The following is a 72,089-nucleotide window of genomic DNA, read 5'->3' on the forward strand; positions in this document are numbered from 1 at the left end:
GCAGCATTTTATTATTACATAATTCACTGTATTTCCAGAAACTGAAGAACACGAAATAACAATTACTTAATTAACTAATTTAGAATTAATCCATTGAGACATCTATGGATTTCAGAATTGTAAATAATTTTTACAAATTGAACGTACAATAAATACAGAAGATTTGTGACAACAGGAAAGATGATTTTTTTGCCAATTTTGAGGAACCATTTCAACAACGATCAGATAAAATTGGTAAGAAACGATCGATTTGGAGTCACAAATACCCTCAAATCTAAATCTAAACATATATATGTATATCAAGATGAAATCAAATCCAAAACCTCCAGAACGAAAAAAAGGTCTAGGAAGACTGAAAAAGACGACAATTGCTGAATATCGACTTTTAAAGCGTTCCTATCTTCAAAACTGCGGTGGACATCAGATCGGAGCTTATAGCGGCTGGTGGTTCTAAAATAAATGTAGAAATAACGCGACGTCGCCTTCTTGAATCGAGTTTCCTTGCAAGATCAGCAAAAAAACCATTACTCACCAACAAAATGCGTCTGCAGCGCCTGAAATGGGCCAAAAAATATGACGATTGGACGCCAAGTGATTGGCAGAAGGTGATCTTCTCGGATGAGTGTAAATTCAATTTATTCGGGACCAATGAAATGCAGTATGTGAGATGCAAAACTGGGGAACATCCAAGTAACAAGTGCTTTTTGCCAACGGTAAAGCATCCTGCAGGATATATATGTATATGGTCTGGGGATGTTTCTTTTACTTTTGTATATATATATATTTTTTTTTTATATATATATATAGCGTTCAGATACAAAATATATATATATATATATATATATATATATATATATATATATATATATATATATATATATATATATATATATATATATATATATATATATATATATTGTATCTGAACGCTTTTAAATTACTACGAATTAGTAAGATACAAAAATTATTGTAATTTAAGATAAATGTACATATGTATGTATGTACTACGAATTAGTAAGATACAAAAATTATTGTAATTTAAGATAAATGTACATATGTATGTATGTATATATGTACATTACTTGAGTTTTACAAAACGAGATCATTTAGTCATAAAATAATGTATATAAATATGTATGTATGTGATATATTGTTTGTTTCATAGCAAAGTCGAGAAATATGACAAAAGAAGGAAGGGGGGGGGGTTGCAAAAAAAATGATTGCCCTGGCATCATTTACCCTCGCTACATCACTAAAATTCATACACCATAAATAAATGTAATTTGTATTTGAAAATGGAACATAATGGGTGTGGCTGTCATGGGGATTAGTGGCTGTACTAAATAAAATAAATTTTAAAATTCATTTTAATATATTTGATATAAATTATCAATTACTGATAAAAATTCATACTAAAATAATTTATAAGAGAATGTATGTTTCAAAACTATGTATTTATATATAATATGTATATTTAATATGAAATTGTGAACATATTTACTAAATACAATGTATTATTTTTTCCTGAAAATTTTGTTAAGCGTGTTTTTTTACAATTACATTTTCACAGCACTTTGAAATAAGCAGAAAAAGTAACAAGTGTGAAAATATTTACAAATATTAAATTCAAAATATTTACATGAAATATCTTGCAGACTAATTTCTTGAAATGAAATTACTTTAATAAAATTAGTGATAAAATTAATATACTACATATATAGTATAGTATATTATACTATTATAATATTATAGTACATAGTATCTGGAAATGGCATAATCTAAATAAGTGCATATATTCACAATTTACAAATAACAAAAAAGTAATGGCATAAATATCACTGATCCCTTACTTATTTTTTCCACATGAATATACAAATAACCTTCAATTAAGGATACCATCGAAACATTTAATAAAAACACTGTTCAACTGATAATACTTAAGCGTATATTTCAAGATTAGACATAACATCTGATAGAGCTACGCTCAAAATTGAATTTCGAATCTCCAAATGGACCAAACCGTAATGTAGAATCGAAATACATGTAAACGTCATTAATATGATACACCAGAGATCCAAGAAATACATATACCCAACACATACGTGTATATGCAGATATGCATTTGTTTATAACAATATTATTCCCTCAAGAGTTTTTTTTCTTAAATTCTAGATTCCATAAAACTCAAAACACCAATTAAATTTATAATAGTTTATTGAATCTAAATTGTATGCAGAAAACAGCCATAAATATGAAAAGTATGTATTATATACCTATACAATACATACGTTTGAGTTTCAATAGCCTAAGATTATCATTTTTATGCATTCGATGGAAATTTACCTCAGATTGACCTTTTGATACATCTAAAAGTAGTTGGATCTAATTACTTTCAAATTTTTTATGAAGTCATGACGGATTTTTGGAATTGATCCTACTAGTTCGTTTTTTTTAAGAACTATCGTCATTCCCATCAATGTTATTTGTACTATTTTACTTTTGGAAGTAGAAGAATGGGCACCAAGCTTGTGAAAAGTTGCGTGCAGTTTAGGGTGACATTGCTCTACAAGATTTTAAAGGTGTTGTGTTTTTCGAGTTCCTGCAAACGAACCAAGCGATTAATTTAAATATCTTCTGTCGGCAATTGGACAGTTTGAACGAATCCATCAATGTGACAGTACGAGACCACACACAAGTTTGACCATTCATCAAAAATTATCATCAGATGTCCACTTGTTTCGCTGCTTCAAAGGTTCTTGCGTGGTACATATATCATTCAGTTCAGATAAATGACCTTTGAGAAACAATAAAAAAAAATCGTCATGACTTTTCAAACAACCTTATTAGATTAGTTATACTCTTTTATGTCCTCATTGAAGGAATTAAGCCTTCTAAATTTAATAATTAATGGTTAAAACTACTTTGAACACTCTTTTTCGCAGACTTATAATATAAAAAACCATTTTCATCATAAACAAAACCTAGTTACAAAAATTCAATATAAAATATTGCATACTCTATGTTTCTGGTTGCAATATTTTGTTTTTTCTTTTAACAATAAACCATAGTTAATTCTAGATTTTGTAACACATATCCTAATGTAAAAATTTGTATATTTAATGTACAATATATGAACATATGCACGTATGTATGTATGTACAGATATACATAAACATATACAAATTTTTCTTAATTTTATTTAAAGTGAATTTTCACCAGTCAGCATACATATATGTATAATACATACAGAAATGTATGTTTGTACACATGGAAGCAATAGCCTTAAAATAAATAGTATGGTATATTTTATTGTTGAGATATTGAAAACAGCTAAAATAATATAACATGGAAAATGGACAGCTTCACCCCAAATACATGTGAGTGTGTAATTTTGTTAAGAATCCAGAATGCTATTATTTCGATGACATAAGCACATTTACAAAATCTAGGAATGGAACTCGCAAGGCCCCTCCCTACCTTTCCTTTTCTATTAATTAAACTAATGTTAACTAGAGGAAATGATTATAATAAAATACAAAATATTATTAAATTAAATGTTGCATATAATGTTACATTTACATATAATCGATACAGTGAGCTTGATATTAAAAAGTTTTATAGATAAAAAAAAAATTAAAATGATACATAAATTTTCTATATAAATCTATATATAAACTACTGAACTTCTTCATATTCTATGGTGTATTCATTTTCACAGCCATTTTCGTCAAGGCCTCTAACTATCCTCTTGTAAACAATATGCACACCATCCGGTGATTCCTCTTGCACCGTAATGATATTATCATCAGAATCATCCATTTCCGAAGTTCTCACCAATACCTCTTCTTCGTTAACTTCCTGATGGAACTCTTCAATTTCTTCTTTTATACTGTCTCCGTCTTCAGAATATTGTTTTACACTTCTGCCTTCCTTCTTATCCCCCATGACCTAAAAAATATAAGCATATTGAAATAACGTTGTGAAAATTTTAAATATAGCAATGAATTCTATGTAGTCTGAAAATATTGTGTAGGACAAGAGTTTATTTCTTGATCAAATGATTCTTATGTGACAACATATTAAGATTAATGACCTTTCACAAACTCTTCATTTGTTAAAAGTATTTTGCTTTCAAATAGCATGGCAGACAGTTTTATTGGCAAACATGTAAACGTTTATGTAATATTTCAGCACAGAGGACATAAACCGTTTTAACATTTAATATTCATAATTAACGAATGTCGAGAGATATTTTTACATCTAGACAAATCAACGCTCATTTTAAAATATTTATAGTAGGCACCCAAATAGCGCTTTAGGCGAATACCATAATATATCACAACAGCACCGTTCACAATTTATTATAGCAAAACAATCTAGATATAAACTAAGTATTTGAAATAAGCATTAGAAGAAAATGCAAACCTGGAAAGAATCGTGTAGAGCAGCTTGCAAAGCCTTTGAATTGCCACCCTTTACTTCCAAAACAATCAACGGAGCAGGAAGCTTTCCATTTTCATGCTTGATCTTGTGATAATTGCGAGAATGAGCAGTTTTAAATGTAGCTCCACACAAATCACACGAGTATGGTCGCTCACCCGTGTGGTTCCTATAAATAATAAATCAACATCATAAATACAAAGCAACAATTTATTGTTTTTTCTAAAGCTACAAATAAAAGAAATCATCACCTATAGTGCTTGTTAAGTATAGCTTTAGTGACATAGGCTCTAGGACAATCGGGACATTTGAATGGTCTTTCACCGGTGTGCGTCAGTTTGTGTGTTTCCATTTCTACGTGCGTAAAGTGACCTTTGCCGCATTCTTCACAAGTATACTTGTAAGACTTCTCGTGAATACGACTGCAATAAAGAAATCCATTAAAATGACATCTTAACAATTACAGTATAACTGTAAATTTACTAATGATATTTACTCTATATGTGCTCTGAGATTTGCTGCCGAATAAAATCCGAGCCCGCAAGTTGAACATATGTGATTTCCTTTTCCAAATGCTCGCTTTCGTCGCCTAGCGGCTTCAATACCGACTCCGTGTTCCGTATGCCATCTGTTTATCAAAATGAAACACTAGTTACCAATTCGCACATTAATAAATAGATTAAAATACATCAATTCAACTCACTTGATGTGGGTGAGTAGAGCTGGTTTAGTGGCGTATGTTTTCCCACACTCGGAACACACTAAAAGACCTGCTAAAAAATAAATGTAACCACATAAATTTACGTAAAAACAAAATCAACAACGAAAACAGTTTTAACGAAAAATTACTTACTAGTTTTATTTGACTTTCTTCCGGGATCATCATCTCCGTGTAACGCCTTTCTATGCGAAGTTAATGCAGCTCTATTTGGCAGTTGCTGGTCACACTGCATACACTTATAAGAATAGCTAAAAAATATTACCAAACAAATTAAATAAAAATTTTAATTCATTTAAATATCCTATCAATTACAAATCTCTTTTCAATACATACTTAACAACTTTAATCGGAGCCTTGGCAGCTGCGTGAACTTCTTTTCTGTGTTTAATCCGACGATGTTTACCTAACTCCCAACTGTGTACATATAGAAATTTTATTAATATTTCAAAACATACAAAAATATAACAAACGTAAAAAATAGTAACTATCCATACCTTGTATTGTACTGAGTGCAGCAATTTTTACACGGTGGCGGCAAACGTCGGTTAATGTTGTACTTATGGTGGTGCCTAAAATGAACACTGACGGTGGTCCACAATAAATTACTTTTGTCACACAACTGAAAACAAAATCAGCAGTTAAACCAAACATCAACAAAGATAAATTATAAATGTGTGCCTGTAAATACACCCACATCACACAGATAGTGTTTGACGACAGGGAAGTCTCTCAACGACGGCGCTCCACCTTCTTTGAAATAACCATGCGTAGACTTGTGAGCAGTGCATCTGCAATTAATAAATTAAATATGCACTCTAAAATTGGATAACTACGAATAGCAATGATTTTCAACGCTTACCTGGCGTATGTGAGGAATCTGGCTTCACACAGATGGCACTGATACGGTTCGGGAACCCCATTGTGAATATATCTGTGTTGGTGAAGAGCCTCCTTTGTGTAATACACTCTAAAAAATATTAATTTACGATTATACATTTTCAATGTTTGATAATATCACATTTGTATTAAATTTATCGACACACTTACTTTTCACAATATTGGCAACAAAACACTTTATCGATCCAAACTGCAGTGACAGTTTTTCTTGCTACGTCAGAAAGTTGCATCAGAAGACTGTGTTTATTTGATAGTGTAGGTCCTTCATTATTCCCTTCTATGTCTATTTCAAGTGAATTAATATTTTCTTTAAAAATCAAATCAGTTGCAATAAATTTCATTCACAAATGATAAGTTATAATATAAAAAAAATATATACATACCTTTTTTCGGTAAAACGTCAGTTTTTCTCCAGCTAGATTTCACATCTTCGTCGTCATTGTAGTATCGAGTCGGAGACAGGATTTGGATTCCCATTTCCTCATACATATCTTCATCATATACGCCGTCTTTGTCATCTTCTTTTGGTTCACAATCGTAGCTATTTTCACAATGAGCCTTGATAAATCAAACAAAGATTTTTTATTTAAATATATACAATTTAGCAATTTTTAAATGAAAATATAACAACAATAAATATACCTCAGCTTCTGTGACATCTTTAAAAGCACTGTCACATATTTTACACACAAGAATGTGAGCAGGATTTTGTTGCGAGGTGTGAACCAATAAATGCATACGTAATCTCGATGCTTTACTCATATACTTGTGACAAATATGACATTGGAAAGGTTTAACCTATAAAGAATAAAAAATCAACGTAATAAATGTTGAAAACAACGAAATCTCAGTACAAGTTTAGAAATCATACCTTTAAATGCAGTACCATATGCTCTTTGAGCGTTTGGTGAACTTGAAAACGTTGGTTGCATATGTTACAAACATATTTCTTTAATCCATGATCTCTTACATGAGTTTTCAATAATTTTCTGCAACATAAATAAAAGATGCATAAGGAAATGTAGATCAGAATCTATTTGAAATGATAGTTTCAATAATATGTATATATACTTGAGCTTGAACGTTTTGATACATCCATCGAAAGGACAAGTATACGGTTTCTTATGACTGAAATATATGTGGTCGAACAATTCATGTTCCGAAGCAAAATCTCTCCGGCCACATTGATCACAACTCATGTGCTGCCAGCCGCCCTCTCTATGAGTTTGTCTGCCGAAAATACATTTAATTAACATTTAAGCTTGATTTAACTTCATGAATAGACAATTAAATTTTTGACTTTATAATAAATACCTATGGAATTGTAAACGGACTTTCGATAAAAAGTTCTCTTTACAAATTGAACATGTTAAATCATCTTTTTTATCTTCAGAGTTACCAGATGGATGACACTTGTGCTGTTCAAGACGCGATTGAGTTGTATAACTTTTGCTAAAATTTCAAAATATTTTATCAATCAATCAATGCACACATTATTGTTTATTACATTACATATGTATCTAATTTAATAAACTTACTTGCAAATTTCACATTTGTGTTTTGCCTGAGTACTCCATCGTTTTTTGGGTCTTTTTTCATCTTTAGATTTGACACTTTCGTTATCATCATTATTTTCAGGATCGTATTCAGGATCCTCAAAGTAATCAACTTCTTGGAATTCTTCAACAATGTTAGTGTCAATATTTTCTATATTTTCAACAATTTCTGTTGTCACATTATCGGTGGCATTAAGAAATGCTAATTCATCACCGTCATCTTCAGGTTCATCTTCAGCTGTGATCGTTAACTCTTCCACATTTGCATCATCTGTAATACTTTCTCCATCTTCCGCTTCATCAGGATTTTCTGCTTGAACGATCCAAACTTCCAGGTCATCATCGTCTTCATCGGGTATTAACTGTAATAGATTTTCCCATTAAATCACATTGATTTCCGAATTTAAACTCACTTCATCAGCTTATACAACTTACTTGACTGTCTGGATCTGATTTATAGTCTGGAAAATAAAAATATGCATTAATTAGCTTTACGAAACATATGTACATAAAATATGATCACAAATATTTTGTGTTTATTTATACTAACATTCTTGTTGAAAGAATGTGTCGGCATCCATTTCACCAGATAGATACTTATGTAATCTATCTGTTAAATCTTCCTCTTCATTCTCTTCAGACTGTTCTTCTTTTTTACTGCAACGGGTAACAATTTCAGGTTTAACTTCAATCAACGTACTCTCTTTATCATCATAATCGCCTTCTAAAATTCTTTTCAACTGCTCTTTGGTTTGCGCTAATTTAGTTGAATCACTCTGACTCAATTGATGTTCACCAAAAACATGCCGTTTGAGAATGCTGAAACTTTTGAAACCTACAAAGAAAAATTGATCGATAAAACACAACATTCAAGAAATTTTTTGAAAGTAGGTTTAGTATGTATTAAAATTTTACTCACTACGCAAGCAAAGACCACAGGGAATTCCATTAATTCTGTTGTGAACTTGATGGACATGTCCATGTTCCACAACTGACGCCAAATCTTCAAATTGTAAACCACATGACCTATGAAAATGAAATAAAATGATCATATTTAAATATTAATATACACAAAAATGAATGTATTTTCATATTTAATACACACCGACAAATCAGTTCATTTTCTGAGGATACTTTAGACATCTTTTTACTTGGAGAACACACTTCATCTGCATTTGATCCATCCGCAGAAATAAAAATTTCAGATATAGTACCATCCATTTCTAATTTTCTTTTGATAACTGATGATTTTTTATTCAGTTCCAAGTCAGAATCAGTAATGTCTTTTGTAAGTTTTCTTCGGACAACAAAATTTGTGTTATCATTGGAGGTATCATCGATCTTTTTACGACCTCTTTTTTTCTTGGTCATGGTATTATTTTTAGAAATAGTACTGTCTTCCATAAATTGGTCATTGGGATCTTGCCTAACAACAATTTTAGATTTTCGTCTATTTTTGAAAGTCTCCTCATCTGGTAACGCCTTATATATCAACTTGAGTCCATCAGTAACAACAATATATTCATCTTTGACCAAATTTTTATCTACCGATTTTCCTAATTTTTTGAAATTATTTCCAAGACATTTGCTGCATATGAGTTTGGCATTCATAGTGATATTTTCAATAAGATTCTTGTTGAAATAAACTTGATTTTTTTCATCAAAAATATAATTTCGTTTTGGATCTTTCATATTAGAAACTCTTATGTTACAGAAATGGCAAGTCACCCTATTTTTGACAATTGTTTCAATTATTCTGTTAACATTTGGAACTTTTTCATTGCTGAAATATTCTTCAAACTGATTCACAGTGTTAAGGAATGCATTTTCTTCATTCAGAGTAGGAATATAGTCCATGGCTTCAGATTTTATTAGCGGTTTTATTTCTGGCTCATCATAATCTTCATTCTCCGATAACTCAATTATTTTAATAACATTCTCACAGTCTTCTTCCTTTTCATCATCACCTGCGACAATTGTTGTATTTTGATCGGGATATTGATTTAGCGTATCAACATCATCATTTAAATATTCCAAAACGTTGGAATCACTTTCCAATTGATCTTGCATAGTCAAAAGGGACTCCTGTTTCATAAAATATTCATAAACGCTATCAGTCATGCTAACTTCATCTTCTCCTATCAGGCTACTAATGTCAATTTCGTAGCCAACCAAGATACTGAAAAAAGAAAAATTAGTAATAATCTCAAATGACATAATCACACAATTCAAATTACTGCTGATTTAATACCTGGCTTTCTGTAGTACAGCAGTGAAATCTTCATCTGGAAAAACTTCCACGGGAACCTCCTCCTCATCCTTCAACAAGTTGATTATCAACGACATCTTGGTTGTTTTGTATCTGAAAATAGTAATACAATTTCTATAGTAATTACAATTTAAATAGTAATACATAAAAAATTACATAGCAAAATAGAGATATAAGTATGTACACATTTCGATGTAGTATTTTCAAATTGTATGGTTTAAGTGATTATTTTGTCTTCTTGAGAAATGAAGCAAAATATTCGAACACTATTATTTTTAGCACACATTACTATTTGAATAACGTTAAATTTTTAAACAAATACCTAATGTATATACATAATAGTTATTTTCTTTGACTGCCATTAAAGAGTATATTTAAGTTAAGGGCTAAATAAAATGATTAAACTAATATTGACAATTTCAATATATGTATGTATGTATTAGTTAGTGTTAATGAGATTATTCAAAAAAATAAGGCAACATAGAATCTGTATTCTTTTTGAGGCATGTTTTTATTGTATATTTATATATACAAACACTTTTGTTTATGAGATAAAACCAGCACATCTGATAGAACGTTTACACTTAAAAACTAATAAGCATTTAATATGTATCGGATGGATTGAATGAAATTCTACAAAAGTATTAAAAAATTAATCGAATATTGTCTGTTTACTAGCAACGAATGCACCTGCCGAACGACTTTTTCTTTGATAAAATCACAATTGAATGTTGAAACTTTAAAACGTTTGCTAATCACTAAGTTTAATTTCAACTATTCTTCTGTAGAATTTTATAAGAGCATTCGATAAAATGAATTCGTGCTTTTCCTGAAATGGAATATTAAAAAAAAGATTTAAAGGGCATCAACAGATTCGCACACAAACAGACAACGACCTCCTCGGGACGGGCCGGTGAATAAACACTGAAATCGATTTTCTATTTTCATAAATGTGCATCGTGATTCTCTAATGTACATTAACGTTTGTAAAAAAATATTTAGTAAAAATTGTCACGATTTTGAATTTGTAAAAAATGGTCAACTTAGTCAAATGAAAGATTACGACTAGTAGATTCACAAAAAAATACAATCAAGTATAAATAAATAATGTATATACCATTTAGATTTTTTATTCAACATGCATACATAGATACTACAGTAGAACCTCGATAATCCGAACTAATCGGGGATGAAGTTAGTCCAGATAATCGAAAAAATCATAATTGACAGGGAAAGACGAGTACATTCAGTATGAATTATTTTTATTTGTCAACATTTACATGTATAATATCGTATAAAGATCAATATTAAATTATTCTTTATTAAGTAATTTAATCTCCAAGAAACAAAAGTCCTTTGAGTATTGAATTTTGAAAACAATTGACTTATTTTCGAATTTTTTATGTTATGCATTTATGATTCAAGCTCCGTTTTATATTATGCCATCACAAACGTATGTTTTATTTATTTTTTATTTTATTTAAATAGGCACACACACAGAATAAAATATAAAAAGAAAGTGGTATAATGACACAAAAAAATAATAATAAACATAAATAAAAATATAATATTCCATTTACAGTGAGCACCACATGATGATATAAAAAAGTAAAATTAAAAAGACATCAAGATTTAAAAAAAAAGAAAAAGAAAGACTATAAGGATGAAGAAGCAAATCAACCACATATTATTTTCTTCACCTTTGTCCTAAAAATACTAAAAGAGTCACTAAAGAGGTCAGGACAATCATCTAAGCTATCGTAAATACGGCATATACGAACGATTGCACTATTGAAAGAGGTGTTGCTTTGACAAATTGGTGGATAAAAAAGATTTGTGCATCTGGTGAATCGGGCATTAACGTTAAAATTAATCACACTTAAAACAGATGTGTCAAGAATACCATTAGCAATCTTATATAAAATAAACAAATCAGAAACCCTTCTACGCTGAGACAAACTTGCAATATGGAAAAAAGAAAGTCTGTCATTATAAGATGGTAACAGTTTTTTAAGACCAGTCTTATAGGATAAATGGCGCAAAAAACGCTTCTGGATTGTTTCTAAATGCTCAATGTGAGTTTGGTAATAGGGAGACCATATTTATTTATTTATTTATTCTAAACAGACCATTGTGGCATAACAGGAATTCCTAAAGCGCCACAATGGTCAAAAAATATAACACAAAAAATAAAAACAAAATAACAATTAAACATAAACATAAATACATCCATACATAAACATAAAAAATAGCATTTAATAATACCAGATAAAGTAAAAATATCAAATAAAATATAGCATAAGGAATGCCTTGCACCTACAGCCAGTTTCAATAAATATGTAAGAAACAACTACAAATACAAAACATCCCTGTAAGGCCCAAATGGAAGAGAGTTAATCAAAATTTCACTCATAAATCACAATCAATCATGAAAACAATGATGAGCGCAGACTACCAGATAAATGGGTTAGAGTAATTTCCGACAATTTACGCTCACTAAGGTGGAAAATATCACATTCAGTCTCGGCAGCAACGATTTCATTAAGAAGTCGAATAGCTCTTGGAATAGGAGCCATTCGAAAAAGGACTGTGCGGGCAGGAGGTACAGCCAGCAAATGATGATGTCTACCACACACATAGTGACTAGGGACATTAAGTCCCAACTGCTCCAGCAACAACGGGCATGACGTATTACCACGTAAGAGCAGGAGAACGAAACGAATTAAAGAGAAGTTTCTCCGAAGTTCAAGGGAATTATACCCAAGCATGCCCAAAAGGAAAGGAGTGGGGTAGAGATATGGGTAATACCCATATTCTTTCCTATATAGGAAACGAAGAAATGCTTTTTGCACTTTCTCAATCATCAGAGAGTAATTTGCTTCATGCGGATTCCACACAATCGCATTATACTCTAGCTTACTTCTCACAAGCGAATTGAAAAGCAAGCGAGAAGACAAAGGATTGGAGAATAATCTTGCATATCTCAAAACAAATCCAAGTCGACGAAAGGAAACGTCAGCGACTTTCTTGATATTAATATAATATAATATAATATATAGCTCGTGCAGCGAAAGCTGGCACGTACCAATACAAACACGTATATTGTATCCGTGAAGATATGAATAAGATTTTTTGTATCTGTTTTCTAGGACAATCAGTTCGTCCCTTTCATACGCACCCACTTTCCGAGCATGACAGAAACAACAATTATTTTTTGTATTGCTCGGTGATTTTTGCTCAGTGATCAAGTGTGCACTACAGGGTGATTTTTTCCAGTTTCACTGGTCAGTCACCGATCAACCCCCACAAACTGACGTAACGCGTTCTTACAAAACCCTACCCGAAAAACCGACCCTACAAAAGTTATTATAAGTTTTGAAAGACAGTTTAAAATTTAAAGGTGCAATTTCTTCGTTAAGAGTTATGGTTCGTAGGCTAGGTTTCAAATGGAGAAAGATGAAAAATAATAAACAAATACTTATTGAAAAAAATGTAATTCGACTGAAGAGATCCATATATCTTTCCAAATTAATTAATTCGTATTAATTTTTGCATACGTACGTTTGTTTTACTTATAATTTAAAAAAATGCTATTTATCATTTTATTCGTGGTACGTATTCAAATATTAAATAAATATGCCACCCGAATTATATCATAGATCTTAAAAACATTACACGATCGGTTGAAATAAAATATATAAATAACAGCCTGTATATGAAAAATGCATTTGTATGAGTACTGTGCACGCGCCTTCTGTAGCTAATAGACCTGTACTCCATGTTAACATTTTATAGTAATTTCAATTCGTCACATGCAAAATCGTAAAATTAACAATCTGGATAATCGAGTTTCTACTGTATATGCATGAAATTTATTACATATCATACGAGGAAATAATGAGTAAGCCCGGAAACCAAAGCCGGTGTCAGCCCTAGTCGGAGTCGCGTTTTTTAATGACACCACAGCCCTGCTTCAATCCAAAATAGACATAAGACTTTCAAAATTTGAGGTTGTCATTAGACAGCTGTCAAAAATTTAAACCATAATTAAACAAATGAGTGCACGTGAATTTGTAAAACCGGCGGCCGCATGGCGACGGGGGGCGGGAGGAGGGGGCGGCGGCCACCTACGTGGAACCGAGCTGAAAATATGCTGCATCAACATTGAGAGCGTCGATGACAGTGACAGTGACAGTTGCAGTTGTAGTGGCAGTTGCAGTGGCAATGGGAATGATGCCGGCAGTGGCGAGCGGGAATATCGGGGCTGGTCAGCTTCTATGCCGATTGCGGCCGCGCACGGCGGTGGTCTTGAGAGGTCGATTCGCGTCTCGCGCGGTCCTAAAACACCCACCTGCTGGCCAAGTGCTGGGCGAGTGGCGGCGAGGGGCGGTGCGGGGTGCGGGGGCGCGCCCCTCTGGCGGGCGACGGGCGGCGGCCCTACGAGCGGGTGTCTGCGCGCGCCACGACGCTGGGGACGCTCACTGCGCGCCGCAACGCAACAACGCCGAGGCCGCCATCTTGGGCGCGCTTTATGTAACGGTCACTAACGACGCCAATGCGCACTTTGTGGCCAACTCAACAATGCCGCTCGCTTCACTTCTCCGATATTATCAATTTTGACGCCTATTCCGTCACTTTGTTCAATATTCAGATGCGTCGTGCCCAAATACAATTTATTTTTTATAATTTTTGTTTTATTTTTTACTTCGCTGAATACACTGTTCGACAAATGACGACTTTTTTTTTTGGTTCAGAGACGAGATATGACTTTTCTTATAGAATTATATGCCCAGTGAACACGAATCTGGTAATAAAAAATGTTGATTGGCTCGAGATTCGGAGATATATGTGTTTTATAAATCGTGCGATTTTTCTATATCTTGGTGTTGTTCGGTCGATGCCTCAAAATCTGTCAATTTCCTTTTCAAAATAATCTATAGTCGGGTATTTTATCTTCCATTTGTAGTACTTTTCAGCTTTCAAATCTCTCTAAGTAGTCATCCAGTTCAAATCAAAAGTCAAAAGTACGTATTTTCACATGAGATATTTTCCCACTGTTAATACTATTTTATATTGAGTTTTTTTCTATTGAAACATGTTTATTGAGATAGTGTTCTGACCGATTTGAAAAAAAAAATCACGTGTTGCACAGAACTTAAATTTTTTTTTAGTTAGTGGGACATAATATAAACCTTTGAGCTTTAGATTGTTTTAATTTTTCGAAGTGGTATAAATTACATCGATGCGGTGCAAACGATCGAAAAGCGCCAGACAGACGGAACCACAGATTAACGACACGTGTACCTTATGCGTGCGCACTGCTTGCACTTACACTAAGCGAAATTTACCCGAAGTCCCGACATACCTACCCTTTATACGTTCTGTGCTTCTGATACTTTAGTTCCGAATTTTTCCTTATTAAATTATTAAAAACTCGCCAGAACGATCCAACTCAATTTTAATAATTACCATTTTAATAATTGCATCTGTGCACATCGAAAGGTCACTCGTCATCTAATGTGCAATTTTTCATTCGTGAAGTTGAGAATTGCGTTTAAAGCAGCCATCCAGTTAATCTGTGGTTCAATCTGTCTGGCGCTTTTCGATCGTATACACCAAACCCAAATTACATCCCACCATGCAGCAAAAGATAAAAAAATAGATGGGCCATTTTTGATACCTCTATGCTTCAAAGAGTTAAGGTGATTACGGTAATTGGATTATTAGTCACAAAGACATTTTTTGCTATGAAAACTGCGAATGAGGAATATTTGGCACTCGAGTTTTCGTTAGTATGATGGACTTTTCGGCTGACAGATGGTCCGTTAATAGAGATTTTAGTGACTTTTGGGGGAGCGCTTTGTGACCAATGATCACCGAACCGGTGATAACATCCCAAATGTGAATCACTACCAGGATAAATGCCGCTACGAGATCACGGATTTCCTGTCGCACGGGAAAATTTCCATACAGAAAATTGCCCAAATATTGCTCAAAACTGCCCAAATCTCGTAAAAAAGCATTTGCTGAGCAATATTTGGGCAGTTTTCTATAAAGCGGGCTCTACACTCGCGCGCGAACAACGGCGTGAACGCACACACTCACATTTCAACTCACATGCACGGTGTTCGCGGCCATTTACGACGCGAGTGTAGAGCCCGCTTAACCCTTTGGCTGCTACGAGGTTTTTCAATGTCCAAGCGAAAAATGCTAACATTTGTAATTATTTTGAAAAAAATTAATATAATATTTTTTTTTACATACTTACTTCGCCGAACACTCGTAATTTTTATAATACTTTATATACATTTTTAAGAAGCAGTCGTGGACGCGTGCTCTCTCTTTCTGTCTTGCTTTTACATGCGTGCGTGCGAAAGAGATACCTACATATATACACTAAATAAGTTTTGACGATTGTTTTCCGAGGCTTTATTCTTTTCAATAATCTATTTTTAGATATCGATGTATCCTTACAACATGCGATATATTCGAAACAGTTAGCGGTCTCTCTCTCTTTCTTTCTTGGTTTTAATTGTGTACGTATGAGCGAGACACACAAGGATGCGAAGTTTCTAATAATCAAATAATTTTTCAACATGTATCATAAACATTTTGTATGCATTTCAGTTGCATTTGATTGATTGCATGAATTCGTGACGTCTCGTGACCTATATAATTGAAAGCGGATTTCTATTGTTTTTTGCCATTTATTTTAACTCTGCAAAATGATATCGGACAGTGAAAGTGATGAAAGCGAAATAATAGCTCCTCGCCGAGGAACTCGACAAATCAGCAGCTCTACTGATTCTGAAAATGAATTTATCGATAATAATCAATTCCCAAGTAATAACTCCTTATATGACATTGACAACGAACCCGAAATTTACTTTGATGATGAACCCGAAATTGAAGAGCTTTTATTTAAAAAATTGATAAATATTTATAAAGCTTGATTGAAAAATAAATATAAATACGTATATAAAAAAAATGTTTCGTGCCACTGATGCGCTGGTGGCTCAAAGAAAGTATCGAAATACGACAATTAATGACGTCAACAACGATCGTCGTAGCAATCTTCGCCGATTTCAAAACAACGATTTATCGTTGTTGTAGCAGTCAAAGGGTTAAGGCAATTTTCTTATGTGACAAATTTTCGTGCGACAGGAGATCCGCGCGAGCGATTTTCGAAACGGCGGTTATCCTGGTAGCGATTCGCATTTGGGATGTAACCCGTTTACCGTATATTAAATGTCGCGGTTGGTGATCCTATCTTTCAAGCCGTGGAATTTTTTTTTATTTTATTTTACATAGTTTACCAATAAGGCCTGATAGTTGCTGCAATGTTTGTAATTAGGCTAGACAATTAATTATAAACATTGCAGCATTTTTATTACATAAATCACTGTATTTCGATAGATGGATGTCACTAAAATTTCGATCACGGAACATCTGACGCCCGAAAATTACATCCATCGAGAGTTGCCCACGCGAACTATTATACTAACGAGAACTCGAGTGCCAGATATTCCATATTCGCGATTTTCGTGGCAACGATTGTCATGTGCGCGATCACAGTGTGCGAAATAATCCGTTTATAATTTATAGTACGTATCCTGATCACACATACGTTAAAAAGGCTGTGCGATAAAAATAGAACAAGTTTCACAGCACGTAATTGGTAGGTAGGTATTTAAATTATATTCTTAATTTGAAAATAATTTTAGTTTAAATTTATTATCCATTATTGCTAAATATAACAAATTCAAATTATAAGGATAATAATTTAATTGAAGCCATAATTATGAGTTAAACTAGTTTGATTATAAAACTAAAAAAAATATACCTTAAAACTAAAAAAAATATATCTTATTATAACTTTGATATACATATATATGTTATACCAGTCGCGGCTCGTGAGAATTCCCAGTGGGGGGGGCTGCAGAGATGAATCGGGCTGTAGTAGCTCGTTGATTGAAACTGTTTTCGTGAGATGTTGTGTGTTTCGCGCTTGTAGTGGTAGCTCCGTTCAATTTGACGTTTGCAGTCAGTTGCGGCCGTGACGTGTGTCAGCGTGGTTGTGTTGTTAGTGATGTGAACTGTCAAGTGACAGCAGTGCAGTGCAGTGTGGTGCAGCTGAGTGCATTTGAGTGCAGCAGATTGCACCGCCGGCCTCATCATGACTAAACTGACGGAAGAGATGGTTGTGGCGCGATCCAAACAATCTGACCTCTCAAACATCAAGAGGCTCAATTGCTGGTACGTCAGATTTATATATGAATATTCTAATTATTCACTATCCTCGTCAATCACGTGGGATACATTTATAATCATCCTTAATTTGCTTGAATCTCCTTATCCGAAACTATGTATGTACATAATAGTGGAAGATCGTGAAAAATTAATTTACACTTTGTCAAATTATTTGGTGCAATAAAGCTCATAATTCTGATTGAAATTTGACAACTGTTTTACTTATAATTGAAAAACTTTTTTGAAAGTAATTTTCAAATTTAATAAATTGTATGTGATTTGTAGATTCATTTAATTATAATGGTATTTACTTATTTATTCAATAATTTGATGAGGTTAATTTTAAATTTGTTATTTATTGTTGCGAAACAAAAACGTTAATTTAGCTTTAATCTTTAACAATTTAAAGGTATTTTAAATTGTTCTGGTATTTTATCTCATATATAATTTCGAAATTGTTTCTATTTTAATCAGTGTTCTGAAATTTTATAGGAAATGTGAATTATATAAATACATACATATACATATCTGTGTATGTATATACATATCTGTGTATGTATATACGTATGTATAAACTAACACATATAATTTATTTATACTATGTATCAATAACTTATATATACTACAATGTATAAATAAATTATATATACATATATGTGCTTCTTACATTTGAATTTATCTGAATATTTTGTTTTAAATTACCAATTTTTATCATGATCCCAAAGACGTCATTTTTGTTAGTTATTCCTCTATCTGTAGATTATCTGTAAATATTTGACATATGTAGTGTGTATTTGTAGTAGGAAGAAAATTTTATTGATAAATTTGTATTGATAAACCTTGTACAATATTCAATAACAGACAAAGTTGTCAAATTATACATATATGTATTGAATACTTAAATATATAGCCATTGAGATAGCACCAATTGAATTAATTCAAAAATACTGTACCAGTTTTTGATAACAAAACTTTTAAAAGTTTTCATTTGTGTTCTAATTTACAATACTAATGAAAATTTTTAAAAATACACTAATATGAAATTCTCGTGTTTGATCGTTTACGATTGTTTCATAAAGGCGTACAGATTGTTTTTTTTGCTTTGTATTCTGCTTGCTTGTTCGCTTGACCTAAATATATAACTACATATAATGTATATCTAATTCTTATTCACAATCTAAAATATTTACTATGTATGTACTTCAGGTGAAACTTGAACTGTAAATACGACTCCCAGTGGCGTAACGTGAATTCCAGGCGCCCCCACCCCGCAAAATATTTTAAAGCGCCCCCCCCCTTATACACATATTATTTCCTTGCAGCTGTTCCATTAATCTGTTCTTCTGAATTTTGTATTTTCGCGCTCAAATAATTCACAAAACCTTCTTTATATTCCAAAAGTGGATCATAAGCTACCAGAAGTATAATAAAAACTAGAAAATTTTCAAGGTTTGTTAAAATACAAAAGATTCAAAACTCTCTTGACGTCCATCGATATGCCAAATTGTTTTTAGCCAATGTTAATATGACATTAATAGCACAATAATTTACAAGACTTTGCAATTCTGATGAGATATATTCTTCAATTTTCTCTGAATTTTTCCACAAATCGTACGTAAAACAGGACCCTCAGAAATTATTTGACCACTTCACCAGAAATGACTGAGGAAGATGGGCTATGATCAGTCGATTGAATTTCCGCAACAGTTTGCATTAAGTTCGCCGTATTATGCGTAACTGCAGGTTCGATTACATCTCCATTTCTCGAAGAAGAGCTAGGTTGCTTTTCTGATAAAACTGCTGAAGGACTAAATTCCACTATGACACTAGAGACTGAAAAATTTGTCAGTTTTAGTCAATTTCGATTAACCAGCAATTTGATTATTATTTTTTTCGCTTTCTTCACTGACCGTCTTCTTAGAAGTACTCATATTAAAAAAAAACATGAAAGATTTCTCAACTACAGCGAACACAATGGTACACTCTACCTTGTGCAATGAGCTAATTTTTATATAAAACGATCAAACACATTTCGGCAGTTGGTTTATGTAATTATAATCAATAGCGATCCTATTCCAGAGCGTGTTCAAAATCAATTGTCGAAAAATCTGAACGAACCCACTGATTTTGGGCGTAACGTTGTAATATTGACATATTTTGGTCGCGTTCTATTATTTATTAATGGAAAAACGATAAAACTGTATTGAAAAAAAGTCGACTTGTATCCCATTATAAAACCGACATGTTTTTGAATTTTATGACAGTCAGTAATAAAATAATTTTGGTTGGAGATTTCAATGTTATTAAAGAAAATAGTACTAATTTGAAAATAGTAATACTTTTCTAGTGTATTGTTTTAACACTAGAAAAGTATATATAGGTATATGTATGTACAAGAGTAAAAGAGAATCCTCAGTAATATGTAAAAATAAAACGAGATGCAAGTAGGTTGAAAAATAAGAGAGGTTTACAAAAAAAATTTGAGAAAAAGTTTAAAAAATCGTAAAAAAGGCGCGCCGCTTAGCGGCGCCCCCCCGCATTGCGGGGTCTGCGGGCGCGATAGCTACGCCACTGACAACTCCTGAAATATATTTGTTTGTGTTTCCAGCCATTTAGCTGAGTACTGACAAAGTCGTGTTGTATTTTTAGGTCATAACTTAAAACAGCATGTACATAGTCACAAACCACTATTTTTTTACTTTATTTTTTTTCATGCTGTTATGATTCATGGCATGATATTCCACAAACAGTAATATTTCACGTAATCAGAAAAAAAACTGATTTTCAGATATTGTGATAAACAGGAGATGACTAAGGCCTATTACTAAACATGCTTATACATGGCTAACATTTAGATTGTTTTGGAAAATTGCTCTTTGGAAAAAAATGGTGGAGTTTTCGCTAAAAAGCTCGGTCTACACTAGGGACTCCAATACCGGTACTACCGAAACTGATTTTATTTTGTTTTTGTTCAAAATTCGACGTTCGGTAATATTGGTAGTACCGAAATATAATAATCAATTTATGATATAAATGTAAAAAAAAATATTTATATTTTATGATACACTTAGCGGCTCCTTTGAATAGCAGGTCAAAAAGGATGTTGAGTGTTGACTCATTGTTCGATTAATCCGCACACTAGCCGATACATCTTTTTCTTCTAAATTCCAAACAATTCAACCAATTGAAATAATTATGTATATACCGGCAGTGCCGGTTTTCTAAGGTGTACTTCCGGTAGTACCGGTATTGAAATCCTTATTTAGATAGGATAAATACGAGGTTTAAGTTGAAAATTTAGTCGTAAACGACTAGTTGCTTATTCACAACCCGTCCTAGTTTACTGGCATTAGTTTTTAAACCCGTGCAAGTTTTTAACCCTCGTCAAATAAATAATTCACGATGAGCATTAAGGCCTATCTTTTCCCAGATCTGTTTAGACAGCGTGCAGGCGTTCGACACTAACGCCCCCACGCGAGTCGAAGAACGTCAAAATGTATGCACTGAATGACAAAAAAAACGTTCGTATTGCGTGAAAGTGAGTCTTTTTACTCACGACACGATTATAGCGAAATTACCAAACCGTTTAGTCGTATGTAATATACATAGATACGATTCGCGTTTCGGAGCGATCGCAATTAGCGAAACGCAAAAGCGAATCGCTAATTCGCAAACGAGTCGACTGAGAAGTTTATTATTATATTATTGCAGTCGACATTTTTGTTGTTATTTTTGTGTTTAGATGTAGCTCGCGTGAAATATTCATAATTGGCGAGTGATTTTTTTGTATTTTATTTTTTTTGAAACACCGTGTGACCACGGTCGATGGCGTAAGGTACGCACCGTAGCGTATCGTCGTAATTTTCGTTTTCTAAACCGCGCGCACGGCTCACTTTTGACCCTTTCTTCGACTTTCACGGTTTAAATTTCGACGGATGCAAATTTTATTAGGAAAAAAATGGTGTTGCGTAAGTCTGAGATAAGCCGTCGTCCGGTTTTGAGCCGTTCTAAGTGGCACGTCTACATATAATCAGTTAATTACACCATTACAAATATTTTCTTTCTCGTAACGCAAGTAAAAGATTATAGTACCTCTTTAAATATAACAATTAAAAAAAAAACTGTCATGTTTATCTTCCTCGCTCTATAACAAACATCAAATATATATTGAAACTCATTCCTGAAAATCCTCAAGAAAATTTATTAGGCAGCGCTGTAATACATATGTATGTAGTTTTAGATATTGTACGAAAAAAATTAAGAATTCTATGAAATTTAAGGGGGCTAAAATGAGCTGTTTTGAAGTAAAACATGACATTTTGCGTGAAATAGGTCATTTTGAAATAGGTCGAAGTGACGAGCCAGAATGTTAAATTACAGAAAACGCAAATATCGCAAGGCAAAGATCGAAAATCGAAAAATCTTAAGTCGAAAAATCAAAAAAAAAAAGGGTGCATGTTCCTCTTGTTCCTGTTGTATCCTGCTTGCGCAAATTAAGTGAGTATGTACGTGAGTATGTATCGTTTACCATACAACCTTTTTTTTTGATCTTTCGACTTAAGATATTTCGATTTTCGATCTTTGCCTTTGTGTTTTCTGTAACTTAACATTCCGGAGACCGGTCATTTTGGCCTCTTTATATAATATCTCAAAAAATTCTAATTTTTTTCTGTATTTAAATTTTTAACGACTTTTATTTTCAAACTAATCAAGGGAACATGAAAAAAATGACGATTGTCTGAAAACAGCGCATCCCCAAATCCAGGGATTTTAAAAAAAGGGCGCCGGAACGCATTTATTGTCCTTACAATTCGAATCCATCCATATTTCATCCTCTTCATAAGGAAACCATATTTTATCATTTTGGTAAATCATACAAATATGAATTGTGATTATTTACGCACGAATATTGTTTCGTCTAATTTCTTTTGAAACATCAAAAACAAGGGGGAAAAAGCCCTGCAGACACCCATTGCGAGCGTAGGGCGCTTTGTATGGAGACTTCTCGTTAATCAGTCAAAACTTATCATAATCGACCCAAATAAACTTCAATAAGTGAATATTAAGCGTTTGCTGTTTTTCAATAAGAAAAAAATAATCAAAAAATTATATATGTCTATAATCAATATATGCAAATTTGTTATATGTCTATAATTAATATATGCAAAGATTTTTTTTCATCTGGCCCTCCAAACATTTCAAAATTCTGAACCGACCCATTTCTTAAAAAGGTTGGGGACCCCTGGACTAAGGCATATGGAAGATAACAAAGTAATAAAGAATCATAATTAAATCAACGAAGCATCTTCCAAATATGAACTGGCGATTGGGTAGGTTACGGCATGTCAATTTAAACTCTGCCACAATAACAAACATATGTTTTGCATTGGAAAATTAAATCGAATATACATATATCATACTAAAATTTTTGAATAATTTCTTAATAATCTACATAAAACTGAAGTTAACAAAAAAAATTACGATCATCAATGGTGCACTACTACAAATTTCAAAACTTATATCACTTTCATTTCGTTTAAAAGAGTACTATTGGTAACATAAATGCAATACTTGGGGAAAAAAAGAGTTCAAAAAGGATTTCCAAAGAAAACAGAATCCGGTTCGAATCCAATCAGTCAATCAGATAGTGTAATATGTAGGTAGGCGATTTTACAGCGGCATTCAAATCTTAATTGATCTCCATAAATCGAATATTCTGACATTTTTGATAATAGCACCATGTCCCGTTGCTCGAATCGATCGAATATCGTAATGGCAACGTTTTTGCTACGGAACGGTACACAAAAATCATCGTTTTTAACGACAAGCGTTGCTACGCACCTGGACATGATCGATGTTCTTCACACACACAAATATGTATATATAATATATAAAGTCGAAATTTACCGTAAGTTTACCTATATTGTTTTTTATTTTACCTGTACAATGTATGAACGTAAGTACTGGTAGGTTTTGTCCGCTTCCGGCCGATTCGATCAGTATTCAAGGCGAGCTCATATACACCCGTTTGGGAACCGGATCACGCAACTCCCAACAGAAATAACACGAATATGTTCATCTGATGGCATTTATCACAGTTCGACTTTCGTTTTTCATTCATAATTTAGCAGAGGGCTGTTCCAATTTGCCGCGTTTTGGCGCGCTTTCAACATGGCCGCCATCTTTGGAGCCAAACTACTGGATAATTCAATTAGCTTAAGCTCGTGTTGTAAACTCTATGTAGTAATTAAAATAAAAGAGTTTTCGAAACAAAGGCATTACGAGACTAGTAGGAAGCGGACGTGTTCGTCACGAATCGAAAAACAAACAGATCGTGTCGTCTGAAGGGAAAGTCTACATGGAGCAGTACTAGTCGAGAAAAGGTTCAAGTTCTAAGACTATGTTGAATTTTTGGATTTGGCTAAGAGTTGCGTCCATTATAAATCTACGTGAGACGCTTTTCGAAACTTCGGTAGTGCGAGTTTTGTTTCCAAACTGTGGAAGTGCTCTGGTAAAGTACAAAATAGAAAACTTTTAAAACAAAAACAATTATCTTAATTGATTCTATGGGTCGTCTTACGAACTTATGTCGTTATCATACCGTTTTATAATTAATTATTTTAAATGAGAGTTTCTGTAGTTGATCTTCTGAAACGTTGTCCCCAATACTAAAATAGAGCAAGGGATATTGCCGGTAGACTCCACGCTGCAGACTGTTTCAAATTTTATTATACAACCGTTTAATTATTTTACGTTGAGGAAATGCTTCAGCTGGAAGTGTTAAATATAAAGTGTATTTAAATATTACATCCATTTCAATTTGAATTGTCTATGACGGATGTCCGGAATGCTACAATTCAAGTGCTTTACACAAAGTTTTCATTACTTGTTGAGAACAAACTTGATATCGTTATTAAGAATTACCATCGTCATATTACATAGTGTAGGTGGGGCTTAAGGCGTGGACAAATTTCTGTTGAACTTTAAAAACAACAAATTGTTAACCATTGTTCAAACAGATACAATGACAATCAGTCACAAAAGCCCGTCTCAGTCGACAGGTCTGTGCCTAAACTCAAACTGAATGTCAAATATAAACAAGGTAAAGCAAACTGAGACGAAGTCGTGAAGGTCCTCGAACTGTTCAACTTTAAAATGATTCTTAAATAATGTTGTTGTGGGTCTCATTCTTTGTTGTCTTGAACTCGCAATATCGCGTGATCCAATTTATCAATGGCTTTGTCTGCTTACTCCTACGTGTTCATACGATATATGTACATTATACATACATATGTATTTTTTCCTGTTTAGTTCGTTGTTTTCATATCCTGAAAGTTTTATGCGTGAAGACCACACCTCACGAGTCCCTAAAAATTAAATCTGTAATGTGCCAAGTACATATACATGTGTGCTAAATTTAACCGGTTGACTTTTAGACTGGTTAAAAATGGCCTATGTTTAAGTCCAGCGACAAGGATAAGTTTCAACTCGGAAGATACGGATTTAGATGCAGTGAATTTTCTTCAGGGTATCTAACGGAGATTCGAACCTGTGACCCTTCTTGAAGAAGCTTCTCTGCGCGCAACTCGCCCGTAAAGAACGTCTATTGTTGTGCGTAACAAACCGACCGTTAGGTTTTCTCACGCTATATTGCAAATGAAGAACGCAATCGATCGCCTTAACTCTTTTTTCCATTTTATTATTAGGTTTTTTTTGAATTTAAAGGCTTTATACCGGGTTGACACGATCCGAGTTACCCAGACCGAGTAGCTCGGACGTGTAGAGTTGAGCGCGGTCCGATTTACTCGGTCGAAAAACGGTTGGATCACCTGTTGCCACGTTACGGGTAACGTCCGAGATACTCGGTCTGAGCTACTCGTATCGTGCCAACCCGGGTTTTAGAATTTATTTATTAATTTAACTCCTATCCACCACGTGCTTATACGATTATTATTAACAATCCACTGTGATTGGCTCATACTCGGGTGTCTATTATAATTTATTCGTGTGATTTAGAGCTTGCTGATTCGTAATTAACAATTATTAGTTTCAAGAAAGTGCAAAGGTTTGAAATATGTGAATTTTTATACCATTATCACAAACTTTACCGCCTATCGTTGTTTTCTTACGTACATATGTGCTACTCTGTATTCTTGAGGAAAATTATCGAGGATGCGTAATGAAAGTGTCTTACAGTCCCAGTTCCCTTCTTGAAGTCGCGAAAAAGAAAAGAAAATAGGATTATTCATGGGAAGAATAGTCTTATTTTTAAAGTAGACACGTAGTGGTTTTATATCATACATATTGAAATAAATACATATTGAATCTGTATTAGTAACCAATACTCACCAATACAGCGTGTTAAGTAATTGAATTGGCATACCTGGAGCGGCATGGCCGAGAGGCGACATCGTGCATGAATTGCCATATAACATAATTATCCTATGCTATATGACAACACTGACAAAACTCAACGAAATAATATGTCGTACACTGTGATATACAAAAGGTCCCGGTGACAATAAATCGAAATAATAAAAAGCTCGTAAAGATTCAATATCAAGCGATTAAGTTAATGTACGTATGTTGCAATGTGCACGGGGTCTGGGGGAAGTTAATAGACACTATTTGGTGGGAAGAAAATATGCCCCTTTACTTTTAATCGTTGGATAAAATACGCCGACATATGATAAAAATGCTGTAAATGTTTGAAATAAAACGTTAATTATGAATTTTGATGCCTGTATATCACCTGTTATCGTAACCGAAGATGGATAATCATTAAGGCAAAAACACACTGAATCAAACGGCACGGGCACGTTCTTGGCCTCCCGTGGTAAAAAAACCGACAAGTTTCTCCTACATTTAATCAAATATGTGAATCATCGTTAGCGATCACTGGTCAAACCTATGTCAATACAAGGATTAAAGCCTGGGTGCCATCGCATAGATTATGCCTGCTAGCGTTTTTTACATGTGCGAAACTATCTAAAAAAATAAGCACTTGCCGCGTGTCTCTTTGTGGCTGTGCCCTTAATAATTTTTTTACACGTCAAAAATTATTTAAAGACAAGCTTGAAACATAAATAATCTTGAAGTAAGTAATCAAGGAAAAAGGACAGCATGATAAAATGAATAAATCAAATCAAATCTTGCCAACGACTGCAACATATTTGATATGTCCTAGAAGCCGAGTTTATTACACCAATAAGCTATGTACCCCAGGAGAAGCTTATTGATCATAAATATATAAGTACATGACCATATGTATTTCTACACAAGTTTTCACGCATTTCAGATCTTGAAACTTATGTTCACATGTATGTAGAACCCAATACATCGAAAAGTAAACCTCGCTCCCAGAACTTATTTGCACACCTTTCAATAAATCACTAACGATTTAACGCCAACGTTCATATGCCTATATGTACATACATATATACATATATGTATATTATATTTCATCCAATTTTTTACGGTTGCTTTTATCGCACTTAATTGTGTGGCGAAAATTCAATGACTCACATAATGATAGTTATACAGTTGTGTCGACATTGCGAGTCGTTGATCTTTTTTTAAGATTAACGACTTCTCTACGTAAAATTGTCGACGTGGAAGCTAATGTGTTTTGTATTTTTTTAATTTAATAATATTTTTTGATTTCAGGGGAGCTGAACTGACGGACATAAGCATTCTGAAACGTATGGCCAACATAGAGGTGCTTGCATTTAGGTCAGTATTTATATACTTTTTTTTTGTATTATGACCAATTAGTTTCACCAAAATGTCACAGAAATGGAACAACTTTTTTATTTCCCTTATTCGCTCGTATACGCCTAACCCCGTTCATATTGATCACACTTGACCCATAGACGACATCGCGACCTAACAATCGCCTCAAATATTCATTATATAAATGGACTCTCGTGCGTAGTAGTTTTATCATTTAACCAAACCCAATTTAATAGTTTTGTCATATTATATTCATTTTATGTGGTTGTATTATCTTCTGTAGTTTACCTCTCGAAGCTTAATTACAAGACAAAATTATACATCCATACATACATACATACACGAGGCATACAGTGGGGCATTTGACATAACTAAATACTGATGTTTGTTGTCTTTGTGAACTTCAGGTTTTTCTTATTTTTCGTTTAGTTCTTAAATAAACTTAGCTATTTGATTTCAATCATACATACGTATGCATGTAAGTGCTTCATTGTGATTTAGATTTTGAGTTTCTCTGTGCGAGTAATTCTCCTTTATTTTCTTATGGATTATTAAGGATTTTCACGAAAATTCAATCTGGAACCAATTCGACAACTGCACAAGTATTTTTAACCCTTTGTGCGCTAGTGACTGACTCATCTGTGAGTCGCGTATTGATTCGCCTTGTACGCCAGCGTCTCACGGGCGAGTCGCGTCAATTTCTCTTGCAAACGTATATTAAACGTTTAAAAATGGTTTTAAAAACACCATCTATGGACAAACTTAAAAATAAAAAAAATCGATGATTTGAGTTTTTCGGGATTCTTTTCAGATCTCACTAGGGCTGCCAATTAATCAATTAGATATATGGTAAATTCTGAAACGAATCATGACACATATCACGCTTATGCACCAAACCTCTGGAAGCCTCGAATTGTGTGATATGTCCAGAATCCCGGAAAAGCAAAATAAATGTACTACAGGCCACCAGTATTTTTAAATATTTATTGGATCTCCTTAATCACCCAATAAATGCTGTGAAGCGACTTTGGCCTTTTATTTGGATCCTCCACCCATCCCTACGCAACAGTATTTAATGTTTTGCGAAATATTTCTCGAAATTAAGAAAAGTGTACTAATGCCACTTACAAATATAACGGCTCATATATACATATATTTGCATATTCTACCTGTGACTTAATTTAAAATGAAATATAGAAGAGCCTTGTAAAAATAAAATATAGGTAGTTTTAAAATATAAATAGTTGTACTATGCCTATACGTATGCTTCGTAGCGTTGCTTGAGATGGTGCATTGTAATATCTTGTGCATACACACATATGCACATGCAATGGAATTTAGAGAAACTAAAACGTTCCGCACTATGTGGCTTTTAAGAAAATGCAACTTAACCCTTTCAGTTCCGTTACATGCAAATTAAACATTACGCAGCTTCTTCGATCGCACGCACGCATGCAGCGAACCAGTTCTAGTCGAAATTATTCATATATTTACCTTTTCAAATTGGATATTCGCCATAGCAACGCATCTACTGGAATATTTAATAGATTCCATTTTACAAAGCACACACTATTGTAGATTTTCACGATTTGGGAAATACTACGTAAATTCGTGACATTGTTGTGATGACGATGATGACCGTGCTGATGATGATGAAATGCCTCATTCAGGTTTCAACTTATTGGTCATCATCGGCGCCTCCGCTTTTCGCCTTTGTTAGTGTACATACATACATATATTTCACCTACGCATTGATCCGATCTCCTTTTCGAAGAATTATCAAATCATTTTCCATTTTGAAACTGTGCTAATTTTATTTACCATATTCATTGCTTCATTGCTTTTTCCAACCCTTTTCATTATAGTTTTTTATGTACATATGTTGTCATTGCCACTCACTATAATCAAATAGCGTGTCGTACTATCATCGTCACACATCAAAGAATCGAAGATCAACCATGTGCATCACCATCATCTTTATCCGCACTATCTGACGCTGTCGGACGGGGAACGGGTTGAACCAATAAAATAATAACAATAAAAAAACTTGTAAAAACCATCAAAATATATGCGTTTTCGCTTTTTAAAACACTGCAATCATCGTGTGCAGCCGATCGGATCGAAACTGCTGCGCGCGCGTAAATTGAGATTTCTCCAAATCGATTTTCAATTTAAATACGAAGAGGCTAGTAAAATAGTCACAATTGAGAAATTCAAAAGCCGATCGAAGGATGAACTCCTACGGTGTCTGGCTGGAGTCCTTTCGTGATCGTGTAAAGTCTCGTGTTCATGTGTAGACGAGTGTCCCACGTGTCCTTTTATGTGAGCGGGGCTCGCCCACACGTAGACGCTCTCGTCTATCTGTCGTAGAGAACCGGTCCATTCGACCGGTTCGCACTGTGGCTCTCAGCTACGCCCCAACGACATTCCTATACGGCTCTACGTTTTGACAAATCACATTTCCACCACGAGAAAAGTATTATGTTTTACGTCAATTTGCATATTTGTACGTAACCTTCGGGTTTAACGTATGTTGCATTTTAATTAATTGCAATAAATATTCTTCAGCCGTTTTGGGTGTATCGCTTTAATATGATTATACAGTTTTAAAATGTAAATTTTTTTTATCCGAATATTATTAGCTAGTATTTTTTTCATTTATTATACTATAAATATGTATTTATGAAAACAGTTTGTGTGTTTGTCAAATCTATGTACAGTTTTCCATGTAGAACCACTTTCATGTGTTTAAATGTGTACTTTTTTTATGTTTACGAATTTTGTATAGGTACTAACTATCCAATGGTACTTCTAACTTGGCCCGTAGATGTTTTTGAAAAGGATCCAGAACCCAGGCTCAAAATAGCTCCATACAAATTTTCTAAAAAAATTATTTTTTTATCTTTAATCGCCTGAGCAACGCCAGATATATAAGTCTAATACCCAAATAAAAGAAGAAAACAGCGCATAATTAATAAATAAATGTATTCCATACACACAATTCTGCAATCTAAATAGTGCATTGTATAATATGTCTGTAATATTTTGAAAATTATAAATTTTTTGTAGAATTTAAGCAAATTTATAAAAAATAGACAATAAGTACATATATTTTTCATAATATTATTATATTTTTCAAACACCTTTTTTTCGTCAGTTTCGTCAAAAACGGTCAGTAATTTAATAAAAAATTATCATTAAATATTCTCAAAAGTGGTCAGTAAAAAACAATAAAAGGTCACTAAAAAAAAGTAAATGGTCACTTAAAACAATAATCCAAAAAACAATAAACGGTCAATAAAATACAAAAAATGATCACTGATTTCTCTGATTCTGTTTTCAATTTTTCCAATTATCTTAGACACATCAACACATCGTACTGTTCGTGCGAGTGTCCTTTTGAATTATTGACTATTTATTTTAAATGCTAAAACTTTTCTAAAAATCACTTATTATTTAATTTAGTTACAGACCATTCAATTTTTATACTGACCACAATCATACAGACCAATTGTAATAGTAACTGACATCTGATTTAATTTACTGACCGTAGAAGAGAATTAGTAACTGTCCATTTAAATCAAGGCCAAACATTTTTACAAAGTTGTTTCTATGATTTATATTCATAATAATTATGTGGACAAGGAAGGCGCATTTGGGGTTTACCTGTTAAGCCTTCCTGGTATATTTGTATATATGTATGTAAAAATAAAAATAAAATAAAATATAAAAATCGTTAATATTGGACAACAGCAGCCAAAAAACTACTGTTTCCTGTCATTTTATAAGTTTGCATTTCAATTGTATAAAGTTGAAGTAGTTGTTGTTAAAAAATACACGTGGATTGGTTCCATCAGGCAAAACGATGTACCTATATATCCATGTGTAGGAGGACAATAAAACAAACAATGAAAGCGTCTGAAATCGAAACCACTTTCACTGATGTTTTCAAATTCACCACAATTTTTGGTTTCCACATTACATATAAACAAAATATAATTACTTTTACTTCTGCTTTTTTATTATCATCAAATAAACATTACATACATAATACATACACATTGATTCCTCCTCATGAAGGTCGTATTTTTTAACCGTTTTATAATTGAAGTGATGCTTTGAACGAATGGCAAATGTATGTAATTCTAAATACCATGCTAGCGAATTTTAATTTTAACGCCCTGCAAACACGTCTTGTATCCATATTACAATTTTATTTTTATTTTTATTCGATTATTATAATTACCTGCACATAAACTGCGTATTTTAATATTGCACGCCATGTTTAGTATCGTCGATATAAGAGCGGCTCGAGAAAACTGAATAATTGATTAGAGATTTATTTTATTTAACACTACACCAGCCGGTTCCCACTTTATATACATTTTAATTTCGACGCGTCTTCCCTGGGGTGTGATGGTTCGTTTCTAGACATTGAATTTATACAGTACTTACGTACATCCTACATAAAATACAATTACTTTTCGTACTTACGGCACTCAAGAGACACATGTTCATATTTCATAGACGTACATATAATACAACACGTACATATGTACATTGCTGTTTGGCTATGGAAATTTTGACATTATTTTGTATATCTCATAATGTAATTATCGAATGAAAGCATCTCATTATAATATTTACACGTGTAATTAGCGTTTTGAGTGTGTTTATGTGAGTATGTATGTACATATGCATATTAGAATTAATTTAAATTTTCGATTGCAGTTGTTTTTTACTCTTTTTTTATTATTAAACGTTTGGATAATAATATGATATGATATATATTGAAATGTCGGTTTATTTACAATGTTAACTATTTAATGTGCATATGAAAGTTATGTAAATTACATACATATATGTATGTATGTTAATACATTAATTTTGAGAAATTTAAGAATGAAATATTGCAATTTCAGTTGACTTGAAAATATTCACGTGGTAGAAGTTTTTAGATTCTTAGTTATGAAATATGATTCCTTTCTCTCAAGACTAAACGTTTCAATTAGAAAGGCGTACGTTTCGCTTAAAATATATAATATAATATATTTATTATGTTGTTTGTGGTCTGTGTAAATATTTTCGGAATTATATTTATAAAATGTAAACAGCACATATAATATTTGAGAATATGTTTTTATTTTAAAATTTATATTTTAAACATGATGCCAAAAGAGTTGCCCCTTAGTGACATACATAAATAAATGGTATTAGACTTGTACATCCATATATAGATTAATTAATTATAATTTTTGAAATCATATTCAAATAGTAGTGGCAAATAGGAAATATGATTGTTGCCAATTTGAATGATTGTTGCAAACAATGAAATTAGATAAATGGGATAATTAAATTAGGTAGTGAAATTAGATAAAGCAAACTCTGATAAATTAGATAAAGAAACGATCGACTTGGAGTCACCCACCAATATCCAAGTCTGCAGAAATACTCCGAATAAATTATTTTCAATCGAAGTCAACCCAGGGCTTGAACCCGGGAACCCGTCGATGGTTAGCATTAACACAACCACCGAGCTATACTACCAGCCATGAATTAAAATAAATTAATATGATTTTTGTAAATCTTCTCATAAATGTGCATAAAATCTGTCTAAAAGTTTCATTTTGTGAAAAATTCGAAATATCTTAAATACATTATTGATTTAATTTGGTTCACAATTTTTTTTATTGATAAATTATATTATTTTCACAACTATACCTAAAAGTATGGTATAACATAATATTCCTGACATTTTTGCATATACAGGCGTAGATTAAAATTTGAAGGCACTTTTTCCAATCAAATTTGAATGAAAATCAATGAATAAATTATGTAACCATCGTCACGCAGATATTCCAGTCTGTAAGTAGTTGTATAAACGTCTGGAAAATTGAATTTTCATTACAACCGGAAAATTATAGTACAGAATCGATAGCTCTCCGTACTAATAAGTCATGGTCGAGTCTGGGTTGCCATTAGGGATCTCAAATCTGTGTATTCGAATACTTTTTATACGAACTTATTTTTTTTTTCAATCTACATACAACACATTTGATTCTATCCAATGTTCCAGAGGATTCTATCCGATGTTCCGATGTCCATCTAGGGTTCTTTTAAAATTTAATAATGTCTTTACCTTTCTAAAACTTAATCTAAATAATTGAAAGTTACTATTTGATATTCAATATTCGAATATTTGGTAACCCTAGTTGCCATCCTGCGAGTTGGGACCGATTCGATCATGTTGGTGCATCCCACTTTACTTCCATCCCACCCGTCACAATAAACCACACCGTCGTTGCACTCGCTTCGCCCCCAAAGTCCAAACACAATTCCAGAAAGCCATCGCCAGTTTCGAAAATAATTACGATCCATCCTCGGTCGTGATGATCACGAACTTCCTTTCAAAAGCATGGGCCATTTTTAAAAAATATTGTAATGCGTTACCTATTAATTTTAGAAAACGTCGGAATTATACACAACGACAACATTATGCTCGTGCCCTCAATTATGCATTGTCAGAACCTTCTTCCGCATTGTGGACGAATGTGGTATAAAAAAGTGGTCTTTGATAATTATATGACGGCGTTTGTTTTGATTGTGAAGCCCCAGGGCCGGCTCGCCATATAGGGTTTTGCGTGATGTCAGTGGTGGGCGAGACGCAATGTCACAACGTACATTGTATATATGCGTGTATATGACGTAGCGTATTTCTCGTTCGATTTTCTTTTTGTGTTTTTAAATTTATTATTGTGTTTATGAAAATTGATCGTTGCCAAGCGGCAACGATGCGGGTATAGGCTATTCCCTAATTTAAAATCGATACAATTTCAATTTGATTGGCGTGTGTTGAGAATGGAGATGGGGTACCTATGATTAATTGAATGAAAACTAATTTAAAATATAGCACGGTCGTTAATGTGTTTAAAACGCCAGTTTGATATAATCGTAATACATCATTAATTTTAAATGTATGTACATATAATACATATATGGGTATATTTTGTGTATATTATGTAATACTAGTTGTTTTACCCGGCTTCGCTCAGTATTTGTAAAATAAACAGCGTAAACATGGCGAATCTAATAGTAAATATTCATTTGTTTTTTTTATTAAATTTATTTGAATCGAAAAAAAATAATATTCAACCAATCGAATCGTCATAGAAATTGACTTGTTTTCGATTCGCAACCAACAATACTTACAAAGTCTCTTTCGAAATTATCTTATGTAATATATGTATGTACATATTGTTGCGTAGGGGTGGGTGGAGGATCCAAGGAAAAAAGAGAGAATTTTACCGCACGCCACTGATATGTATATATTATATATATATATATATATATATATATATATATATATATATATATATATATATATATATATATATATATATATATATGTATGTACATAGTACCGTTTACCATAGTACATTCTTTTCGATCTTTCGATTTTCGATCATTGCTTTCCGATATTTGATTTTCGATCTTTCGACTTTCGATACAGTGAATCAGACCCACATATCATATAGTTAGCTAGTTTCTAAGACTAAATAAATAATAAGCAACTAAAAAATATATTGTTTTTATTAAAGTTTTCTTTGTTTTATTCAATTTTTATATTATACTACTGGTTTTACCCGGCTTCGCTCGGCTTTTGTAATATCTAATAGTAAACATTTTATTTAAATTTATTTGAATATTCATTTGTTTTTTTTATTAAATTTAATGTCATGGATTCTACCACCCAAACCTTACATGCTTACATACAAAGTCTCTTTCGAAATTATATATTAGATTTATATTTATTCTTTGTGAGGTGACAAACTTCTTGGGCAAATTGGCTTAACCGCCTAGTAACAATTTAATTATTCATTTCGGTACACTAAAACCTTGATATAACAGACTAATGGTAAGAACGTACTGAATCGTGCGGCATGAGACGTGCTCGTGGTTTCCAGCTATGATGAGTTTATCTTCATGTCGTTGTTAATTCGTTCGATCTTATTATTTCGACAAGTTTCTCCTACATTTCTTCAAATATAGGAATCACCGTTATAGATCATTGTCAAATATGTGTGAATACAAGGATAAAATATCACCGAAAACACTCCAGGGGGTGAGTTTTGTCCTGGATGCGACAATGTAGATTAGACGTGCCGTGTACCACTCTGTATCTGCATGATTGTCACGGTCAAAACTGCTACACTTGTATGATCACATATTGATAATGCGCAAAATATTATTTACGAACGATGACACATGTGTACATACATATATATCACACGATAGACTTCTTATTTAAACTTAATCCATCGAGATTAAAGAAAAAAGTGATCTGAACTCTGTATACTCTTCAATATGTAATTTGATCGTGGATGCTTAGCCTAACAGGGTGTTTTCATATTTCACCGGAAATTATATCTGTTTGAAGTACTTTATATTAAGGTTCGTTACATCAAGATCTTAATGTGTTGTCAAAAGAAAGAACTGACATTCTTCTCAGGAATCCTCAACGTATGAATCGGATGGAAAATAACGTATTTCGGAATCCTTGTTGGTGAACAATATATTACATTTACATATACATATGTACATACCAGGGCCGGCACTAATCCGGGAAAATTAAATTAAATTAAAAATAAAAAGTATTAAAAATTTTCCTTCTGGAAAAATTTACGCCCCTATATAGTTTTTTTTCAATAAGTATGTATAATATTAAGCAAAAATAAGATAGAGTACACATGAAATACTTAAGGGAAGGCCTAATGTTAATTTAAAGGGGGGGGGGGGGTGATAGATGAAGAAAAAAAATTCCGATGTTTTAAAAAGCCTGGTGTAGAATGTGAGCTCAATGGGCCACTGTTCGAAGAAGAGTATCTTCAAATGTTTGCATATGTATGTATGTACATACATATATGTATGTACGTACATATATGGATTATATGTATTCATAAAAGATTGACATCTTCGTATGTATGTAAGTTCCAAAAGCATGCTCCACCGCCGAAGACTAGTGATGAGTAGTCTTCGGCATGGAGCGTGCTTTTTCCAGGAAAGATGGCGTTTTGAGGCTATTTTCCAGGAAACAGGGCAAACTACAAAGCTAGAGAGCAAAAAAGGGTCACCATAAAAATGAACAATGGCACGCAGGGTCGTGCCGGCCCATGGTGATGAGTAGACTCCGGACCCAAAGCGCGCCGTTTATTGTTCAATTGTTGTAAATGCTTTTTTAAAGGTTCGTCGAACCTTTTTTTTGTACTCTAGCTTTGTAAATAGAGCCAAACCGCCCCGATTCCTGGAAAAACACGCTCTCTAACCATAGTCTAGTGATGAGTAGCTTTGGGTCCGGAGTCTAGTTTAGAAATTTTTAGAACTTTAAAAAAAAAAAGCTTATATAAATTTGAAAGGCCTTCTTATTTATTTATTTATTTATTTTAATATACAAGTATACCACAGAGTCTTTACAGGTCACCCCAATATGACACTGTGGCCAGACAATACATAAAAGATCAAATACATAAGAAAAAATAAAACAACAATAATAGAAAAACAAATAAAATAAAACATTTAAAAAATTGTACATAAAAATTAAAAATTGAAAAATTGAGAATTAATAAATTGAAAAATCAAAAATGAAAATAATAATAAATATAATTTATGTTACGAAAATGAAATTGACAAATATCAAATGTTCTTTTTTTCTAATTTTGACGTCATTGACATAACCAATTCGGCGCCCTTCCCATCGTTCACCTCGTTCGCCTCACCCTCGTACCGGCTCTGGTACATATGTACATACATACATATGTATCTCATTTTAGTTCCATTCGTTTTTTTCTACTTTTGACATATTACTCAATTCGTCTCAAATTTAACAACGCTCCACTTTAGAATGACACTCTTATCATTCGGCGCGTATCTTTTTTTTTGTTGTTGTATCCTCGTCTCTCGTTTTCTTCTCCGCATTTTCCTTTTACGTAGAGTGATACGTTATTTTATTCGTATTTATTGTAGCATATTTTTTTAACACATACTTAGTCCATAACGTGACTGGGTATTATTATTTTTATTCAATTTTGTACGCTATGATGACATTCAATCGAACTTAGCGCGGAAAATTCACGCCGTTCGAGGACGTGCTAGGACATTTACATTTTATTTTTCTTCTTTCTCGTTCCGCTCGAATTGACTAAGCAATGCTAAACCTCACATTAGTATTCAACGTGAGCTTACATACATACATATATTCTTGGCAATTCCGTCGTTTTACCGGCATTGGCGAAGTGCAAGTGCATTCTCGCATGCCGTCAGTTCCGGAATAATTCATCGAATGCAAACGAACTTGACAACCATTTTCACGTTTTGCTCGACAATCTATTCAAAAAAATAATCTAATATTCAGCGTGAGATATGCTCGAAATTATGAGATTGTGAGAAAATTTCTCCGTAAACGAAACATGGCTATACACTTTCTCACGTTCCGGATTTAGCATGGAAAACGAATTTCCTTATGTATAAATTTAATAACGGGGTATTTTTTCCGAGTGCTTTTTAACGACGCACTAATGCACAAAATGATGGACGTCTCCACCTCGAATTGGTGTTGAGCATTTTCGTAATTACATCGAGATAGTACCGATTTTTCACACCTTATTTTGTACGCATTCGACCCCAATTCGACAAGGTAACGAATGGGTTAACCCTCGTCGCATTGCGCTCCAGTTGGGTCACAGGCTTTTAATATTTAAATGAAGCCAAAAACGCACTATATTTTCCGGTTCCACAATATCTCACTCTACGTACCTCATTTCGTAACCATTTTTTCAGCGAACTTTCAGAGAGCACGCCCTCGTCGACTCCAGGGAACTTTTTATTGTACTTTATGTGACTTTTCCTTCGGATGCCTACATTAAATAAACTTCTCTGTACGAGGATTGCTCGATGATTCATTCGTTATTCTTAGAACGTGCCGTTGACATTGACACTTAAAAATTGGTCTACGTCAGTTAAAGGGTTAATGGACCGTCTGAGCCACGCCTCATACCGATAATGGTCATCGCTGAAATTTACACTAATGAACCTGACCATAGTTGTGTTGTATGTTGTATGTATGTACATGTCCATACATACAATATGCGTCATTATCTATATTGGTAAAGGTCGTCGATTCAATACCCACTCCTTGAATACAGTAAATTTGTTTGCATGCATTGTTTACACAAAGAAAATATTATATGTATCATTTATTAGTGTGAAATATATTTAATTGCTCTTCTTATTTTGTATCATGAGTAGTCGTTGGCTAGGTTGTTGGAAAATAATAAAAGATCGCTCCTTTAGTTTACAAAGCAAGAGAGCAAAAAAGCTTGATTGACAATGTTGAAACATTTTTTGTACAAAAAGTATCGTCCCAACGCCGATCTTTGATCATGAATTTTTGAACACGTATTTTTAGCATTTTGCGATAGATGCTAAAATTCGGAATATATGCTATACAGACAAACTATATATGACTATATAAATTATATATGTGTATACAGACAAACATTGATTTATTTATATACATATATATAAATCAATGTTTGTCTGTCACGTATGCGTTCCTATACCATTCAACCGATTGCGATGAAACTTACAGGAGTTATTGTGTGTATGTCCGCGATGGTTTCTGTAAAAAAAATCGCCCAAAAGCGGGAACGGAATCGGTAAAAACGGGAATGAGTGGCATTGCAACGCAATAATTTCAAATGTTTTCGTGTCGCCACCTGCATTGTTAGGGTAAAATAAACAAACAATTGAATAATTTCAATTGTTCAAAAACGCCCCCTGCGTTTTTCCGACAAATGGGAACGGGAACGGGAATTGCATAAGTTATAATTTCGGGTTCAGCTAGTATTATTTATATATAATTGTGCTATCTTTAAATTATATGTACATGTAGATTTTGTTAAAATTCATCGAAATTTTTTATTATTTAAAATTAACGTTATCTTTAAATTGTATATAGTTAATAATTTTTTTTTGAAACGGTTCCTAATTGATCTAAATTGGACACCTACCCTCATTTGTCGTCTTTGAATTTGAATTTAATTTCAAATTTATGATAATAGTATACATATAGTACATAATAAATACTTAGTTGTCGACTTGGAGCACTTCTGTAATGACACCATCGTATATAAAAAAAAAAAAAAAAAAAATATATATATATATATATATATATATATTTGTATTTATACTTTGTATTTATATATAGCAACTTGAGTTTTAAATTATTTTTTAATAAGATATTTTATTTATTTTCAGTATCAATAAAATCCGGTCTTTGTCTGAGTTCCAACACTGTAGGCGACTAAAAGAGTTGTATGTGAGGAAGAACAGGATATCCGATTTGTCCGAGTTGAGGTTTCTCCGAAGGCTTCCCGCTTTGAAAGTGCTCTGGCTGGACGAGAACCCTTGTGCTGAAGCCGGCAAGTGAGTGTTTGAAAGCGTTTTCAAATACAATTAATTTGGTATGTTGACTTTGTCTCTCGCCGCACCTTTAGGGTACGGCACTGTTTATCCAGCGCAAAACGTGCGAACGTTTGAAAAACGCTGATCTGACGCAATTTCCTGTAAATTTATGCGTTGACGAATTTATTTTCAGTTACCGAATGACAGTTTTGAGGGCGTTGCCGCAGCTAGAAAAATTAGATAATGTTGTTGTACAAGCCGAAGAGGTATTTTCATTCATAAATTTTCATTTGTTTTTTTGTTATCTTTAAGTTTGATTAAACCATTTTTCGTTATTGTATTTTCAGGTGGAAGAAGCAACTAGAAAAGGTACACCCATAATTGATTCTGATGCTGACGATGATTATGAACCTGAATTGGTAATTATTTTTGTACCAGTATGGACTCTTCATATCCAATAATTAATCATACAAATTCATATGGTATTTTAATTACATAAATTCATTAATAATTCATATTTCATTGTTTTGATATTTAAGTCACACATCAACCAAATGATATTATTCACAGTGAAAAATGATTCCATACTTTAATTAATTCAATTTCACTTTTTTTTTGATAGTGGTTTAACATATTATCGAATTAAGCTTTTTCCATTCTATATGTTTATCACAACAATAGTTCTATTAAAGTGAAATTTCCAAGAAAGTATGATGAAAGAATGGTCAAAAAGTATAATCTAATAATGATTTCAATAAATAATGCTCTTATCTTAACATATTATGTGGTAAGGATTAATTTTTCATTTTTATACTACATACATTAACAAAAATTCACAGGAAAACTGCAATCAATATTGGTCGAGAAGCGAGGAAAATAATTCAGATAAAAATGTAGAAAGAGATGATTACAGAAATACTGATCAGGTCAGTGGATAATTTTGAAAATAATTACTAATGGTTTCACCGATTGTATATCATCAAATTAAAACACCTGATTTCTAATCAACAAAATCCAATGGATTCATTTTATCATAATTTGATTGAAAAATAATTATAAATTTAATGCTGTGTTTTCAGGATTCTGATAGAAATCAAGAAGCATATGAAAGTTCAACTCCTGTAACAGGACAAGGGTTTACACGACCTTCAGCACTTAGAAGATCACCTCCTACAACGAATGGAAGAAACGTACGAGTAAAGGCCTATTTATATTCTCCAGCAGTGCACATCAACAGCTCGGCACAGCACTGCACAGAAAATACTATTTTTATTCATACTATACAGCACCATCCGTTTATGACACGTTCATACTTGCTTTGGACGAGTGCAAGGCAAAATCGTCTTACAATATACATTACATAGTGCGACGATACGGCGCAATATTGTCACAATATGACGCTTGCGAAAATATTCATATGCGCATGACAGCACTTTTGTTAGCACTGGTGCACTCGCCACTATGACGTCACGTCCAAAGAAAACCGGACGTGATATGTACTGCTGTATAATGTGATTAGACCGTGTCAGTTACTGCTGTTATAGTATATATAGAATGTACTAAAGAATATTTTTGGTACTGCTGTTTACATGTTGTTGCCGGTCTGTGGTGTGCTAGTATAAATGAACCTTAAATTCTAATGAAATATATAAAATATTACATATATCTTTGGAAATGTTTTAAATACTTTTGTTTTATTTTTACTTTTATTAGGATTATGACAGGCATCATGAAGAAACTTCAGCCCCAACTTCGACTCACGCGTACGGCAGACCATCAGCATTACCAAGATCGCCTCCGACAACAAACGGAGCCCCAACTCAACAGGTGTCTATTCAAGAACTGTTGTTATAATCATATAAAGTTCAATATAACATAATATTGTAATTTTAAAATGTGATTTTAGACCAGCCCCATACGTCAGAGGTGTTACTCACCTGATAACTACGAGGACGCTAGATACGAACAGCCCACACCTAGAGCGCAATATTTCGAAGTAAAATGAATCAATGCTTAGTAACTTGTCATAGTATACGCTTAATAGTGGGAAAGTAACAGTTTCGTGATTTAATTCACACTCTCTTGCATTATAATAATTTATGTAATATACGTACATACATACCATACAAACTTTAACTTTGCATTAACACCAGCAATAATAAATCAATTGTTCTGATATTAGCGTTATAATTCATCATTGCATCGTTATTTCTAACGTCCACAGTTCGTACTAACATATGTAATATCGTTTATGACAAAAGCGATCGGCATCTCTGGGTGACGATTTGTCGGCGCATCATCAACAACCGCAGCCGGTCTCGTCCAGGTCTCAGGAAGATCCGGCACCGCAGACCGACAGTCTGGGAACTAACGACACCGTAGCTTACAGACGTATGCTGCAGCACAGTCAATCCGCTAACAGCATAAAGGTGCAACAAATAATTGATGCACTTTTTGATTGCACCTTTTCTTTCTGATCTATTTATTCTCAACGGCTTTCTACTTCATTTTGTCATTTTACTACTCCAGCCACTTAAATCTGAGTAGTCGTTTTATTTTTTGCACTTACTTTATTTTGCTATTTATCCTCATTTTAGACAATCAGCGAACTAGTGATATAATCAAACAATTGTAAATGTTTTATACTTTTTTGAAAAATAACTTTATGTTAGGCTATAAAAAAAAGGTTGCGATCTATAACAGACTTTCACCTAGTGGCAAGTAATTTGATTGGATGGCACATTGTTACGTTATCCAGAATTGGGTTTCTCCGGTTGAATTTGTTTGGAAGCCTAACCTGTTTTAGATTGCCTTTTGAGATTTCTCATTTGAGCTCTTTCAACCCCATTTTAGTCATATAACTGCTATTTTACCTACCAGTACTGAGGAGAGAATCCATTTTGACTTTTAAATTTTTTTCATACGTTATCAGTAGACCTGAGAAATAGCTTATGTTTTTTTACTCTCATTTATTACGTATGTACACTGCATTTTTTCATTCCATTTCCATCGAATTATTTTTTAATACAAATTTGTTCTTCACTAACCTTCACGCTATGCATATACTCATACAAACATGTTTGGTTAAAATTATCTTCTTTTTTTTCCAAAAAACCTCGTAAAAAGCAACAATTTTACTTCCATTTAATGCAGGGCTGTGGAGTTAGAGTCGCAGAGTCAAAGCATTTCAAGCAGAGCCAGAGCCCTAAAAAAATCAACCGAATCGGACTCCTTATTATTGTCTTTAATTAGTAGTAGTACAGTATGTGTCAACTAGAGTTTTCAATTTTAATGAAGTAAATCAACTAATTAATTGAAATTTAATAATCTTTTTATGAAAATCATGAATTTTAATATTAGATTATAAATAAAATCGTTAAGTTATACGTATTTTGATGTGTTTGTGACCACAACCGATTGTTTTTTTCATACTTCTTTTTTATTAAATTGATTTGTTTGTGTGTGAAATTCATACACATACACTATGAATGTAATTAATTTTTATTTATACGTATTTCATTACCAATATAGTTTAGTGATTTTTTTTTGATTCCTTAAATTTTTTATATTTATAAAATCGATATAATTTTTAGTACTTAAAAATTTATACGTTTTAATCGTTCAAGTTGGAGTCGGAGTTGGAATCAAATCATAAGATAAAGTCAGAGTCGGAGTCGGAAACTTTTCAAGCGATTCTACGGCCCTGTTTTAATGTCATATTATATATGTAATTATTGAAATTTATTTAGGTTACAATTGCTTATCAACACATGTACACATTTTATGTCATTCTAAATGCTTTATTTACTTGATTTTAATTATTTCTTTAATATATAAACAAAATTTAAAATTAACTTGATTTATATTTCAAATATTCCAATTCTGTTAAATACTTAATCAAAAATTGTCAATTATTTAAAGGAATATTCACCAATGAATGGTGAACATGCAAACCAGACGAGATATCAACAACATAATAACAACAGACATTCTGTTGATATGACATCTCCTCAATCGCAGCACGGAGAATGTTACTATGAACGTGGAGATCGGTAATTGAAGTCTAAATTATAATCAAAATCATAGTCTTTTAACACGGTTAATTGAATTGAATTTATTTTTAGCTATGCTAGTCAAAATTTAGCCCATGAAAACAACCAACAATACTATCCACCCAATAATAATAATAATAGTCGGCAAGCACCGCCTACGCAGCAAGAGCAATGGGAACGTGACAGTATAGTGAGTGCTTCAAAGGAACGCGACGGTCAGATAGCAAGTGCTGTAATGGCTGATCATAAAGGATTCACTAGGCGGCCTATGACGAGAGTACGTAGATTTTAATATTAATTTGAATCGTCCGCTTGTGCATTTTATTTTGTAAATTTTTGATATCTAATGAATTAATTTTCTTTTTCAGAACTCTAACCTTCTCTCTGCTGTATTGTGCCTTGTGAAAGAATTGGACTACACGAGTTTGGAAGTTGCCGAAATGGCTGTTCGGTGTAGAATGGATGAATTAGCGAATCGACCATGAGTTCGGTCATATCTAAATGTCGACAACGAAGCCTGTATGTTATTGTCGATTTCAGATGTTGAATCGGATGAATTTATTGATAATCCAACTAATAGAAAATTTTAACCGAAAAATTTACTCGTGTAATATGTACTGAGCAAATTAAACATATTGTGATAATTTATATTAATAATCAAATATAATTTTAACTAGTGTTCTAAATACATTCTGTAATAAAATTTCTTTCGTGACTTTAAGTCACAATTTTTAACATATATGTATGTATTTTCACTTAATTAATTTTGGATTATTTTTCAAATGCATTTCATATGTATTATTGAATAATGTATTCCGTGACACTTTTTTCTCTTCATCAATCTATTGTCACTGACTTTGAGTGTTTGTTCGATATACATATGTATTTATTGTGAGTTATTTTACTTTAAATCTCACACATGGGTTTATCAAAGTTTTGTGAATTATCATTATTCTCAAAAACACATTAGCAAAATTTTAATATAACTCGATTAAATTTAAACTGCATATAAAGTGTAGTGAATTCACACTTTAAATTGAATGCGTTCTATTTTCAGTACCCAACTATCTATGTGTGTATGTATGTAAATTTTACATTCCAATTCGTATCATTTTAATAATATGCAGTAATGAATTATAAAATAATGCATAATGTTTATACATATATGTAGAAGTGCACCAAAATTTTGTAAATTATAAACGATATCAATTATCTACTATATGTATAGATGACTAATGAAAGGTGCAATAGAAATGTGTTACACATAAAATAATTGTTAGTGCTAATGATGTTTTATTGTGTTTTTCATGTAAAATATCATTTTATCCGAAATGCTTGATATTTTATAAATATAAAGTATAATGTGATTTCTATATTAAAATTTTAACATAGCAAATATACCCTTAATTTACTTTAATGTTATATTTTCGTCGATGGCCAATACGCCTATTGCTGAACAAAGACTTAGCTTATATACATTTACTTCTTTGTCATTTAAAACAGTTGTAATTGTATTAGTTTATGCACAATTGTGATTTTTCACTCGTTACAATATTAACTGAGGAACTTTGTTCAGCAATTGTCTTCCTGTAGGCTGTTTCAGAATTATATTAAAATTAATATGCGTATTCCTATCAAAGATAATCTATAAATTATTGATATTTTCTGACTTTGCTCATTTTTCTTTTCATAAAATGAATGTGACAAGATTAAATATACTTTAAATTGTCTGCTTTCTAATTATAGACTACTATGATAACTGTAGACTTACTGTGCTTTGTTACACTGAGCTTGAAATTTTAAACGGTTTAATCATATCATGTACATACATTAGATTTGCTTGACATTTCAATTAGAGACCAATTTTTCAATAAAATAAAGTACACTCAATTTGACTCATGACTGATATTAAAGACAATATAATATTCCAACAACATACATACGTACAATTGAAAAAATATCTATAAATTGAAAACAATATGTACTTAACCATTGTGTTAAAGAAAAAAATCTTTCAAAAACACATTACAAATTAATTTGAATTATCAAGTTTCTGTTGTTTTACCATTTATTTCTTTTATCGGTTTTTAATGTATTTTAATAGTTTCAAAATAGTGATGAATACAACCCAGTATTTTTAAGTTTTATACATAAATCATTAAAGCTGAAAAAATAAATGAGACGAGATTTCCGAGTTTACTTTGTAAATATTAAATATGCAGGAAATGCAGCTTTTTATATACACATATTTTTTTAAAAGTCTTAAAATTTATTCAAAATACTCGATAGTACTCAATTCCAAAGATATTTAAAAAGGATTCAATTGTTTCATAGATACAACAAATTTGAATAGTTTGATGTTTATGATTTTATTTAATTTACAAAAAAAATTAGGCACCTAAATTACATCTTGAAATGTAAGAATGATGAAATCATTTCATGGGAAAATGTCATTATCAAAAATAAAATTTTCACAAACAATCTCTGTTTGATTTTAAATTTTGTTGATTAATTGTGAAAATCAATGAAAATGATCAAATATTAGTTCAACAACATGGTTGTCTTAAATTAACTATGATAGTTTTAATTTCATAATAATACACTCAATAGTAATGTAAAATGAGATTGGAATAAATTATAATATTATGATATATGATCAGTGCATTTTTTGTTGAAAACGATGCCAGAACTCTTGTTAAGCTTGTTTATTCTAATACCTTCAGTACAGTATCGGCCATGTACTATGATGTTAGTTTTTTTTTGCGTATAATGTTCGTACCTACCATAAATTACACTGAGCAACATTAAACATGAACGGGGGTGGAGACTATTCAATCTTTACTAAATTTGACTCATTGAATTCGAATGTGATAATGATCTTTGTTGCTTTCTTCTCGTTCTTTAAAAAAAATGCGCAATTTTTACAGATTTTCGGCTTTTGCAGTTTTTTACTCAAAATTTGAAAAATTTACTGAAAATGAGTATTGAAATCAATAGTCAGATATTTTTTCTATTGATTGTGATTTTTATTGCTTTAAAATATTTGATAATTAATTATCTAGCGAATTTTAAAAGTCAAAAGTAAACTTTTTTCTTGTATAAGAACGGATAAATTTATTTACATGGAAAACTGATTTGAAGTAAAAATCGTGATTTTTTTTGTTGCTCAGTGTTATTAATTAAATTTTATTATTGGATTGAACGGTTTTTTAATCCACAATAATAGATGCCAGATTGACATTCCGGTGTGTTCTAAAAAGCGCTTGCATGTAATGTAATTAATACCTTTAACATGGCATTTACTTAACGCGGTTTTTAAGTATAAATCACGTTATAGTGAATTTGGGTTAAAATATGCTTTCAGAACGTTTGCTTTGATGTAAACTCAGCTTGTGACATTAAAATTAGTTAAAGTAAGCTTAACTAATAGTTGAAATGTGCTGTAGAGTAAATTTTATATAATATTGTACCCTTTGAATTTTTGCAATATTGAAATGACACATTTTTGTTGCTTAGAAAATATAAAAATTTTGTAGATCTTTTTGATAAACATGAATACATATACATATGTATATGTCATATATTTTGATCCAATAATATTGCTGAGTTTACTTTTAAATAAAAATATGATCAATTTGTAGATCAGCGACTGGCATTTATCATCAAAAAATTGTGAAACATAAATAAAATTAGAATTATTAGTATGTGAATCCATCCATAAATGTATTTAATATATTTTTACAAATTAAAATTTAAGACTATCTTAGAAGCATGTAAAAAATTTAGAGCAAATAATTCATGTTGGTTATTGTTGATGTTTAAATGTAATTAATGTAATCGACAGTGGGATCACTGATATTATTAATACACTAAATATTATTTAACCATATGTATTTTCTTCAGTATTCTCAATGCATGTACAAATATTTAATATTGATATACATATTGTATGTATATATTGGAATCAGATTACATATATTGATCAGGTATTTCTCCTCCATCTCCACCTTCATCCCTCAGCTTCCCTCTGGTGATTGTTAGTGTACATTCATCTATACCTTTGTGTTAGTATAGCTTCATTATTTCGGCCGGTCTCGGAACAATTAAAACACGATGCTCCATTTGAAGGGAGGAGGGGGAGCAAACATTACACAGTTGGGGTGTGAAAAGTATCACAATATTTGCCGAGAAGGGGATGTAATGATGATGGCTGAGATATGACGAAGTGGAAATTGCACGGTCGATCTAACTGAAAACGGCTTTTTTTTATTTTCACTCTTCCTCATTTCTGACCTTGTTTTGAAACATTTTTAATTATTATAAAATTTTATTTAAACATTTTAAGAAAATGCAATATTTTTTGTATTGTTTTAATTCGACACTCGGTTTTAAATGTTAAATACTTAGAAGAACGTTCTGCTTATATAAATATGTAATGGAAATATATAAAATATAAAATGGAAAATGCAAAATAATGAATCTAGACCAAATTTTGAAATTTATTATTAGTCGTGGAGGCTCGCTAAATCTAATATATAATTTCGACAGAGACTTTGTATGTATGTATGTAACTATATAAGGATTAAAAGTTTGTTGGGAGCATCTTACAAATCAAAGTTTCTATGACGACGACATTGATATCATTTATAATTTTTTATCGATTCAAATAAATTTATTAACAAATGAATGTTTACTATTAGATTGTTTTGCCATGTTTAAGCTGTTTATATTGCAAATACCGAGCGAAGCCGGGTTAAACCACTAGTAAATCATAAAAACAAACGCAATTTATTGGGTCTACCTCACGGGCCGGAATGCGAAATGCCGGAAAACGCAAATATCGGAAGGCAAAGATCGAAAATCGAAAGATCTTAAGTCGAAAGATCAAAAAAAAGGGTTCATGGTAAACGGTACATACTCACTTAATTTGCGCGAGCAGGATACAACAGCAACAAGAGGAACAGGCTTTTCCTCCCGTATTAATATGCGCATCGAAATATGGTATCGAACTTGTACGTATATAAATTTATAGATTATAAATTTGAAATCATTATTACGTTTATAAATTATTTGAAATAATCAAATAATTGTGGGTAGGATGGTTTTGCCAATTTGATGAGGACCGTTCCAACAATGAAATCAGATAAATTGGCTAACTTTGATAGGTATCAATCGACTTGGAGTTACAAATATTCGAATCTGACCATCAGCACTGCAGAAATACTTCGAAATAATCGAGGTCAACTCAGGACTTGAACCCGGGAATCTCGGTGGTTAGCATTAACGCATCCACTGAAATGTACTCCTAGCTAAATAATGAACAAGGGAAAATGTTTCAGATCCCTTATTGAGACCTTTAAAACATACCATTACTAACAATTCAAAAACACATTGCTGGCAAGTACAAGTTTATTTATGAAGACAGTTATCTACCGGTTTCTGGGAATTTTAAACAGAAAGTTTCCAGAAACCCACTGGATAACAGTGCTGCCTATTAGTACCATTAGTGGTGTTTAATGGGAATGATTTCCACACATCTCACACTTCAATGGAACTCGAGATATTTGAAGTGAAAATTCTGATGAATCTTCCCCATTTTCAATAGTGTGTTAATTTATATGTACATGTGTTTAAAAACTGCTCAGGTATATTTTTGACAAGAAAATGAAAAAAATCCGTTATCTGATATGACTAACGAAATGTACCACCCTTATTTAGGTACCCGGCTGCTGATAAGTCGCGACGTTCATACGCTATAAAATGTGGGAAAAAAATATGGAGCGCACAGGCTCTTCCGGTTCTCGTTCGGCCCGCCATTACGCTGGACGGAAGTGGTGCTGCCGCCATCTTGAAACCGCGGGGATAAACGGTTGCCGTAAAATTTTATCGCCGTGTTTTTGGACCGCGACGTTTTATTTTAATTGTGTCGATAAAATGCATCGAATATACATACATACATATTTAAACATATTGTACACGCAAGTAAAGAGTATGTATGTAATCTAAAACGGCGCAAGTCTTCTAAAATTAGGTTAGGTTTTTTCAAAAGTTTCTAATATTATCAGGATCTTTCTATATTTTTAAATTATAAACTAAAGTAAAAAAATGTTTAGGCTTCCATTACGATTTAGATCCTTCTTTCTCGTTTGCTCATAGCTGAGTGTTGTGATCATTGATATAATCTAGAATCTGATGGACATCTTCCGGTCTTGTACCATAAATTTAATTTCATATACATATTTTTACTTTTTTTCATATTTAAATATGTACATTCACAACATATTTTAATTTTAATTTTTAATTTTTTTTTTTTAGTTCTTATCTTATATACTTTAGTTCTTCCCATTTTAATTTTACATAATTGCACGAATGTTTTTATTAAAGTGATCTTTCACGTTAAAGTTAAATGCAAGATCAAAGTGATCTTTCACGCTATTATCAATGCAAAAATAAGTCCTTACAATTTATAACATAGTGCTTTTAACAAGATCTTTTTTATCTATTTATTTTTCAATTTGAATGCCCCCCTTGACCATTTTCTGGATCCGTTAGTGTATTGTACAAAGTTTAATGGAGCGTTTAGGGACGATCCTGTTAGTTCTTTCATTTGGTCTGACCATCTTATGAAAGACCGTCCTCTCACTCACCTTCTAGTGTTCTGGTGACGACCAACTTCTCTAGAATCTTCACATTCTTCCTGGCAATGTGGCAAAAATAGGAAAGAATCCTTTTCCTACATGTTGTGGAGAGTCTATCTGAAACTGTCACATCTTTGGGGATGGAGATGCTCGTGCGTCTTGCGGTCCATGGAATGCATAGCATTGGGGCGAAAACACACTGATTGGTATGGGACGTGACGTGTCTTTAGCTTCCTGTTGTGACCGTAAACAGTGGATATTCCACAAACCAAATTCGGGTGTACTTACACGTGCAGAATGCATATGTTTGGGAGGTCGCACGTGTATGCATATATGTATATATGCAACCGACAAGTATCTCCTACATTTCTTCAACTATGGGATTCACCGTTTTCGATCACTGTTAACCAAGTATAAATACAAGGATAAAATATCACCGAAAACACTCCAGGGTGTGTTTTTTGGGACTGTGTACCATGTAAATGGGCTAGGGGTTCTGCGTTTTTTTGGATGTTTGAAAGTATCTAAAAAAAAAACACGTACCACGTACCACTCATTGTGTTTTCGCCCTTAGCCTCCAACCCAATATTACGAAGACATCTATGTAACATGTCCCTATCTCTCTTTTTAAGCATCCATGTCTCGACTTCATACACTACAATGGGAATCACCAGAGATCACATCTGATTTTCGTTCTTCTAGCTTCTTATAAAAAAACACATGATAGATACTCCAATACTTTGCGTCATAGTGGCATACTCTTGTAATCTGAAATTTTCATTACCAATTTGATTTGGACTTTTTTGCTTTAAATAATACAGAAGCTATATTTTCATTTTCTTTTTTTTAATTTAATCAAAAGATTGCTGCATTCTTGTGATATTTAATATGAAAGGAGTATACATTTTAAAAATCTCCTCCCCTTCTTTTTTGTACCCTCACTTTGTCATTTATAGTGCATACGAATCAATTGTTTCTTTACAAATAGGGAAGTTTTTATTTTTCCACTTCTGCAATACTTTTTTAATTACCATTTTCGAAATTAATGGGTTTGTGAACAATGGTCGCGCGTCACGGCGTTTAGGCCGTTCAGCGTAGACAATGGTCGTCGAGACTGAATTTTTAATTAAATGGCGCCAATTAACACCCCCTTTCCCCGTCGTCCGTACACCCTCTCCCCTTCGGAGTCCTCGAGATTGCCGCAAAGAGTCCTCTCGCTGACAGATGAACGGACGGATGGCTACAGGATGGGACCTCATCATTAATTACCGCACACAAAGACACCATTGTTTTTTTTTTTACTAAACGCACAATTCTACAACTGTCATAAAATTATAGAGATCAAGATGAATATACATATTTATATAGAGCCGTGCCATTTATAATCAACCTGCCTCGTAATTAAATTATTTGAAAGGAATTTTAATTCAAATTGCGGTAACACACCGAAGCGTTTGATATAAAGTGTAGATATTCCATTAAACGTCATATCGGTTATATGTATGTAAGTGCTCACATTCCGAGCGAGCTTAATCGGTCCAGTTAATTATCACTAAAAGGCAATATGTTAACATGTCGGGTTAGACCCGCATTTGAGAACACCTGCGTCACCATTAACCTTGCAATATTTAGGCGGCGCGGTTTTATAAACACAGACAAATTTCAACGTAAATGTTTTATACAATACAAAGCGTCTCTTATTTATAAAAAGTATGTTTATGTATATGTCTCGTATGAGACGTATTTAAAATTAAATTTATATTCTACGATCTGACAATGTCAGTACCTGAAACTTGTGAAAGACCAGTGATTGAATTGTCTCGATTCGTTCGACAGAACTATTTGTAAACAAACGTCAAGTACACAAGTTTTCACTACTCTGTATTTTTTCTTCGCATTAGAGATTCTCAAACTGTTTTTGCGACTGTAATATAAAATGGTTGTATATATACATATATGTATATTATACATAGAAAAAATAAATTGTGTTTTTTTTTGTTTCGAAAACTGGCGAAACGAAAAATCTATATGGATTATTTATATACATATGTATATTCCTATTTGACCATGACTAAATGGCATTAAAATTATAATCTCCTTTTCTATGTATATTTATATTTATATTTTATTGTCCAAGTGTACATACATTTCATTCGTTCATGAACATATGTACAAGTTTGGTCATACACGAACCAATCTGGTAAGTTATAGTGTACAAAAAAGGACAAATTGACAAATTAACTAGTTTGTTCATGCACTAAGTATTAAGCATAAGTTTAAGTATTTTCAATCGTTTGAACCATCCTATATGTATATATGCTCATATATATTTTTAAAAATAGCGGAAATCGGAATAATAGCAAAGTTTTAAAGTGGTTTTCATAAGATTTTCCTTTTAAATACTTGGCGCTTCATCATCTCACAAGTTTTGACAGATACAAATTTCATACGACACTTGGTGAGTCTATTTCTATTTGAAGATAGTTTTTGACTGCTAGCTTTTAAACTGAAATTAGTAGTTGGTGCATGAACAAACTGATATCTTCATGAATGAATCGGATAGAAAAATTGACATGAGAACAATTGACTAATATGTAAATACATACGTACATATAAAATAAACATATTTACGATTTTGAGATTATAAAATCAATACACTATAACTTTTCACCAAAAGCTCATTGAAAGGAATTTTGAACGAATTTATAAAAAGTCGTTTCAAATGTTAATCTGAGATTTTCCGTTGCCAAGAAATGCTGAAATTATTAAAATATTACAATAAAAAGGCTCTACAAGAATATCTATCAAAAGATGCAAAGTGTGAAAAATTTGTGGTGAAAAATCAAAATTTCCCACAACTGTTTTCGTTGCTAAGTTCACCCACGAAAATTATAACCCTCTTTCCATTTCTTCGCCATGTTTATTTTTACGTTTCCTGAATTATAAAATTACCAGCAAAAGATCGCAAAGGGAGCGACCCACTCTTTTAGAATGCGTCGGCTTGACCCCTCACCATCTCGGGCCCCATTTCACGTGAAGTCATCCGCAAATTGACAAATCATTGGTAATTTTTTCCTATTCCCGCCCTTTTTTTATTCGCCACGTTTTTACGTGGTTTCCCGTCCTTTTGACCGGATGCACCGTGTAAAAATCAATACGATAACCTCCTTCTTTTTCGTGGTCCGAATTCGCACACTTAATAGCAACGATTGAAAGCAAACGAAATCGGCGGATGCATTAAGAATTCGAAATGACTAGCGGATAAACCTCAAGTGCTCTTCGCGGCCATAGCCTTGAATGAATCGACCGTTATCAAAATGCATTGCAGTTTATAAAATTTAGTCAAAAGAGTATGTAATGTAAAATATAAAGAAAATATTCTTTTAAACATGTAAATTTATTTAATTAATAATCATTAATAATAGTGTACAAAATATTGTACTAATAAATAAAAAATCACAATAATATAATCGTCACTTAATTATGTAGCATAAGAAGCACTCACAGGACCTGTTTATGACTATGACTATCATTTAAACATCACATTCATACATACATACATATAAAATCAATAAAATTAATTGTACAAAATTTGTTCTTCAGACAGTCCAGTCTCTACATATATTCGCATTAAAATCCTGAAACAAAAGAATTTTAATTAATAAATATTCAAATGTTGTTTTATTTTCTTCTTTATTTATTTTTTTCTTTAATTTTTTTGGGTAGCGTGTGAATGATTGTTAAATAAAATTATACGTGTTTTTATATATTTTATATGTATGTCCTATGTTAATATAAAATTTTATTTATATATTATCTGACCACAGTGTCATGTCATATTGGGGTAACCTGTGAAGACACTGTGTACATATATAAGAATGGTATACGTGTATTAAAATAAATGTTGCCATATTATAAGTGGATAATTTTAACACGGTTAAATGCTTGAAATTGGTTTAAATGATAAAATATTTAAAATTTAGTTGGTTTTAATTTACCTTCGCACATCTTCATACACTGCTTTCTCGTTCCGAAGTTATTGGCATTGCCAGCACATCCACCATATTTAAATTCTTCGCATACTCCCGTCACTGGATCGTATTTCCATCTGAAATCAAAAGAAATCCACAATTTAAATAAAATAAATAGTAAAAAAAAACACAGTCGAAGTTTTGAAACTTCAACTTCAACTTCATGCAGATAATTATCATTCGATTTCTAATTTGTGAGGATTTCACCGTAATGTCAAAACGTCAACCGGTAAAAAACGTATCGAATGTGAAACAAATATGATATAGTATGCTTAGACAAGGATGCCTGTCTGTGAATTTTTCTCACAAAAACTCACCTCAATAACAAAGCTCTGCAGTTTCCTCTTTTCATGGGCAATTTGCAAATAATTCTCGGATCTAATTTTTCATCAACTGGTAGTTCTGATTGAACTGAAAAATTATTGAGCAACACGTTAAATATTTATACATAGGAATTAATTTATAAACTATTCACGACACTTTTAAGAGCATTAGACAATTGATAACTTACTTCCAACTTCGACAGCATCATCATAGTCATCAGAGGTCGCCGGTTTCCCTTCAATGTTTTGAATTTCGAACAGTACGAAAAACAAAAGTGCACATCTCAATACCGTAGATAAAAAGTGGGCCATTTTTACAGAAAATTTGTCTGCAATGAAAAAAAAACTTGTAAGTACTATATAAAGGATGAAAACTTTCTATGAAAATTTCACTGTCTAACTCACTGTTAAAGTTTAACTTCGATGTATTTATATTTATCACTGATTGTGTTTTGATTGTTAACTGTTTGTATGCCGGGAGCGTTATTAATGTTTATCGGTCCGTCGATGACTGTCTCGCTTTGCGAACGTTTACTTTTTATATTGTCTATCCAACACCACTTTCGACGTGAGATAACCAGACGGTGCAGGACCAGCGGCTCTCAAACCGATGACGCATATTAACGATACTTAATTTATGACGCATTGTTTCGTACATTGCTCAAAATGCAAATCGTATAAAACAACAAAACCCACAATACCATAGTTGAACAAAGAAAATTTGAAAACATTCAAAGGGTCGCAAAATACCAGAGGGTTGATGGGAGGCATAGATAGTATCTATTTAATTCAAATCTTATTTTTATCGAATGATTGAGGTGTTTCGACTACTTTGACATTTGTTTTGGCGCGAAATTCCACACCTGCGAAAATTTCACATTGTGGCGATTTTTAAGCGTTTTTTTTCTGTTTGAGCCGTAACCAATTCGTAAGGCTTTTCGCATCATCATGTCCATGCTTTGAACGCCCACTCTGACGTTGCAACACGTCTAATACTATTTATAATAACAGTTTTGACGTGCATATTTGCATACGAGTGATATAATAGTCTCGCCTACGTGGGCCCCTATGCCAAATAAGCTACCACTAGATTATAATAGAAAAAAATAAATATTTAAAAAATTGCAGACATATTTTAGAAGTAATGGCTATTTTTAGAATCGCTTTTGATTTTACTATTTACTTATTTGTAAATACTAGGTACTTTGGTACTCTGTTTTCAGGTTGAGTGTAAGGACAACACGATAGCACAATGAATGTACCTAATTAGATTAGTATTTTTCTAGATCAATATCACTTATGATTTTAATCTTTAACATACTCATAGTAAAGTTAGCAGGTTGATGAGATATATTAAACAAAAACACTTTTCTTAATTTTGAGAAATATCTCGCAAAATATTAAATATAATGTTTTGCGTTTGACAATATTTAAAAATACTGATGACCTGTAATACGTTTATTTTGCTTTTTCGAGATTCTAGACATATCGAATTAAAATAAGTGATAACAATTTATGAATTAAATCAAACAGAAATATTATTTTTGGAACTGAAAATTGGACTTCCGCCACTTTCAGATATAACGACTTATATGTACATATGTATGTATATGTAGGTTCTCAAATTATCCTTCGTACTCGCATTCTTATTAGATGCATCTTAATTAATTGTCGAAGAATCCATGCACATTATGGATGTGTTTAGATGATCAGCCAGATTTTTTTCTTGCGAATAAGAATATTTTTCTAACATCCTTAAATACATCTCGATGAATCCATGCACTTTATGGATATGTTTAGATGATCAGCCAAATTTTTTTCTTGCGGATGAGAATATTTTTTTAACATCCTTAAATACAGCTGTAAGTGTACACATGTTATGTTAAAAATTTTCACTCCGGGTCGTTCGTGAACATGCTAGTTTGTTCATACACGAACTATTGATTTTAGCTCAAGTGCTAACAGTCGAAAGCTATCTTCAAATTGACTCACCAGGTGTCGCATAAAACTTTAACCAATCTTTTGAGCTGTCAAAACGCCAAGTATTAAAAAGGAAAATCCATTGGAAACCATATTACAACGTTGTTATAATTCCGGTTTCCCCTAATATTAAAAATAATATTAGCGTACATACATAGAAGTTGGGACAAACGATTGAAAATAAATTATCTTATGTCTAATAGTTTGTGCATGAAACTAATTCGTTTGTCAATCTTTTCTTTTGTATACACTATAACTGGCCAGAATTGTTCGAATATAAAAAACTAGTCTGTTTATGAACGAACGAAATGTACACTTTGACTGTAACGTACATATGTAAGTTTAAGTTTGGACCATTGTCACATTACAGGAATGCGCCACAATAGTCTAAGAAATACAGAGAGATGAGAACATACATATACATATGTATGTATGTATGTACATCATAACAATTGTATTTTATTAAAATTATATAAATCATCATCAAGCTAAGTACATAACAGAATCCAATCATAATAATTCAAATGATTCAAACGGTATGATATATGTATATGTATGTATGGGTTTCACATCATTTATATACATATGTTATTGAATACAATTTTTTGAAGTCGTGAAATTTAAAATGAAAGGTTTTTCCCTATACGTATTGCACTTAAAATTTCCGGGAAAAATGGAGAAAGTTTTTGTCAGATGATTATTTTATCAATTACATAGCGTCCGTGTTGATTTGGTACGATTAGTTATACTGCAAGTCTTTACGATTGACGTCATTAAACATACTATGTACGTGTTATTTATGCGTCGCGTCCATAAAGGAATAGTGTCAAAATGAGATCTCGAATAGGATACGCAGTGTTGGCAAATCTACATCGTTAAAATTCGACCATGAATTTGATTATATGGCAACAACTAGAATATCAATTCGATCACAACAGATGAACTTTAATGTATAGTTGATACAAACGATCGGAAATCCCAGAAATAAATACCGCTAGAGATTTGCATCGGTTTTCATTCGATGCATTTTAAAACGGCTGACCTACAAACGTTCGCAATCAGTCTATTTTTATCAAACGTTTTTCATTGGAAAATTTTCAATTAAAAAAGCAAATACTAGTTGTAAATACTCTCACTAAGGAAAAAAATTATATATATATATATATATATATATATATATATATATATATATATATATATATATATATATATATATATATATATATATGTATGTATGTATATAAAAAAAATATATGGGAATCAAAACAAAAGATTTTCTTTTGTTTCTTTTTTTTGTATTATTTTAAAATAATATAACGATTATATTTCACACATACATCGCATTGATAACTATTCAATATATCAATTTTGACTTTCACAATTTCGTGGGTAGACGTAATTGTCAAACGACACGAATACTAAACAACCGGTTCCACAAAATGTTTTTAAACTAAATATCGACGTGAAAGATTCGCAGAATATTCTAGACAATACATGCATATACACAAGTATATATGTATATACAAGTGAAAAATTTCGTTGCTAAAAAAATTGGCTTAAAATATTTATAATACAATATTCCTTGTGGGTTTGTTATGGACGATTTGAATGCGTGTCGTCGACTCGACTGCATTGTTACAAACGTCGGCCATCTTTGTACCGGAAAGACGAGCGCTTTTCCTTTTCCTCATTTTCGCATACAAAAAAGAACCAGGAAAATCCTTGAAAAATATTTTTCAGCAAAAATAACATTTGAATGGGAACCACGACTTATTGTTCTCGTCGAGGGAAAACATTTCCACGCGTCTCCATCTATGATTTGTATAATTTTGTAAAAAAATTCTTCCTTCTACGTATCAGTCAGTGCCTTCCAAACTTATACAACCTGCGTCCTTCCAATATTTAGAATTGAAATTAATAATTAATCCCCAATTCATAATTTCAACTAGCAACATGCTCAGTGATTAGCGTATAATACTTTCAACTGAGAGATCATGGGTTAAATCCCTGACCCGGTGCTGTTGGTCAAATTTTGAATATATGTATGTGACTCCAGGTCCATCGTTTTCTGTTAAAGCGTGCCAATTTATCTGATCTCGTTGTTGAAACCAAACAAATTAAAAACCTATCCCCATTAGTCACCATTATTTGAATGTAATTTTAAATTTATTTCTTGCAAATTCGAAGTATAATACATATATCAAATGTATTGATTGTTGATTGTACCAGTTTATCCATAGATGATGATATTGTACTGTATAATAATAGCTGTATTGTAATTTTTAGTAGTTATCTACAAACATTTGACCATAGATGTCGTCTTGGGGCAACCTGTTGTTGCACTTTATACAAGTATATCTGAGAAACCTCCTCTGCAATTATTTTCCATATAAATTTCCACAAATAAGATTTCCAAATAGGGATCTCAAATCTGTGTATTTGAATACATTTTAAACAAAATATTTTTTTTTATTTTCAATCTACAGAACCTTTGATTTTATTTGACGTATCCGATGGGATTATCTTTAATAATATCTAAATCTATCTTAAACATAATCTAAATTATTTAAAACTACTATTCGATATTCAAATATATTCGAATATTTGGTAACCCTATTTCCAAAGCACTGAAATCCTCAACCGAATTCAGCTCATTGCCAATTAAATGGTAGAAGTATTTTGGTTTCGTAATATGGTGAAACTTAAAGAGCGATTTAATCGATTGCTCTTTAAGTTTTAAGTTTAAGAATTGAAGTTTTGTGATGAAAAAAAATATTTTATTTAATTTCTACCATAGTTGCCACAACAGGTTGCCCCAGGGCGACACCTATGGTCAAATTTTTGTACGTAAGTAATAAATATTACAATATAGTTATTACTATACATACAATAACGTCATATATGGACAAGCTGGTACAATCAACAAATTCAATATACTACAAATTTGCGAGAAACACATTCTACATATGTACAATAAAGGTAAGCATATTTTTTAATATCAACCAATTCAATATGCGACTCATTTGCGAAAAATAAATTTGAAATTAAATTCAAATAATGGTGGCAAATGGGGATAGGTTGCCAATTTGTTTGGAACCGTTTCAATTATGAAAAATAATCATAAATTGGCTAACTCTAATAGGAAAAGATCAATCTCTGTAAAGTCACATACATATATACTTACATTCAAGGTTTGACCAGCAACACCGTACCAGGGATTGAACCCATGGCCCCTCAGTTGAGAGCAATACAATCCAACCACAGATCTATGTGCCTGGTAATTTTATTTTTGGTTTTAATATTTTATCTTTGTTTATTTTTTTATTCATGTGTATATGGTAAGCTCTAGCGATGCCATTGAAGAAATACATATGTACGTAATGTCACTATAGCAACATTTTAATAAATAAATACATATATGCGAATTTGAAACAGTTTGAAAATCTTTGCATGCACATTGACGCATCTGCATGCATAGTACGTCCGGTTGATTATCAGTGCATTCAGAAAATCCCATCGTACGTGACGTCTGACAAGTACGCACCGAAAAGGTTGTCCACCACTGACGCAATCAATTGCACAATACTTGTTTACATATGATCGCACGCTTCTGGAAGATTCTCAAACTTTTACCGAGCCACATAAAGATGCACTTTCTTTAAATTAATTATCGACGAGCTCGTCTACATATTATGCATGTATGTATGTATAACTATCGGAGTAAGTTCGATCAACTCTTACTCTATTAGCAGATAAACAGCCAACTTATAGGTGGGGTAACGAGAAATGTGTATGCTAATATTTATATGACGTTTTGATGTCGTTGACCGACCGTCCGTCGTACTACTTTTGTCCGATCCGTCATTCGATCGTTGCGAAATATGCTTGCCGCGTCATTTGCACACAATATCTGAGAATCGGTAATTGGGTTTTACCGAAGTCCCCCCCCCCCTTTCCCTCAATTGACAATTGACTCCATTTTTCTATCAAAGTAATTTTGTAATCTCTCTCATTTAATAGTAATTTACGACGTATGTTTATATACTTGTTGAGAGTGATGATTAAAAAAACAATAGACCACTCCATATCAGTGTTCAATAGAAGAGGGCAAAAAAGCATGGTTTTTTTTGCTCACTATTCACTATTGTTTTACTATTGTCATCATCATCGTGGTCAAAAAATGGTTTTGGTATCATCATCATCACCAAGTCTGGTGGTGATGATGATACGCCAGCGGTAGCGAGCCTTTTTGAAAATTTGTGTTCGTATAATTATGTACATATACAACCATGGACAAATGTATTAGGAAACTTGTAAAAAATGCTTTTAAATGAAAATACTCAGGTATTTGAAACAGCCTCGGATCTTACTATGAATTCCTCGATCGTGTAACCCTACTTTCTCTTCCTTGGGTTGCTTATTATTTAAAAAAAGAATACGAAATTTAAAAAAAATACGAAAGTAGTTTCATCGCGTTGTTTTTATCGTTTTCGTTTGTGTTTTTTTTGTGCATCTTCTTTTCTGAAAATGACAAAAACGCGGAACAGAACTCCGATTATTTTAATACATTTTAAAGGATCACGATAATTAAAAATTTTCATACAACTTCAATTATAGCAATTTGCGGTCCAAGCGACATTAAAATGATACAATGAGATTATACATATATCTATAAAGAAATTATTAAAATCGAAAAGAACAAAGAAAAAAATAGTGTGTCAAGATCTCATTTTAAAGTCTCAAAAACGGATATTCTGAACTGTCTGGAGAAGTGAAAAAGGAGTGAAATATAAAATTTTCTTCGTGAACCGTAAGAAAACGTCTGATGGAAGCTGGATGACGCGGTAGCAGGGTTAATAGAAGCCACTGCTCTCTGGTCAAAATGTCTCTTAATATATGAAGTCCAATTTTCAAACCACTATTTCTATTTGACTATTTCACATATTGATATCACTGACTTTAATTCTATATGTCCAGAATTTCGGAAAAGCAAAATATTACGTATCATAGGCCACCAGTATTTTTAAATATTGTTGAGCACAAAACATTATATTTAAAGTTTTGTGTAATATTTCTCGACATAAATAAAAATGTACTTATACCACGTACAAATATAACGGCTCACATGTACATATAATGTATTGTTCAATTGTGATAGTTAAATCATATAAATTGATAAAAGAAAACGAGAGCTTGATGCGATATCAACACAACCAAATCGATTAAAAAATTTACAACTACTTCCTTATCATTACATCTTCTTATAGTTCATTACATTCATGCCTGGAGCCATGATTTTTTTTACTTCAAATCACATTTCATTCTATTTTTTTACTTCTACTGCATATAAATCAATATAAAACCATGCAAAAAAATTCACTTTGATTGAAAATGCTAATTAGTTCTTAAAACCACAGTCTGGTTTCATCGACAAAACAATAAATTTACCGGGTTCAATTAACCGACAACGATCACGCAACAACGAGGGAATACCCGCGGAAAACAATAATTATATCAGTACGACAGTTTCTTGGTAATTGTCGATAGCATCCAACAAAGTATAATACAATCATTCAAAGTGTCCTTGCTCAGTTAACTGAATTCAGTTATCGAGACCGGTGACGGCCGGTCAAAACTTTATACAATGAATATATGTACATACATAAAATGTACGTATAATGTTTATACACTACGATTATATTATAGTGAAGTGATGAATACTGAAATAACAATTACTAACAAAGGACTCGACCAGAAAATAAACGCCGAATTAAATTCACACCTGAACGGGTCACAATGGGCTCCGCTCGCGTACGTTTATTTATCTTCTCTACTGTGGCAGAACTCGACAAACTAAGACGACACGTCGGAAACAGCGCGTGTAAAGTCTGATCGCTTATTTCAACCCTTATGTGACTTTGAATCGTGGTTATAAATTTAGTACGTACAAATTTGCTCAAATTACACTTTTGAAACATGCTTTAACATTTTTTCACGTATATGTATTCTGATTGGACGTTTAAGTTCATATTTGTTTTAAAATAAAGTAGATGTTAGAATGTTTAAAAGTTTCTAGCACTGCTGTTATTTTTTTTCCGGAAAAACTACGGTTTTCCACGACAATATGAATGTATATCGCCCGATACGTTCCAAAAAAACATCTAGTCTTTCTTAAATTAAATTTTCTTGAATTTTTCTTATTTAGTAAATAATATACTAGTGTTTTTACCCGGCATCGCTCGGTATTTGTAATATAAACCGCTTAAACATGGCCAATCTAATAGTAAACATTTTATTAAATTTATTTTATTTAAATTTATTTGAATATTCATTTGTTTTCCTACGAACCAACAATAGTTACATACAAAGTCTCTTTCGAAATTATATATATGTAGATAGTATGTTTTATTTAAAGTAACGCTATAAAATTCAGTAAAAGTCTATTTTTTACTTACCTCTTCTTATTATTTGAATGAAGTTGTCGAAATGCGGGATATCGATTTTCTATACATGATACCTTCTAGGGCCGATATGGTAAAATTGTGTATAAAATATTTATCAATACTTCATATTTCAAAATTTGATTACATAATTACTATAAAACCAATATTTTTTGCTTTTCTTCATTTTATTTGTGATGAAGTGTTCGTGGTGACTTTCTTCCAATCAATGGACCAAATTCCAAATATCAAATATGGTGAATATTTCAAGCATACTATAAGTATATTTGTATATGTTTACATATAAACAATATTACCAATATACAAACTAATAGGTAAAAACAATATTACTAATATTTCATCTTCCTTTATCTAAAAGTAATGTTAGACAAAGCAAGTTTCAACCATTTGGTATCGAAAAAAATTGTACTTTTCGATCAAATTCGGCACATACTTGTACATATGTATGAACATATTATACAATATGATAATGATTAATGGTTCCTAAATTCATTTAGCAGTCATTATTTTTTTTATAAAAAATACTTCTTTGGAAAAATCATATTCTGGAGATGAAAGTGTAAATCAGATTTTATAGATGAATAACTAATAAATTAGTCAAAATATAATTATAATCAATTACACAAAATAAAAAAAAATTACCTGAGCGAATACTTATCAATATCTACTAAGTTTAAACCATTGAGTTTACCACTCGAATTAGTAGATTTGGATAAAAATAACCAGACCGATCCAGTAACAAAAATCAACACATACTAGCACAAAAAAAATTGTAAAAAATATATTTTTACTTTTAGAATTCGCTATTAGACAAGTATTTTAAGAAAGTAAAAATATCAGTTAATAGAAAAAAACATTTGATTATTGATTCCAATACTCACTTTGAGCAGAGCAATACTAGACTTTGACCTGTTTGATTTACATAAAGACCATAAAAGACAAAAACCTTTAACGCTCATATCTCATAAACGAGAGAAAAGCAACAAAAGTCATTATTATATTCGAGATTAGTTGGTCAAACTTAATAATGATTAATTGGCTCTCTCTGTAAACTCAAAAACGTGATTTTTTGTAGGTACAATAAAGATCTCTTCAGAGCGTCTGTTGCAAGGGTGCAAATGCCATTATGATCACCAATCTTTGGGAGAAGAAGTAGTCGTGGAAGAAAAAGATTACAAAATCAAAAGTTGAATATCAACGTACAATATTTTTGAATATTACATGGTTTTATATATGTATACAAGAAAACACCGATTGATTTGTTGAGGGATTCCACCTCAGCAACCAATTCTATTCTGGAAAAAACACATTTTTTTTTATATAATGAATGCAATCTGAAATATATCTATGGTATTCAAATGCGAAAAAGGGTATCAACCCGAGGGTTGTTGGTAGTGACAACATTTGAAGCGGCTCAACACCCGCTCAAGTCCAGGAGCAAGTTGTGTCGGTCGGATAGCGGCTTCGGCTGGTGTGTCGACAATGGTGGCTGTGGCCACAATGGCGGGTATCTCTCGCCGCCATCTTGCCGCCGCCGACGGCTTCCGGTTGTCGGGATTTGCGCGCGAAAGCGGACCGACGCCGACAGGTAACTTCCGCCGACGCGGGAAAACGCGTCAACGCTCAAAAGGGTTTCACGAGATCGACGAAAAACTCAACATGAACAAAACACTATCAGCACGCTATTTAAAAATTCGATTATACAAACAGACCGTCACATTATAGACAACTATGAATAAATGCATATCAATTTTTTTATGTAAGAATACATTTATTCATGAAGGGTATTTTAAAAATTTTCTTGGGCAAGTTTTAAATGTATACAATGTAATATGGAAACAAATACACGTACAATATGTACATTGTAACAGTAAAATTGACCAATAATTGTTAACATCTTTTATATTGGGTACATATATGGAAACTTTTTAACGAGTCAAAAAGTGTTGCCTTTAAAATCGCTAAAAACGATATCATCGTACATATGTATATTTATTTTTTACTAGTGTTGTACCCGATGAAATATCATCGGATGGGTGTTGGCATATTAAGTTATTAAATAAAAAAAAATTAAAAGTGTGTTCGATCCGCACGCGGTCGAAATTTTTTTAAATACCTTTTAAATATATTTAAATTTAATTTTTTAACACGTAAAAAGTTAAAACTCATTTTTTATTTTATTTATTTTATTGTCACAAATCAATACACACTCGCCATTACAGATTTGCTCCAATGCGACGGGTGTACGTTAATGAAATACATGAACAATCAGAAATCAGAAATACAGTTATACATACATATACAATCAGAATATATAGAATATAACAATTAATCAGAAATAATAATCATAGTGACATCTATGGATTTCAGATTACTGTGTATAATTAATACAAATTATACACAGGCAGATTTTTGTGACAACAGGATTAGATTTAATACCAATTTTCAGGAACCGTTTCAGCAATGATCAGATAAAATTGGCAAACTCTGATAGAGAAACGATCGATTTGGAGTCACAAAACCCCCAAATCTAACCAGCAGTGGCGAGGACACGAACCTATGGCCTCAGTGATGCTAAATATATACGCTATCACTAAGCCAAACTGCTGGCTATAAACAATATAAAACACCAATAGAAAAAAAAAGAATTAATTAAATAGATGGCGATAAATTCTCAAAGGCTTAGCGTCGTCTATTAGCCTAAAGGAAATATTGGTAGCAAACAGTATACATATATAGAAGTTTTTTTCTTTCGTTATTATATTCGTATATTATATTGTACTTTTTGTTGGCAGTGTTTTAGCTGTGACGTACATATGTATGTCAAATCGAAACTACTATTATAATACGGCGAGCGTTATCTTATACAGAATAGTGATATTTTATACATATATGAATTATTTTTACATAGATATATGTACAATACCAGGTATGCCAAACAGGTAAACCCTAATACGTCTTCCTAGCCAATTACAAACATTGCAGCATTTTTTATTACATAAATCGCTGAATTTATTACATAAATTATTTATTACATAAATCGCTGAAGAACACGAAATTAATTAAATACATGAATAAATCTATGAATTAAGAATTGTCCATAAATTTTTACACATGTACATAAATCAAATTCAGATATTGGTGACATAGGGGGTAGGATGGTTTGAGCCAATTTGATGTAGGAACCGTTTCAACGATGAAATCAGATAAATTGGCAAACTCAAATAGGAAATGGTCGTCTTGGTGTCACAAATATCCAAGTCTGACTAGCAGCATTAAATATTAGTATGTGATCGAACCCGGTAACCTCTCGGTGCTTAAGATAAACGCAACCACCAAGCCACACTGCTGGCTATAGTTGAATAGAGGAAGAATAACAATTTTTAATAATGAGTAACACGGTGACATACATACGTATGTCCAGTCAGTGCGCAGTATTGAGTCAACGCTATCCAAAAATGTAATAAGTTCAATAAATGACCGCAATATATCATATAACCAACAATATATGGTAAACGGAAATATAGCACCGTGGTAAAAAATCAACTCAGGGGTAATGGGTTCAATCCCAGACCCGGTACTGCTGGCCAGACCTTCGATATATGTGACTCAATATCGATTATTCCCTATCAGAGTTGGCCATTGAATTGTTGAAACGGTTCCAAACAATTTATATTTACCTTAATTCACAAATTGTTATCATTTGTTTAATTCGATATGTCCAGAATCTCGAAAAAGCGTAATAAACGTATTATTTATAACGCTTTTACAGCCACAGGTATTTTTTTTATATTGTTAAATGCAAAAAAATTACATTTAAAGTTCAGCGAGATATTTCTCGAAATGAAGAAAAGTGGACTTATGCCGCTTTCAATTATAACGGCTCATGTGTACAAATCCTTGGGACAAAATCCGTAATGGCACCATGGTAAATATATTTTTTTATGAAATAGAATATTATTGTGAATTCAAAAGCAAATGTAAAAGACACTCCGTAAAATAGTAAGTTTGATTTTTTTCTCAGCTGGAGCACACGTAGCTCAACATTTATCAATGCAGATGAATTCAGTGGTATTATTTTTTCTACTACTTGCATTTTCGCCGATTTCTTCTGCGCGCAAATTTCCCAGTCACTTTCGCGCCGGGAGAGTTCAATTAGACCAATTCGAAGACAATAAAGTGACTACCTTCCAATAGCGAGACATAAACAAAACAAGCGTATGAATGATAAAAATCTGTATTTTACGATCGTTCGTAAAGCGGTACACCTTTATGAAGTTTGCGCAATAAAACCGGTCAATAAACGTAATTGGATTTTTTTGGATCCCTTAGGCCGAGAAAAATGACGGAGAAAAATTTACAATAAAAATATCTAAAAATCGGTAGAAACAAGAGAATCGAGCCGAGACGAGGGGTGGGTGAAGGAAAAGCGGCGGGGAGGGGGTAACCGGAATCTTTTTAATTCTGCTCCGTTGTTCCTCGAAACAATAGTAAGTTTGCGTAATACAAGGCATTAATATGGATACAGCTGAAGCGTGTAAAAACTGCACTCTTCATTTAAATACGCTTTTATTAGATACTGAGATTTATCTTTATGGGAAATGCTGATCACATACACATTTGAAGCATTTTATTTCAAAAACAATAATAAAATTTCGTATATTCACTTTTCTGCTATACAATTTTTCCAATACATTTTATCAAGTACATACATATGTTGTAATGAATGATGACTCTAACTATATGAATGATGATTGTTTGATTGATTGATTGATATGTATACATATATATATATATATATATATATATATATATATATATATATATATATATATATATATATATATATATATTTATATTTATTTTTTTATATGTATGTACATAAGATCTTTCGATTTCCGATCTTTGCCTTCCGATATTTGCTTTTTCGGGCTTTTCACTTTCGGTCCCGTGAGGTAGACCCATATTTACCATGGTACCATTATGGGATTGCCCCAAGGCGACACCCATGGTTAATTTGCACATATAAATGTATAATCTAATATATAATTTCGAAAGAGACTTTTTATATATGTATGGAAGTATTTATGGTTGGGAATCGAAAACAAGTCAAAGTTTCTATGACGACGATTCGGTTTTTTTTTCGATTCAAATAAATTTAATAAAAAAACAAATGAATATTTACTATTAGATTCATCATGTTTAAGCTGTTTATATTACAAATACTGAGGGAAGCCGGGTAAGACAACTAGTATTATTATAAATTCGAAATTAAATTCAAATAATGGTGACAAATGATCGTGAGTGGCTAATTTGTTGGGAACCGTTTCAATAAAGAAATCAGATTCTCATACGAAACGATTGACCTAGAATCACATATATTCAAGGACTGGATCACGGCTCGAACCCATGACCCCGCATTTGCTAGCATTATTATATTTTATAATACGTTATATACGTTAACCACTGGGTTGTTTGTTTGACACAGTGTTGAATATGAAGAAAACTAACCAGAATTGCTTTGTCAAATTTTTTGACAAATATAACGCAATCCCTATCGTTCATATAAACAATATATAAATAGATAGTACAAATGATAAAATAAATATAATAATGTTGATAATAACAATACACATAAATACATGCATATAATCTAATCTATAATTTGGAAAGAGACTTTGTATGTAAATATCCTTGGTCGTCTTCGTCGTCTTCGTCGTCGTCTTCGTCGTCGTCCGTAGATCGGTGACGTCATCGAACACGTGATTCGATTTTTTTTTTTTTTCGATCCATGGGCGCCGATTTTTTTTTTCGTTTCAATGGATTCACCCCCGCGGGGGCGCAAGGCGAGTAGCTTCATGGGGCCCCGCCAGGGGCGCCACAAGGGGCGCAGCCCCGAAGGGGGCCCGGGGGGCGCAGCCCCGTGGGGCCCCAGCCTCATGGGGCGCAGCCCCATGGGGCTCAAAAGGGGGCGCCACAAGGGGCGCAGCCCCGTGGGGCCCCGAAGGGGGCCCGGGAGGCCCAGCCTCATGGGGCGCAGCCCCATGGGGCTCAAAAGGGGGCGCCACAAGGGGCACAGCCCCGTGGGGCCCCAGCCTCATGGGGCGCAGCCCCATGGGGCTCAAAAGGGGGCGCCAACAGGGGCACAGCCCCGTGGGGCCCCGAAGGGGGCCCGGGGGGCCGAGCCTCATGGGGCGCAGCCCCATGGGGCTCAAAAGGGGGCGCCACAAGGGGCGCAGCCCCGTGGGGCCCCGAAGGGGGCCCGGGGGGCCCAGCCTCATGGGGCGCAGCCCCATGAGGCTCAAAAGGGGGCGCCACAAGGGGCGCAGCCCCGTGGGGCCCCGAAGGGGGCCCGGGGGGCCCAGCCTCATGGGGCGCAGCCCCATGGGGCTCAAAAGGGGGCGCCACAAGGGGCGCAGCCCCGTGGGGCCCCGAAGGGGGCCCGGGGGGCCCAGCCTCATGGGGCGCAAGCCCTAATAGGCATTAACTAAGGGGGGCGAAGCCCTAGACGGCAATTAATCATGGGGGCGCGGAGGGGCGAAGCCCTAAAAGGCAACTGATCATGGGGGCGAAGCCTTAGACGGCATTTAATCATGGGGGCGCGGAGGGGCGAAGCCCTAAAAGGCATTAACTAAGGGGGGCGAAGCCCTAAACGGCAATTAATCTTGGGGGCGCGGGGGGCGAAGCCCTAAAAGGCAACTGATCATGGGGGCGAAGCCTTAGACGGCATTTAATCATGGGGGCGCGGAGGGGCGAAGCCCTAAAAGGCATTTACTAAGGGGGGCGAAGCCCTAGACGGCATTTAATCATGGGGGTGCGGAGGGGCGAAGCCCTAAAAGGCATTAACTCAGGGGGGCGAAGCCCTAAACGGCAATTAATCTTTGGAGCGCGGGGGGCGGAGCCCTAAAAGGCATTAACTTAGGGGGGCGAAGCCTTAGACGGCATTTAATCATGGGGGCGCGGAGGGGCGAAGCCCTAAAAGGCATTAACTAAGGGGGGCGAAGCCCTAAACGGCAATTAATCTTGGGGGCGTGGGGGGCGAAGCCCTAAAAGGCAACTGATCATGAGGGCGAAGCCTTAGACGGCATTTAATCATGGGGGCGCGGAGGGGCGAAGCCCTAAAAGGCATTAACTAAGGGGGGCGAAGCCCAAAACGGCAATTAATCTTGGGGGCGCGGGGGGCGAAGCCCTAAAAGGCATTAACTAAGGGGGGCGAAGCCCTAGACGGCATTTAATCATGGGGGTGCGGAGGGGCGAAGCCCTAAAAGGCATTAACTCAGGGGGGCGAAGCCCTAAACGGCAATTAATCTTTGGAGCGCGGGGGGCGGAGCCCTAAAAGGCATTAACTTAGGGGGGCGAAGCCTTAGACGGCATTTAATCATGGGGGCGCGGAGGGGCGAAGCCCTAAAAGGCATTAACTAAGGGGGGCGAAGCCCTAGACGGCATTTAATCATGGGGATGCGGAGGGGCGAAGCCCTAAAAGGCATTAACTAAGGGGGGCGAAGCCCTAAACGGCAATTAACCTTTGGGGCGCGGGGGGCGAAGCCCTAAAAGGCATTAACTTAGGGGGGCGAAGCCCTAGACGGCTTTTAATCATGGGGGCGCGGAGGGGCGAAGCCCTAAAAGGCAACTGATCATGGGGGCGAAGCCCTAAACGGCAATTGCTCATGGGGCGTGGAGGGGCGAAGCCCTAGAAGGCAAAAAAAAATTTTGATTTTTTTTTTGATTTTTTAAAAAATTTTTTTGATTTTTTTTTTATTTTTTTTTTGATTTTTTTTTATTTTTTTTTTTGATTTTTTTTTTATTTTTTTTAATTTTTTTTTTTAATTTTTAAATTTTTTTTTAATTTTTAATTAAATTAGCTAAGTCATGTTTAAGTGGTTTATATTATAAACACTGAGCGAAGCCGGGTAATACAGCTAGTCTAATCTATAATTTGGAAAGAGACTTTGTATGTAAATATCCTTGGTCGTCGTCGTCGTCGTCTTCGTCGTCGTCGTCGTCGTCCGTAGATCGGTGACGTCATCGAACACGTGATTCGATTTTTTTTTTTTTTCGATCCATGGGCGCCGATTTGTTTTTTTCGATTCAATGGATTCACCCCCGCGGGGGCGCAAAGCGAGTAGTTTCATGGGGCCCCGCCAGGGGCGCCACAAGGGGCGCAGCCCCGTGGGGCTCAAAAGGGGGCGCCACAAGGGGCGCAGCCCAGTGGGGCCCCGAAGGGGGCCCGGGGGGCCCAGCCTCATGGGGCGCAGCCCCATGGGGCTCAAAAGGGGGCGC

The 72,089-nt window shown here is 33.2% G+C and overlaps 3 protein-coding genes across 6 annotated transcripts; 1 reads left to right on the forward strand and 2 right to left on the reverse strand.

The window, feature by feature from the left end:
- Positions 1 to 1,358: 1,358 nt before the first annotated feature.
- Positions 1,359 to 14,532, reverse strand: LOC143910163 (uncharacterized). 2 transcript variants are annotated; one of them, XM_077428508.1, is made up of 23 exons: positions 14,235 to 14,532; positions 9,866 to 9,976; positions 8,720 to 9,793; positions 8,534 to 8,640; positions 8,165 to 8,449; positions 8,050 to 8,075; positions 7,597 to 7,976; positions 7,373 to 7,510; positions 7,130 to 7,288; positions 6,930 to 7,047; positions 6,701 to 6,856; positions 6,442 to 6,616; positions 6,209 to 6,341; positions 6,021 to 6,128; positions 5,856 to 5,949; positions 5,656 to 5,780; positions 5,495 to 5,575; positions 5,294 to 5,409; positions 5,144 to 5,213; positions 4,937 to 5,068; positions 4,692 to 4,862; positions 4,426 to 4,609; positions 1,359 to 3,948 (listed from the first exon to the last, which is right to left on the reverse strand). In XM_077428508.1, the coding sequence occupies exons 2-23, from the start codon at positions 9,958 to 9,960 to the stop codon at positions 3,676 to 3,678; spliced, it is 4,200 nt and encodes a 1,399-aa protein (XP_077284634.1). In that variant the 5' UTR covers positions 9,961 to 9,976; positions 14,235 to 14,532; the 3' UTR covers positions 1,359 to 3,675. The 2 variants fall into 2 exon arrangements, with proteins under 2 accessions (XP_077284634.1, XP_077284633.1); XM_077428507.1 differs by having other exon boundaries at positions 6,209 to 6,365; positions 14,015 to 14,483.
- A 3,393-nt stretch (positions 14,533 to 17,925) lies between these two features.
- LOC143910311 (uncharacterized) lies at positions 17,926 to 48,258 on the forward strand. 3 transcript variants are annotated; one of them, XM_077428725.1, is made up of 13 exons: positions 17,926 to 18,139; positions 27,800 to 27,865; positions 40,178 to 40,345; positions 40,518 to 40,590; positions 40,672 to 40,743; positions 41,164 to 41,250; positions 41,404 to 41,520; positions 42,038 to 42,151; positions 42,231 to 42,320; positions 42,586 to 42,753; positions 44,246 to 44,376; positions 44,449 to 44,653; positions 44,745 to 48,258. In XM_077428725.1, exons 1-13 carry the CDS (start codon positions 18,060 to 18,062, stop codon positions 44,859 to 44,861), a joined length of 1,488 nt encoding a protein of 495 aa, XP_077284851.1. In that variant the 5' UTR covers positions 17,926 to 18,059; the 3' UTR covers positions 44,862 to 48,258. The 3 variants fall into 3 exon arrangements, with proteins under 3 accessions (XP_077284851.1, XP_077284852.1, XP_077284853.1); XM_077428726.1 differs by lacking the exon at positions 42,586 to 42,753 and having other exon boundaries at positions 17,930 to 18,139; positions 44,745 to 48,257; XM_077428727.1 differs by lacking the exon at positions 42,586 to 42,753 and having other exon boundaries at positions 17,930 to 18,139; positions 41,404 to 41,514; positions 44,745 to 45,659.
- A 6,140-nt stretch (positions 48,259 to 54,398) lies between these two features.
- LOC143911014 (colostrum trypsin inhibitor-like) lies at positions 54,399 to 55,913 on the reverse strand. Its single transcript, XM_077429715.1, has 5 exons — positions 55,774 to 55,913; positions 55,557 to 55,697; positions 55,363 to 55,456; positions 55,013 to 55,122; positions 54,399 to 54,652 (listed from the first exon to the last, which is right to left on the reverse strand). Exons 2-5 carry the CDS (start codon positions 55,678 to 55,680, stop codon positions 54,645 to 54,647), a joined length of 336 nt encoding a protein of 111 aa, XP_077285841.1. The 5' UTR covers positions 55,681 to 55,697; positions 55,774 to 55,913; the 3' UTR covers positions 54,399 to 54,644.
- Between the last annotated feature and the right edge of the window lie 16,176 nt (positions 55,914 to 72,089).

The sequence above is a fragment of the Arctopsyche grandis genome, chromosome 4, assembly GCF_051622035.1.
Source record: "Arctopsyche grandis isolate Sample6627 chromosome 4, ASM5162203v2, whole genome shotgun sequence".
Lineage (NCBI taxonomy): Eukaryota > Metazoa > Arthropoda > Insecta > Trichoptera > Hydropsychidae > Arctopsyche > Arctopsyche grandis.

Excerpts from the sequence above, each read along its gene's own strand:
- LOC143910163 (XM_077428507.1), bottom strand. The coding sequence starts at position 9,960 with ATGTCGTTGATAATCAACTTGTTGAAGGATGAGGAGGAGGTTCCCGTG. Across the intron at positions 5,781-5,855 it reads TCAAACACTATCTGTGTGAT|TTGTGTGACAAAAGTAATTT; the intron begins GTGGGTGTATTT and ends TTTTGTTTTCAG. Across the intron at positions 3,949-4,425 it reads CTCTACACGATTCTTTCCAG|GTCATGGGGGATAAGAAGGA; the intron begins GTTTGCATTTTC and ends TATATTTTTTAG.
- LOC143910311 (XM_077428725.1), top strand. The coding sequence starts at position 18,060 with ATGACTAAACTGACGGAAGAGATGGTTGTGGCGCGATCCAAACAATCT. Across the intron at positions 27,866-40,177 it reads ATAGAGGTGCTTGCATTTAG|TATCAATAAAATCCGGTCTT; the intron begins GTCAGTATTTAT and ends ATTTATTTTCAG. Across the intron at positions 40,591-40,671 it reads TTGTTGTACAAGCCGAAGAG|GTGGAAGAAGCAACTAGAAA; the intron begins GTATTTTCATTC and ends TTGTATTTTCAG.
- LOC143911014 (XM_077429715.1), bottom strand. The coding sequence starts at position 55,680 with ATGGCCCACTTTTTATCTACGGTATTGAGATGTGCACTTTTGTTTTTC. Across the intron at positions 55,457-55,556 it reads TGATGCTGTCGAAGTTGGAA|TTCAATCAGAACTACCAGTT; the intron begins GTAAGTTATCAA and ends ATAATTTTTCAG. Across the intron at positions 55,123-55,362 it reads TGCAGAGCTTTGTTATTGAG|ATGGAAATACGATCCAGTGA; the intron begins GTGAGTTTTTGT and ends TTTTGATTTCAG.